This window comes from Hylobates moloch, unplaced genomic scaffold (assembly GCF_009828535.3).
Source record: "Hylobates moloch isolate HMO894 unplaced genomic scaffold, HMol_V3 SCAFFOLD_18, whole genome shotgun sequence".
Classification (NCBI taxonomy): Eukaryota; Metazoa; Chordata; class Mammalia; order Primates; family Hylobatidae; genus Hylobates; species Hylobates moloch.
Window position 1 is genome coordinate 21,183,475 of NW_026652293.1, and position 72,089 is coordinate 21,255,563.

A 72,089-nucleotide genomic window follows, 5' to 3' on the forward strand; every position below is an offset into this window, starting at 1 on the left:
AATGCAAGTGAATTTAAAAATTAAGCTTGAATATATATAGTTACCTTTCATACTTTTCTCTCACTTGCAAAAACTTATATAAGAAATACAGCTTTATCATTTAATTCCAGTGAAAACTTGGGCAAGCTGAATTTTTGTTCACTCAATTGTTAAATAGGAAAAATAATTTAGCTAATTTGTCAAGATTTGGTGACATATGTGAAGCTCCTAAAATTGCGTGCAAAGCCTCTGTATCTGCATATTGTTCAAAATTGCTAGTTCCTTGCCTTATCTAACCTTACTATTTTAAACAAATTATAGTCTGTTTATTAAAAGAGCACAATAAAGAGGCAAAGATAATAATGCAGGATCATGGGAGACATAAGAACAATAATACAGGATTCTTAATTTTGTCACAGAAAACTGTCCCATACTTCTGGATTTTTGACTCAGTATCTCATAGCTATCTGGAAATGCATGCCACTGTTCACATGGAATGATATTCAGGAATTTCTCAGAAGTAATTCTGAGATCCCACGAAAATGAGTCAGAGCATAATACTAATGGAATGTGAACCACATGTATTATAATTATTTCTAAAGAATGGTGACTTTGTATTTTGTTTTAAAGAGGTTGAATATGTATTAACGACAGCAACAACAAAAATATGACTTCGAGGTACAAAACTTTTGTCCTTGAACTCCACTGGAGAACTTCAGTACTTCAAATAAAATGTGTGATCATGTATATATTTCCACTAAAGGCTAGATTCTTAGAAACTTCCAGATAATGTCAATTCAGTTAATATCATTGCTTAACACTTATAGAAGTAGTATTTTTCTAATAGATCATTAAGAGATTATTAAATTAGATTAAGAGAAAATAAAAAAAAAGATTTGACTTTCCAATTACATTCTTTAGCTTACGTCCATTTTGCCTGATTGTAACAGTATTAATGATACAGGCGATTACCCAAAGAGACTGTGATTTACAGGCTTATAATCTTTAGCTGTAGCTTTAAAAAATAAAGTCTTGGTTCATTAAAATAAAGTCAGATTCTTGGTTCATAAAACCAAATCTTTATCTCTGACACTGATACAAATGAAATAATTTTGAAAGTTAGTATTCTTTTCTAAGTCAGCCATAGCATCCTCAAAAAGCTGACTAAATTTCTCCCAAATATCTTAATGTTCCTTTAATACAGTCTGCTACAATCATATTATCCATTGTTGTGTAGAGATTATAATAGAATCTATGTTTTTCTCAGTTTGGAAATAAAATTTACCATCAATTTTCTCTCCTTCATGTAAAGCACTTCTTTTATCTTTTCAATTTTTCTCCCTTTTTAGATTTTAAGGTGCATCTCTATTTCTTGCACTTCCATTATTTAGTTTAAGACGTTTTATTTTGAGGGTAAAATTCTATTTCTCCTTGCTTATGGTATTGTAATTTTTTTTAGCCAGAAGACCACACTGCACTAATATATTCAGAGAGTATGTCACAGTGAGTTCCACTTCTTTTTACCTAGTAAAAATCAATAGCCTTGGAGTCCATCATTATATTACTATTAATTGGATAGTTTTTCTCTCAAATTCCCAATGCATTTATTTTTACCATCTAAAGAGCTTTGCTCTGTATTCCTATAGCTCAGTTATTTTTTTTTTTGAGATGTCAATTTGTGTAGCGGTATCTGCAAATTATGGCAACCACTATCCCTTTCTTTCCTTTGCTAATGGAATCCCTGAGTTTTAGCTAAGCAGATTTCCCAGCTATTCTTGCAACTAGGTGCAACCATGTGACCAGGATTTTGCCAAGAATAACAAATTGAAGTGATGGTCATTAATTCTAGATTGTAATTTTATGAGAAAATTGCTTGCCCTCCAGTTTCTCTCTTCTTATTGGCTGTACTGTGGATGGGACGAGGATGAGGAGCAAGCAAAAGGCTAACTGGATTCCGGGATGATGTGGCAAAGCAAAATACTGGACTGGCATGTGAGAGTAAGTGAACTTGGAGTTGGCTGAGCCATTAAATTTTGGAATATCTTTGTAAGTGTAGCTTAGCCTAATAACTGATTAATACATCAAAATTCCACTGGAAACTCTTCTAAATAGTGTGTAAGTGCCACAGGTACCCATATTCTTGATAATTTTCTTTTTTTAAAATTATACTTCAAGTTCTAGGGTACATGTGCACAACGAGCAGGTTTGTTATGTATGTATACATGTGCCATGTTGGTGTGCTGCATCTTCAGATTTATCTTTAGTCTTTTCATCTCCCTCTAAAAGTAGTTAATAACCACTCATTGAAAGACAACAGAGGGCACACTACTGAAATATGTCTTATGGGATCACTTAATTCCATTTTGGAAGAAGCTATTTAAACAAATAAACCGAACAACTTTAATGTTTTAAGAAGATCTACATACCCCAAATTTTTAATTTTACTGCTGTTCCATAGGGGTTCTTGAATCTAGAGTATGAAAGAATAATGAAAACGAGATCAATTAACAAAATGCAAACAAGTAAAAAATGACATAATATTTTTACATATAAAATTTTGAAACATGTAGTAATGTTAATCTGAGCAGGGAAGGGGCTTGAAATAATTTTAACTTTTGTCTGGAAAGAAGAAACATTAATATTTTCAAATTTTCATCATGTTTTGTTGGAAGATGTGCAACAGTATCAAAAACAAAAGTGCGTGTGTGGAAACAGACATCCTTTGTCACAGTTTATTTTCACACATTTGAACACTAATTTCTTTCAATTCTGTGCCCTGGTATAACATCACATCCTGCAGTTCTCTTTTTTGTACCCTAAGGTGTGGTCCTATGAAAGTATTTTAGTTCCCAAAATACACTGTCTTTCTTTCTCCCTTCAGATTTTTCAGATGTTGTGCCTTCAAACTGCAACAATTTTTTCTGCCTTGGTTTTAATTACCAACTTTTCATTATCATTCAGTCTAAATAAGCCTTCCTGACCATTTTTCATGTCTTTTCCTGTTTTCTTGTTCTCCCAAAGTCTGGAATTATGTTAATCTCATATGTGCCAAAGATTTAGCTAAAAGTAAGTGTTTATTTACTACGTTAGAGTATTATGACAATTAGTTCTATTTAAAAAAGCTATTATGTATATTTATATTTAAATTATATCATAAATTAGATATTATGTTGTATTTGTGAGCACAGTCTGGGTAGATGGATTCTTTTATTCCTAACATAATATGATTTTATTTCTGTCACAATCAAAATATAAATGACAACTCATTGGGATTACTTTCCTTCTTTTTTCCTTCCATTTTTTCTTCTAGACTGTGTCCCCCATGAAGCCAACATCTTCATTGTTCAGTTACTCTTGTTCAAATACTTTAGAATTAACAAAAGACTGAATGCAAAAAACAACATATGTTATTTGCTGTAATGAAGATTTGCAAGGAAATCGCTTTGATTATATTAATTCAATTATGATGAAATGGATGATCATTTAAGAAAGTTTAACCAAGCTTTATTTGCTATCTATGTAGAACATGGTTCCATTTTGGGCACTGCGAGGATTTGAAATCGGATCCGCAAAATTACTATCCTCAGTTGTTTTCTAATTCTATGGAGGATAAGAAGTGTAAAAGAAATACATTAGGCTGGGCATAGTGGCTCTCATCTGTAATACCAGCAATTTTGGGAGGTTGAGCTGGGAGGATTGCTTGAGGCCAGGAGTTCAAGATCAGGATGGGCAATATAGTGAGACCTTGTCTCTACAAACAATTTAAAATAAAACCAGGCACAGTGGCCTGCCCCCGTAGTCCTAGTTACTTGGGAGGCTGCAACAGGAGGATCACTTCAGTCCAGGAGTTCCAGGTTGCAATGCGCTCTAATCATGCCACCGCACTTCAGCCTAAGAGTCAGAGTGAGACCCTGTCTCAAAACAAAACAAAAAACAACAATACACACACATACACACTCCACAAAACTTAACTGCAAAAAGAAGGCTGAAAGTGGTATATTTCATAATCAAGTCACTGTAGGAGTTCAGAGGAAGAATCTCATTGAGTTAGGGAAAGCATCATCAAACAGATGACATTTGAGTTGGGTCTCAAAACACAGTAGTAAATTGGCTAAGAGAGGAAGGTCAGAAGAATATGAATAGTGAATCCTATGAGCAAATATATGGAATTTTACAACTCTGGAGAAATTCTGAAAGTTAGGTTTTCCAATCGCTCCTTATATGCAAGCCTGCAATTGTACATTTTTCTTTCAGGAATGGAAAATTGATCAAGGTTTTGGAACAGAGATATGACTTGAGGATAGCTGTATTTCATAAAAATATGGCAGCTGTATATAAAATGGATCAGATATGACATAGACATGGCAGAAAGCAAGTGAAGATGCCTATCACAGTAGCCTATGGGGAAATCTGAATTAGGATAGTGGGTTTAGGAATAAGGTAATTAGTAGATACAGAAATATAATGCATAAAAGTTAGCATATTACTTGTGGGCAAGGAAAAGGGAGAGTCACAGATGAGTCTGACATTTTAAACATTTATTGCTTAGAAAAGTAATTTATATAAGAACATGATTCTCCAATATAAGAATGAATATAGTACAGACTATGAGGTATGAAAAGTTGAAACTTGAAAATGTGTCTTCTTGGGGATACAAAAGAAATATAAAGACAGTTGTAGATATAGAAAAACTTTAGAAAGAACAAAAATGAGAAGATATTTCTAGAAAATATCTTAGATGGTTTAATTTTCCAGATTATGAGAACAACATCAGTCCTTGACAAGGTTGTGAAATTAGCTGATAATGCCTTTATTTTGTCACTTGCCCTCTCTTGGACCAGATATTTAGTATGGGATTCATGTTGAAGAAGCTTAGAAGGGTTGCCCCTATTCTCTGGCCTCTGTTCTCTCACCTCTATGTGTTGATAGTCTCTGATATGTCTATATCAATTCTTCAAGATCCCTTTCTCAATATTTCAAGATAAAATGAGGTAACCAGTTGAGCCAACCTGCATTAATGTTAATAGTAGAAGACTGGGTATTTTCTTTCCTCCTTCCATAAAATATTTCTATTTAGCCATTTGGGTACTATAATTCTGCCTTTATTGTTAATTCATCAAAAGGACTACATCATAGTAGTTTTAGAACAGATAAAATAAATACAGATACAAGAAAGGGATATTGGGTGGTTGTGTTTTAGCACCTCAATCCTCTAATTTTGACTATGTGTCTTTGCTGTTTACCAAGGGGGTAGGCTCTTTGGGCTGGATTAAAAAGATTGAAATTACTGAATTTATTTAATCTGTAAATTTGTTACATGCATTTGACAAAAATATTGAGTAACATTATACACAGAAAACAATACAATGTGTCTCTCATATGGCATTTGGGAGGCTTCATGCCTGTTTCCTCATAATTAAAATAGCAATAATATAGTCACACTAGTTGGCTTCTGAAGTTGTTATATGATACTAATGAAAATAGTAAGTGTGATCTGTGAATTATAGAGTGCTATAAAATGTATAGTATTATTGTTTGCTGTTATATATACTTAGAGTATAGTTATACATGAAAATTCTGGCATATTTTTTTCTGGTATGACCTTTAATATGCTGAATTTCAGAATCTGACTCTTTGTTTACTGATGACTACTGAAGGTATTACTGAATGATATTAATTCCCAAATCCCACCCTACAAACTAGCTGTTTGATGAGGTATCTTTATTATCATAAAACAAAAAGTAATAGGAGTGCAAAAAAAGCAAACCAAAGACCAAAAATTCCCTGTGGTATAACATACAGCTGCCATTTAATTGAAAAATCCCAAAATACAGATGCTAATTGGACTCTATATGAATTATTAAAATAAAGGTAATGAATATTCAGATATGTTGCAATCAGTAGTTGAGTAAACTATTGTTGAGAGAACCTCTAAATCCTAAATGAGTAAAAATATAAAAGCTTAAAATTATGTCAAAACATTCCAAAATTCTTTTCTGTCTCAGTACTAACTCAACAAATAATTTAATAAGTTTGTATATTTCTTCATGTTTGTGTATGAGTGTGTGTGTGTGTGTGTTTGTGTATGAGTGTGTGTGTAAGGAATTTTGTTCTGAGGTAAATCTCTAGTCAAAAAATAAATGACATAAATTGCATGTAATTTATTACACTAGACTCAGATTTTGTGTACTCTTATTGTTTTATAGACTTTCATAGCCAAAGAAATATTTATCTCTTCACATGGTATCTCTAGGCATCGTGATTAATCGTCTAGAAATCAAACAGCGTAGGTATATAGCAGGGCCTATACTAGGGTAAAGGGAGTGAGGTGCTCTCAGATATAAATGTGCACATTAAGCCCCTCAGTAATCTAGATAGATAATGTTTAAATGTGATATTTAAAAAATTAAAATTAGTACAAAAATCAATGATGAATAAAATTTCACATCTTATGTAAAAACAGGATGAGAATGACAAAATTTTACTTTTGTTTCAGGCTGTATCATGGCTTAGCACAGCAACATTGTACAGATATTTTCTAATATCTAAGGCTATACATTATAATATTATCTTTTCAAAATTGGTTCCAAGGTCAATACTCAGAGAAAGTACACATTTATTCTCTAAACTGATCAAATATTTCAATATATTTTTCAATTATCTGTTTTATTTTTAAAATTTCTGTCCTTTGCAGGAAGATGGATGGAGCTGGAGGCCATTATTACTAGCAAACTAATGCAGGAACAGAAAACCAAAGACTTTGTGTTTTCACTTATAAGTGGGAGCTAAATGATGAGAACACATGGACACAGAGGGGAACAACAGACACTGGGGCCTACTTGAAGATGGAGGCTGGGAGGAGGGAGAGGATCAGAAAATAACTATTGGGTACTAGGATTAATACCTGGGTGACAAAATAATCTGTACAACAAATCTCCATGACATGAGTTTACCTGTATAACAAATCTGTTCATCTATCCCTGAACCTAAAATTTAAATAAATAAATAAAAATTATATACAGATGTATAATAGTATCTTCGGTATTTTGCTGAGTTTTGTACGTGAAATGGGGTCAATCAGAGAAGCTTTCCGGTCAGCTAAGCTGCATATTTTTCACCACTGGTGAAATGTATATATACACATATATATACACACATATATATATATATGTGTGTGTGTATATATACATATATGTGTGTATACATATACATATATATGTATACATATATATACATGTATACATGTATATATACATGTATACATGTATATATACATGTATATATGTATATATACATGTATATACATATACATATATGTATATATACACACACACATATATATATATATGTGTGTATATATATGTGTATATATACATTTCACCAGTGGTGAAAAATATGCAGCTTAGCTGACCGGAAAGCTTCTCTGATTGACCCCATTTCACGTACAAAACTCAGCAAAATACCGAAGATACTATTATACATCTGTATATAATTTTTATTTATTTATTTAATATATGTATATATATGTGTATATATGTATATATGTATACACATAATATGTATATACATATATATACACACACACACACGCACATATATATATATATATATATATGCATTGTTGATGGAGCCCAAATTATTTTTTGTGACTTAAAACATAATATATATTTTGAAATAAATATAATTTTAGAAATATGTTTTTATACAAACATAACAATCAAGAGATTTTTCTAATGTGTAGGTATAAAAATGATAGGAAAATATTTGTACCACACAAAGAATGTGGACCTAAGAGTCAACGATATGTATGTACTCATAATGATAATTAAAAAAATATAGTTGATTCTTGGTTGACTTTTATTTGGCTCAAGTTTGGAAATGAATATCAATAATTTATATTTTGTATCATTCCATGAAATGTCATCATCAAAATATCAGAATTCCCCCACCAATAATTATTTAGGAATTATATTTACATAGGTCATTTTTTTTTTTCTCAGGAATTCAGGTATGGGTTTGCTTTCTGCCTCATGAGAGAAATTTGAAGAAGAAATGCAGCTTAGCTACAAGCAGTGAAGGGGGTGATATGGAATCTGAATTTTGAGTCACAGAAATCTGGGTGTGAAGAAAACTTTCTAGTTGTGTGAATAGAAAAGTTTTTTACATTCTCTAAGGTTGATATCAGGTTTTACATCTTTATTTTCTCTAAATTAATTTATATTTACTAATATGTACCTCAATCCACTAGGCTATTAGACAGTTTAATGTCATTCATATTTAAGTTCTGTCAACATATTCCTACATTCACCACTAGTGGAGGTAATCAGGAGGCCTTAAATTAAATAACATCGTTGGGCGAAAGGTTAAATCCTCCAATAATTTGAATATTAATAAATTTAGGATCTTACACAAGAAAACAATAGGTTGGTAGTTTGACATTCTGTAGAATATTGACCTTAAAGAATATTTGTTGTGGTGATGAAAGGTGAGAGTTAGAGTAAAAGGAAAGGAGGGTATTATGAGATGGCAGTGGTGGTAGCAGGAAATGGGTAAGCTACAGACTATCTTTACAGTAAAAAAAGATAAATTAAAATTAAAATTTTAAGTAAAGAGAAACCACTGTTTGAAAGATACCACTAAAGGGTTTTCACAAAGACCAAAATTGGCAGCATGCTATATTATTTGATTTTTGTTTTCTGCTTGGCCATGAGCGGAAAAAGGAGAAAAAAAAAAAATTCTATGACAAGTTGTGCAGAAGTTGAAGGTTTCTTATTGTAGAAAGAAACCAAAGTCTAATTTAAAGTTGTTTTTTAATGTGCAGTTGTGTCATTTTGTCATTTTACTTTGCCCTATGTAAAATCCTATACTAAAGCATATTGCTGTTTTATTGTCTAATTAGCAGGTTAAAAGGAAGCTTACTGGAGAACCAAACTATTCAGTAATTGATATCAGAAGATACAATTAATTGAAAAGTCTTTTCTTTTTGTTCCCTACCCTGACCCTGGAAAAGTATTTCCTGTTTCAAAATTTTATTAAGAAGTATGCAACATTTCTATAGATGTTGAGATCAGGAAATATTCATTAGATATACTTAACTACTTTAATCATTTTAAAACCATTTTCTTATGGTCAAGTATGCAGAATTGGATTATAAAGGCAAGATTTCGGCCTTCCCCACGTCTTACAGTGATTTCCTTGAATTTCAGTTAGGGGGCATAAATATTTCAAGTCCTTTCAATAAAGAAGCAGCAAAAGAATCAGAATCAACTATGATAGACAAGATTCTGAAACAAAATCTGACCATACTACTTTTAACTTAGAATCTTTTAGTGGGTTTTCATTTTCCAGGAGACAATGCCTATATCTTTTTTCTGGTCCTCTGTGACCAATCTTCAATTTCTTCCTCTTGCAACTTACTCTCCTATCGTGCTCCTTCTCCCACCTAATACTCGAATTGTAATGACCTACTTATTCATGACAATCTGTTTCCTTGTACTTTTGGTATGGCTCTGTGTGAGAATCCTAAAAAGCCTGGCTTGAATTTGCACACACTGAGAGAAAATTTGCATTTGTGTCTGCCAGAGATTCTAGGGTCTAGTGAATCAACTTGACAGTGTACATTTGAATTGCTGACCCTCAGTAGGGTAGAACTGTGGCTAAAATCCTCAGGAACTTTTTCCACTCACACTATTTTATTTTATTTATTTTTTCTAGCCCACCCTTTCACTGAGTGAGGAGACTTCAATTGTCTCAAATTTATGTAGAGATCTAATTTCTATTTCCCACCAAAATCTTTGTCTCCTGTTATTGAACTGACCTTAAAATAATTAGCCTCCTGTGGCTGGGTGCAGTGGCTCACACCTGTAATCCCAGCATTTTGGGAGGCTGAGGCAGGCAGATCACCTGATGTCAGGAGTTCGAAACCAGCCTGTCCAACACGAAGAAACTCCATCTCTACTAAAAATACAAAATTATCCGGGCGTGGTGGTGCATGCCTGTAATCCCAGCTACTCGGGAGGCTGAGGCAGGAGAATCACTTGAACCTGGGAGGCGGAGGTTGTGGTGAGCGGAGATCACGCCATTGCACTTCAGCCTGGGCAACAAGAGCGAAAATCCATCCCCCGCCAACCAAAAAAAAAAAAAAATAGCCGCCCAGTTTCTAAGATTGGCAAAGCTTCATGTACCTTGGAGTTCTCACCTGCCCGTCTTTTTTTCCAAGCTCAGTTATTCATTGAAAAGAATACTTGTTATATTTGGCCAGAAGCTATATGTCTTCAAAAAAGCAGTTTTGTCACTTTTGTCTTCAGAATATATTGTCTGGCATATTTCCAAGATTGAAAACCACAAACTTATACAAGAGAATTAAAGGTGAATAACTCTTCTTCCAGCAATTGAATATATTCCAGATTGATGCCACTTTTATATGTAAAAAATATGTTTAGTGCATGTTACTTAAAAGTGTTTTGTAAAAAAACATGAATTTGTGATGCTCTAGTTCAGCCCTGTCCAGTAGAATTTTCTACAATGATAAAAATGCTCTATATATCTATACTGTTCAATACGGTAACCATTTGCCATATGTGGCTACTGAATATTTGAAATGCGGCTGGCATGCCTCAATTTTTAAAGCTCAATTAATTTCAATTTAGATAGTTACATGTGGCTGCTGCTACTGTATTGGACAGTGCAGAGGGTGAGAGAAATGGTTTTAATTTTACTGTATGTAGCAGAGTAAGAAAAAAAGCAAAAATATTGAAATGAAAACACTAGAACTATGGAGCTGCAGTGGGGTGAGAAGCTTTAAATAAACTGGCACAATTGGTAAAATGAAAAATTGACAACAGAGCTGCTTCCAGTGGTTTTCAAAGGTTAATGTGGTCAGAAACCTAAGTGTCCATCAACAGATGGATGGATAAAGAAAATGTGGCACTAATACACAATGGAGTACTCTTCAGCCATAAAAAAGAATGAGATTCTTTCATTTGCAACAACATGGATAGAATTGGGGGGCATTATGTTAAGTGAAATCAGCCAGGCTCGGAAAGACAAACATTACGTGTTCTTGCTTATTTGTGGGGTCTAAAAATCAAGACAAATGAATTCATGGAGATAGAGAATAGAAGAATAACTACCAGGAGCTGGGAAGGGTAGTGGCGGAGGCAGGGAAGGTGGGGATGGTTAATTGGTACAAAAAATGGTCAGACAGAAAGAATAAAACCTAGTATTTGATGGCAGAGCAAGGGGACTACAGTCAATAATAATTTATTTGTACATTTTAAGATAACTGAAAGGATAATTGGATTGTTTGTAACACAAAGGATATGTGATTGAGGGGATGGATGCCCAATTTTCTATGATAATATTGTGCATTGCATGGCTATACCCCAATATGTCACATACCCCGTGAATATATCCACCTACTATGTACCCACAAAAATTAAAAAGAATTTTGAAATGTTAACATGGTCAGAATCACCTGGAGGACTTACAAGTCCCCACACCCGGAGTTTCTGATTCAGTAGGTTTGGGTGGGGTCCAAGAGTTTATGTGTTTAAAAAGTTCCTAAGTGATGCTGATATTGCTGGTCTGAACAAAGCACTTTGGAAACTATCAGTCTGATTTTGTCATACAGTTGCTAGTTCAGACATGGAAGTCACTCATGGAGCTATGGCCTGAGCCCCACCATCCTATTTCTCTTGGAAAACTCTGGCTTCTAAGCAAGGTGATTGTGTGATTTCTCCAGGGAGTGATACAAAAATTAGTTGGAAATCCAGATCTTTTCATTATTTTAAACAAAGGTGACCATGTAAACATTTTTACCTACATATTTATATACTTATAATCTAATTAATGTATAAAATCAGTAAACTATTATCTAACAAATTTTGGCATTTTTTTCATGATAATGAAGATACGTTCAATGTAGTGAATACTGTTAGCTATCTACCCAACCCATGTTTCTTTCTAACAGAGCCTTGATTTTCTAAAAAAAAAAAAAAAAATTCGACTTCTTGTATGACAAAGTTAACCTCATCTGTAGTTTCAAGATTAGATCTTAAATTTTGAAAATTGCTGAAGACTTTAAATGAATTATGCTAATCTCATTCTCCTTACCAGTGGACATCTATCCCAAACAGTGAGGAAAAGTTTATTTCATTCTAAGACAGAAGCACAAGAATAAATGCTATTTTTCTGTTTCTGGATTTGCCGCGTTTGGTTGTGAAACAAATGTAACTACTGCATTCCATCATCTTCCTACAAGAAGTTCTTAAACTAGCCCTGAGCAGAGCACAGACACTAGGGAATATTAGAGAAAGAGAAACGAGAGCATTGAGGCCTGGGGCTCATCCCGCCCCTTGACTTATTTTTATATGAAATAAAACTCCAACATTTCTTATGGTTTAAGTCAGTTTGGGTTGATGTGTTCTGCCATTTAAGGCAGAAAACTGCCTAACAGCAACCTTCAGGGTGTGAGGATCAGGATTTTTCAAATCACAGAGATAATGTAGAAATTGCAGAATTATTTTTTTGTTTTAGGTGACTGCGCTGATATGCTACATCTAATTATTTCCCACTACGGCTTGTCTATAGAGCAAAATGGCAACAGACATGACCTACTTCCTTTTTCTCCCCCAATCAGATCAAATAACAAAGTAGAATAAATGGCAATAGAAACAATAACATTGCCATAACCTTTGGTTATATTTTTCAAACAGAAGAAAGACTTCCAATATGTCCTTTGGCATGATATAACACTAACCTTTAAAATGTCCTTTTCCTTTCCTTTGACATTCTATAGACCAGCAAAAAGCAAATGTGACTTGATGACATGTAATGGCCAGTGGGTGATTGGGGAATGGCAACATTGCCATTGATTAACTTGTCTCTAGTTTATAAGTAGCAGCATTTACTTTTAGATGGCAGATAAGTCATGTAATAAGCACGAGCTATTAAAAGTATAAGAGTGAAACAATCACAACTGAAAATAGTCTGTTTCTCAAATTTCTTAGATGAGTTATACATATCCATAATATTTATTATCACTTAAGATTAAATTTTATATAAATTGCACACTTCTCAAAATTAAGCCTTAACTTATGAGATTGGGTGGTAAACAAAGGATGGGAAGAAAATCGCATATAAAATATTTAATAGTATAATTTACTTAAAATTGCTAGGCAAATAAAAATATTCACCAGATACAATTGAATATTTGTGAAGAAAAACATTCTATTTTTTTGGAATTCCTTCATTTTTAGGATTTTTTTTTAAGATTATCCACTTCTGTCAATGCTATTAGTTGTTCTTTTCTTTCCTGTTTGGTGAAGATACACAGAACAGATCATTTCCCGTTTCCAGTTATGTTCCTCTCTCTAGCCTTTGAGTTTGGAATTTTTTAAATCTCAGTCCTGGGTCCTTTTTCACTATGTACTTTCTCAAATTTGGAAACCCTTGGCTACAGTTTCAATCTATACAATAAGGTCAACCGAATTTCCATATCTCTTGTGTTCTAAACATGTATATTAATCTGCCTAGTTGAATATTTCATAAACATTTTAAATTTAAAATGTTTAAAACTTAATTCATGCCATCCCTATTCAAACCAAGGACTCATTTTAGTGATTGGTACAAAATTTGACCCACTGTAACAAAGGAGATACTTAGTTATCATCATTGATCCTCATATTTCCTACTTCCCATTCCAATTCATTTTGAAATGCTTGAGATTTTAAAAATAGTTTCATTGATAAAATTCACATACCATTTAATTCATTTAAAGTGCATAATTTACTGTTTTTTTAGTATTCTCAAAAGGTATACAGCCATCTCCACAATGTAATTTTAGAACAGTTTTGTCTCCTGACAAAAGAGACCCTTTACCTGTTAGCATTCATCATCACTGTTCTCTCTCCCAGCACTACGCAACCACTATTCTACTTTCTTTCTCTATATTTCTTCCCATTCCAGACATTTAATGCAAATGTAATCATGCAATATGTGGTCTTTGTGACTTTTTAATATATATATACATTTTTTTTGAGACAGAGTCTCGTTCTGTCACCCAGGCTAGAGTGCAATGGTGCAATTTTGGCTCACTGCAACCTCCGCCTCCTGGTTCAAGCAATTCTCCTACCTCAGCCTCTCAAGTGGCTGGGACTACAGGCATGCGTCACCACACCCAGCTAATTTTTGTATTTTTACCAGAGACAGAGTTTCACCATGTTGGTCAGGCTGATCTCGAACTCCTGACCTCAGGTGATCCACCCTCATCGGCTTCCCAAAGTGCTAGGATTACAGGCGTGAGCCACCGCTCCCTGGCAACTTTTAAATTTTTAATTGATATATCATAGTTGTAAATATTTTGTGGTAAATGTGATATTTTGATACATGTATACAATGTGTAATGATTGAATCAGAGTAATTGTAATATATATCACTCATTTATCTTTTCTTTAAATTGGGAGCATTACAGTTCTTCTAGCTATTTCGAAATATATGTTATTGTTAACGATAGTTTCCCTATAGTGGAATATGTAAGTTATTGTTAAGGATAGTTTCCCTATTGTACTATCAAATACTAGAAACTATTCCTTCAATCAAACTGTATTTTGTACCTATTAACCAATTCCTATTCATTCCCACCCTCCCCCTTCCCTTCCCAGCCTCTGGTAACCAACATTCTCTTTTCTACCTCAATGAGATCAACCTTTTTAGCTCCCACCTACAAGTGAGGACATATGCTATTTGTCTTTCTGTTCCTGACTTATTTCACTTAACATAATGATCTCTGATTCCATCCATGTTGCCACAAGTGGGAGGATTTCATCATTTTATGGATGAATAATATTCCACTGTGCATTTTCTTTATCCATTAATTTATTGATGGACACTTAAGTTGATCCCATATTTTGTCTGTTGTGAGTAGTACTGCAATAAACTTACTGATTTCTTTGCTTTAGGATACATGGCCAGCAGTGGGATTACTGGATGGCATGGTAGCACTATTTTTAGTTTTTTGAGGACCCTCCATACTGATTTCCACAATGGCTTTACAGTTTTACATTCCTATCAACAACTCAACAACGTACAAGAATTCCTCTGTCTTCATATCCTTGCCAACATTTGTTTTTTGTCTTTGTGACAAGAGCTATTCTAACTGGATTGAGGTGATAGTTCATTGTGATTTTGACTTTCATTTTCCTGATTATTAATGAGGTTGAGCATTTTTTCATATACTTGTTGGCCATTTGTATGTCTTCTTTTGATAAATGACTATTTAATTCCTTTACCCATTTTTAAATCGGATTGTTATTTTTTTGCTATTGAGTTGTTTCAGTTCCTTCTATATTCTGGATATTAATTCCTGATCAGATGCATAGTTTGCAAATATTTTCTCATTTTCCATAGGTTTTCTCTTCACGTTGTTAATTTTTATTTCCTTTGCAGTGCAGAAGCTTTTAAGTTTAATGTAACCCCATTTGCCTATTTTTGCTTTGGTTGCCTGTGCTTTCAAGGCCTTACTAAAAAATTATTTTCCCAGATGAGTGTCCTGTAGCATTTCTCCAATATTTTCTTCTAGAAATTTAATAGTTTCAGATATTACATTTAAGTGTCTAATCCATTTTTAGCTGATTTTTGTATAGACTGAATGATAAAGATCTAGTTTCATTCTTCTGCATGTGGCTTTCTAGTTTTTCCAGCACCATTTATCAAAGAGTCTGTTCTTTCTCCAGTGTATGTACTAGGCATCTTTGTTGGAATGAATTAGTTGTAAGTGCCTGGATTTATTTCTAAGTTCTCTCTGTTCCATTTATCTATATATCTGTTTTTATGCCAGCACCATACTGTTTTGATAGCTATAGTTTTGTAGTGTAATTTGAAATAAGGTAATTTGATTCCTCCAGCTTTGTTCTTTTTACTCGGTATTGTGCTTTTATTTAGCACATTTTCAAAGTTCAGCCATGTTGTAGCATATATCATTACTTCACCTCTATTTATTGCCAAAAATATTCAGTTGAAGGGATATGCCACATTTTATTTATCTTTCAGTTGGGAGCCATTTGAGCTGTTTCTTCTTTTGGAATAATATTAATAAGACTTGCATGAGTATTCGTATATAAGTTTTTATTTGGAATATATGTTTATTTCTCTTGGATATATAGTGCTAGAATTTTTAGATCAAAAGGTAACTATATATTTGACATTTTGAGGAACTACCAAGCTATTCTCCAAAGTAGCTGTACCGTTTTACATTTCCACTAGAAATGTATGAGAGAGTTGCTATTTCTACACATTCCTGGCAACATTTTGCTATTATAGGTCTTGTTTATTTTACTTATCCTAATGGGTATGATGTTAGGATCTCATGGTATGGACTTGCAGTTCTCTGATGGCTAATGATGCTGTGTATCTTTTCATAAGCTTCTTGGTAATTTGTATATCTTCTTCGGAAACTTATGTTCAGATCCTTTGTCCTTTTAAACATTAGGCTATTTATCATTTTATTAATTAGTTATAAGAAGATTTTGCATATTGTGGATAAAATTGCATTGTAAAATGGATAATCTGCAAAGATTACTTCTCATTCTGTACATTTTCTTGATTGAATCATTACAACACAGAAGTTTTACATTTTGCTGAAGTCGAATTTTGTAATTTTTTATTTTGTCACTTGGTGTTTTGGTGTCATGCATAAGAAACCCCTGTCTTGTGCAAGTCACAAATATTTGCTCTTATATAATATTTTCTTCTAAAGTTTTTATAATTTTAGTTTATTTAGCTCTATGATCCATTATGAGGTATTTTTATGTGTGTGGTGTAAGCTAGGAGTTCAGTTTTATTATTTTGCCTATGGCTAGTCTGTTGTCTCAGCACCATTTATTAAACGACTATTTTTTATCCATTAAATTATCTTGGCACTTTTGTTGAAAATCAACTGAATACAATGATTTTATTTCTAGGCTATAAATCCTATTCCTTTTATTGCTGTATCTATCCTTATGCAAGTACCACAGTGTCTTGATTATTGTAGTTTTGTAGTAAGTTTTGAAATCAGGACATATGAGTATTCTAACTTGGTTCTTTTTCAATAATGTTCTGGCTTTTTGAGTCACCTGAATTTCCACATAAAATTTACAATCAGCTTATCAATTTCTTTAAAAAGCCAGCTGGGATTTCTATAGGGATACATTGAATCTGTGGATTAAGTTGAAAAATATTGCTATCTTAACAATTTTATCTCTTCTGATCTATAAACGTGGGCATATGGTCTTAAAATTTGTATAAAATCACAAAAAATCTGTAATAGCCAAAGCAATCTTGAGCAAAAAGAGCAAAAATGAATCAATTTCGCTCAAAGATGAAGGCATCAGAATACCAGACTTCAAAATATATGACAAAGCATAGTAACTAAAACAGCATGGTACTGGCATAAAAACATAACTTGCCAAACTTGCCAATTTTTAGGTCGAAGTGTTTGTTCTTTTCCTTTTTAGTTGAAAAAAATATATATAAACGTATATATACACATATATGTGTATATGTATATATGTGTATATGTATATGTATATATGTGTATATATATGTGTATGTGTGTGTGTGTGTGTATATATATATATATATTTGAGATCTTAACCTTGACTCAAATGCATAGTCTGCAAATATGTTCACCTGTTCTATATGTCATCTCTTCATTCTGTTGATTGTTTCCTTTGCTGTGCAGAAGCTTTTCAGTTTGACGTATTTCCATTTGTGTATTTTTGCTTTTGTTGCCTGTGCTTTCTAGGCCTTACAAAATGGCCTTTGCCTAGACCAATGCCATGAAGCATTCCCCACCCCATTTTTTGTTTCTAGTAATTTTATGGTTTCAGTCTTACATTTAAGTCCTTAATCCATTCCATGTTGATTATTGTATACAGTGAGAGATAGGGGTTTAGTTTTATTCTTTTTTTTAAAATTATTATACTTTAGGTTTTAGGGTACATGTGCACAATGTGCAGGTTTGTTACATATGTATCCATGGGCCATGTTGGTTTGCTGCACCCATTAACTCGTCATTTAGCATGAGGTATATCTCCTAATGCTGTCCTTCCCCCCTCCTCCCACCCTACAACAGTCCCCGGAGTGTGATGTTCCCCTTCCTGTGTCCATGAGTTCTCATTGTTCAATTCCTACCTATGAGTGAGAACATGCAGTGTTTGGTTTTTGTCCTTGTGATAGTTTACTGAGAATGATGATTTCCAGTTTCAGTTCCTACAAAGGACATGAACTCATCATTTTTTATGGCTGCATAGTATTCCATGGTGTATATGTGCCACATTTCCTTAATCCAGTCTATCATTGTTGGACATTTGGGTTGGTCCCAAGTCTTTGCTATTGTGAATAGTGCTGCAATAAACATATGTGTGCATGTGTCTTTATAGCAGCATGATTTATAGTCCTTTGGGTATATACCCAGTAACGGGATGGCTGGGTCAAATGGTATTTCTAGTTCTAGATCCCTGAGGAATCGCCACACTGACTTCCACAATGGTTGAACTAGTTTACAGTCCCACCAACAGTGTAAAAGTGTTCCTACTTCTCCACATCCTCTCCAGCACCTGTTGTTTCCTGACATTTTAAGGATTGCCATTCTAACTGGTGTGAGATGGTATCTCATTGTGGTTTTGATATGCATTTCTCTGATGGCCAGTGATGATGAGCATTTTTTCATGTGTTTTTTGGCTGCATAAATGTCTTCTTTTGAGAAGTGTCTGTTCATGTCCTTTGCCCACTTTTTGATGAGTTTTTTTTTTCTCATGAATTTGTTTGAGTTCATTGTAGATTCTGGATATTAGCCCTTTGTCAGATGAGTAGGTTGTGAAATTTTTCTCCCATTTTGTAGGTTGCCTGTTCACTCTGATGGTAGTTTCTTTTGCTGTGCAGAAGCTCTTTAGTTTAATTAGATCCCATTTGTCAATTTTGGCTTTTGTTGCCATTGCTTTTGGTGTTTTAGACATGAAGTCCTTGCCCATGCCTATGTCCTGAATGGTAATGCCTAGGTTTTCTTCTAGGGTTTTTATGGTTTTAGGTCTAACATGTAAGTTTTTAATCCATCTTGAATTAATTTTTGTATAAGATGTAAGGAAGGGATCCAGTTTCAGCTTTCTACATATGGCTAGCCAGTTTTCCCAGCACCATTTATTAAATAGGGAATCCTTTTCCCATTGCTTGTTTTTGTCAGGTTTGTCAAAGATCAGATAGTTGTAGATATGTGGCATTATTTCTGAGGGCTCTGTTCTGATCCATTGATCTATGTCTCTGTTGTGGTACCAGTACCATGCTGTTTTGGTTACTGTAGCCTTGTAGTATAGTTTGAAGTCAGGTAGCGTGATGCTTCCAGCTTTGTTCTTTTGGCTTAGGATTGACTTGATGATGCAGGCTCTTTTTTGGTTCCATATGAACTTTAAAGTAGTTTTTTCCAATTCTGTGAAGAAAGTCATTGGTAGCTTGATGGGGATGGCATTGAATCTATAAATCACCTTGGGCAGTATGGCCATTTTCATGATATTGATTCTTCCGACCCATGAGCATGGAATGTTCTTCCATTTGTTTGTATCCTCTTTTATTTCGTTGAGCAGTGGTTTGTAGTTCTCCTTGAAGAGGTCCTTCACATCCCTTGTAAGTTGGATTCCTACATATTTTATTCTCTTTGAAGCAATTGTGAATGGGAGTTCACTCATGATTTGGCTCTCTGTTTGTCTGTTATTGGTGTACAAGAATGATTGTGATTTTTGTACATTGATTTTGTATCCTGAGACTTTGCTGAAGTTGCTAAGCAGCATAAGGAGATTTTGGGCTGAGAGGATGGGGTTTTCTAGATATACAATCATATCATCTGCAAACAGGGACAATTTGACTTCCTCTTTTCCTAGTTGAACACCCTTTATTTCCTTCTCCTGCCTGATTTCCCTGGCCAGAACTTCCAACACTATGTTGAATAGGAGTGGTGAGAGAGGGCATCCCTGTCTTGTGCCAGTTTTCAAAGGGAATGCTTCCAGTTTTTGCCCATTCAGTATGATATTGGCTGTGGGTTTGTCATAGATAGCTCTTATGATTTTGAGATACGTCCCATCAATATCTAATTTATTGAGAGTTTTTAGCATGAAGAGTTGTTGAATTTTGTCAAAGGCCTTTTCTGCATCTATTGAGATAATCATATGGTTTTTGTCTTTGGTTCTGTTTATATGCTGGATTAGATTTATTGATTTTCGTATGTTGAACCAGCCTTGCATCCCAGGGATGAAGCCCCCTTGATCATGGTGGGTAAGCTTTTAGATGTGCTGCTGGATTCAGTTTGACAGTATTTTATTGAGGATTTTTGCATCAATGTTCATCAAGGATATTGGTCTGAAATTCTCTTTTTTGGTTGTGTCTCTGCCAGGCTTTGGTATCAGGATGACGCTGGCCTCATAAAATGAGTTAGGGAGGATTCCCTCTTTTTCTATTGGTTGGAATAGTTTCAGAAGGAATAGTACCAGTTCCTCCTTGTACCTCTGGTAGAATTCGGCTGTGAATCCATCAGGTCCTGGACTCTTTTTGGTTGGTAAGCTATTGATTATTGCCACAATTTCAGAGCCTGTTATTGGTCTATTCAGAGATTCAACTTCTTCCTGGTTTAGTCTTGGGAAGGTGTATTTGTCAAGGAATTTATCCATTTCTTCTAGATTTTCTAGTTTATTTGCATAGAGGTGTTTGTAGTATTCTCTGATGGTAGATTGTATTTCTGTGGGATCGGTGGTGACATCCCCTTTTTTATTTTTTGTTGCATCTATTTGATTCTTCTCTCTTTTCTTCTTTATTAGTCTTGCTAGCAGTCTATCAATGTTGTTGATCTTTTCAAAAAACCAGCTCCTGGATTCATTAATTTTTTGGAGGGTTTTTTGTGTCTCTATTTCCTTCAGTGCTGCTCTGATTTTAGTTATTTCTTGCCTTCTGCTAGCTTTTGAATGTGTTTGCTCTTGCTTCTCTAGTTCTTTTAATTGTGATGTTAGGGTGTCAATTTTGGATCTTTCCTGCTTTCTCTTGTGGGCATTTTGTGCTGTAAGTTTCCCTCTACACACTGCTTTGAATGTATCCCAGAGATTCTGGTATGTTGTATCTTTGTTCTCGTTGGTTTCAAAGAACATCTTTATTTCTGCCTTCATTTCGTTATGTACCCAGCAGTCATTCAGGAGCAGGTTGTTCAGTTTCCATGTAGTTGAGTGGTTTTGAGTGAGTTTCTTAATCCTGAGTTCTAGTTTGATTGCACTGTGGTCTGAGAGACAGTTTGTTATAATTTCTGTTCTTTTACATTTGCTGAGGAGAGCTTTACTTCCAACTATGTGGTCAATTTTGGAATAGCTGTGGTGTGGTGCTGAAGAAAATGTAAATTCTGTTGATTTGGGGTGGAGAGTTCTGTAGATGTCTATTAGGTCTGCTTGGTGCAGAGCTGAGTTCAATTCCTGGGTATCCTTTTTAACTTTCTGTCTTGTTGATCTGTCTAATGTTGACAGTGGGGTGTTAAAATCTGCCATTATTATTGTGTGGGAGTTTAAGTCTCTTTGTAGGTCACTCAGGACTTGCTTTATGAATCTGGGTGCTCCTGTGTTGGGTGCATATATATTTAGGATAGTTAGCTCTTCTTGTTGAATTGATCCCTTTACCATTATGTAATGGCCTTCTTTGTCTCTTTTGATCTTTGTTGGTTTAAAGTCTATTTTATCAGAGACTAGGATTGCAACCCCTGCCTTTTTTTTTGTTTTCCATTTGCTTGGTAGATCTTCCTCCATCCCTTTATTTTGAGCCTATGTGTGTCTCTGCATGTGAGATGGGTTTCCTGAATACAGCACACTGATGGGTCTTGACTCCTTATCCAATTTGCCAGTCTGTGTCTTTTAATTGGAGCATTTAGCCCATTTACATTTAAAGTTAATATTGTTATGTGTGAATTTGATCCTATCATTATGATGTTAGTTGTTTATTTTGCTCATTAGTTGATGCAGTTTCTTCCTAGCCTCAATGGTCTTTACAATTTGGCATGTTTTTGTAGTGGCTGGTACCGGTTGTTCCTTTCCATGTTTAGTGCTTCCTTCAGGAGCTCTTTTAGGGCAGGCCTGGTGGTGACAAAATCACTCAGCATTTGCTTGTCTGTAAAGTATTTTATTTCTCCTTCAGTTATGAAGCTTAGTTTGCCTGGATATGAGATTCTAGGTTGAAAATTCTTTAAGAATGTTGAATATTGGCCCCCACTCTCTTCTGGCTTGTAGAGTTTCTGCCGAGAGATCAGCTGTTAGTCTGATGGGCTTCCCTTTGTGGGTAACCCGACCTTTCTCTCTGGCTGCCCTTAACATTTTTTCCTTCTCAACTTTGGTGAATCTGACAATTATGTGTCTTGGAGTTGCTCTTCTCAAGGAGTATCTTTGTGGCATTCTCTGTATTTCCTGAATCTGGATTATTTTTATTCATAAGTGAAGACATATATAAAGCTTATTGTATAAATAATAAAGATTGATGCTGGTGGCCTCAGTTTGTGTTTAGTAAATTTAAAAATTTTGTGATTTAATTCTCCAACAAAGCCAACCTTCACAAAATGAGCAAGTTGCCTAAAAGGATTTCTGCAAAATACTCTCTGGTTGAAGATAACTGTCAAAGTTAATACCTCAGTGCTTTGTCAGGCATGTATTGGGTAGATTAGTAAAAACAAGAGCATCCTAACCTAATCACACTGTTGCATACCACCTAAAGTTTATTTTTAAAAATAATTACATTTAATTAGACCCTGAATGGAATGGTAAATATGGCTGTTTTTCCCCGCCTTGAGAAGGAAACTCATCCCATGGAGGTAGCATTTAATAGATAGGAATTTGGAATTATTTTGTTGCAAATATGTTACCCATAAAGATTCTCATTGCTATTCACATTTTTAAAAATCTAGAAATCATTTTTGAGCAGTTCCTAAGAACAACCAGCTGAAGGACTACAGAAATTTAATACAAAGCCTGATTTCAACAAGATGTTTGCCAAACTATATATATACTGAAAACTCTTTGTCTTGATTATTATTGAAGTCAATGATGTACTTTTTTCTATTTTATTTAGATATTTTCTAGGTACTTTATTTAGCTGAAATGGTAATGTCGCCTCTTAAAACCAAGTACTAAAATGCATTCTATTTGGAAAGAAACTTTGGATGCCGTAACAAAAAATATTGAAGGATTTACAGTGAGAAAGTTTTTGTACACTTTGCCAATAACTTTTTTATAAAAATATTGTCCCATTTTTGAAGAATTATATTTTGTGTGTATCTTAATCTGTATACAATATGTCAGCACATTAGTATGTGAATATAATTTTAAATAAATAATTGAACATGTACTGAAAGTACATGTTCAATTTCCTTTTTCTTTTATTTTTTCTTTTATTTTTCTTTTATTTTTAATATAAAAGATATTTTAATATAAAAAATATTTCCTTTTTCTTTTATTTTTAATATAATAATTGTTAAAATTACTTGCTGGATACCTAACTTCATTGAAACTTTTTCCCCACACTCTGATTAGCTCTTCATGTAACAATTTAAATTTCTTTTAACTTGATATAAATTAGTCTTCAGAAAAGTTTGGAGACCCCTAGAAACAACATCTACAAAAAAACTCTTAATTATACAGCTTTGGGAATACACACTTATCCTCTTCTTCCTTTTCTGCAATATATTCTTGAATTCATCAGCCTTATGCTTTTGTTTTGTTCTATTCTATTCTTTCAGAACCATATTTTCTTTCTTTTTCACTTCCTCACTAGGTTATTCCTTCCATCTTTTTGGAAATGCCTCATTAACACTAAGTTTGAGAAGTGTTTTTACACCATTTCATCTTCTTCTCTAGCTGGAGACTGGCTCATAGTCACAGAGCATATAATTGGCAAATCCTTCAGGCAGTGAGACAAACATAGCCCATACCTTCAGGTCACTGGAACAGGGCCCCTTGGTATCCATTCCCCTGAGAATCTAGTTGAACTCCCTTTTCTTCTTCACTTTCTGTGAAGGCTGCTCTTAAAATACTCTAGCTTATTTTCTACCCTTCATCATGTAATCTCTGCATTAGTAAACCACACAAATTCACACAAATGTATCAAACTCAATCCCCTTAGGTAACTGCAGCACACGCACTGAGATGCCAGGGATCTGTCAGAATCTCTCACTGCTGCTCTTTCTTATTTTGGGAAGTTTGTTTGCAGCTGGACTGCTATGAAATTTGTGGGTTTTTTCTGTTGTTGTTGTTGTTTGTTTGTTTTTCTTTTGAGACAGAGCCTCTCTCTGTCACCCAGGCTAGAGGGTAGTGGCACAATCTTGGCTCACTACAACCTCCACCCCCAGGTTCAAGCGATTCTCCTACCTCAGCCTCTGGAAAGGCTGGGATTACAGGCATGTGCTGCCACACCTGGCTGATTTTTTGTATTTCTTTTTTTTTTTTTTTTTTTGTTAGCAGAGACAAGGTTTCACCACGTTGACCAGGCTAGTCTCGAACTCCTGACCTCAGGTGATCCACCCACCTCAGCCTCCAAAAGTGCTGGGATTACAGGCATGAGCCACTGTGCCTAGCCAGAAATTTGTGTTTTTTAAAAACCTGTTGCAATAACACTTTACTGAGAAAAATTTGATCTTTATATTTTGCCATTTTATCTACGATTTAAAAAGTTTGTATCACATACACATACACACACACAGACTGCTTTAACTAAAATAAATTAAGTAAAAAGGAAGCAATAGGGAAAAATGCCTCCTTTGTCTTTTTCTCCATCAAAATGTCATATTATTTATTCAGCAGAAGTGAGAAACAGAGGTGCAAGAAATTAGAGGGTACGTTCTACCTGTGAATCTAAGACATGCAGAAGGGGTTACCAGCCCTGCTTGTGGAAGATTATTAAAAGGGCTGGGGCTCCAACTACAGTCTGTAAAGGGACTCCAATATCAGAAATGAAAAAACACGTCAAAGCCTTGGGAGAAAACAAGGGGTCCGGATGCAGTTGCTCATGCCTGTAATCCCAGCACTTTGGGAGTCCTGGATGGGAGGATTGCTTGAGGCCAAAAGTTCCAGACCAAAAAAAAAAAAGCGGACAGGTTGAAAAACTGATCTTATTAATTTTACAGAATTAGTTTCTCAACTGGGCTATCTTTACAGTTTTTTCCAAATGTGCTATGATTTTGAAAGAGGTAAAAATGTTTCTGATATATCTTGCTACTAGAAAACAGGAGAGAAATGAAAATCCAATTATTAGACTTATTTATTGTTATAGTGCCAAAACCCATTTTTTTAAAAATCCGTGTTCTAATGAAATGTTTTTTTATATTTATAGAATTGGTCGCTGTCATGTTTACATAGCTTTCTATTATTACATTTCCATAAACATTTATAGAAAAGTCTATTTCCATGTAGAATACCTCAAAGTTATCAAAATGCAAAAAAGGTACATTTCCATTCACCTTGTAAGTCATCAGATAATGGCCACTGCTAGAGGTAGGATTTTGACAGAGAAAAACCAGAGGTTTGATCTCATGAAACAATCTTCCTCTTCCTATCTTTTCCATTCAGCTACTAACTTTAAAAATATGTTTAGGTTGTTGGCAGTTTATTATATCCAGAAGGAAACTTGACTTACTTTTTAGAGGTGAAAAATTCTGAAAGTGCAAAACACTCAAAATAGCACTTACCTTTAAGATAAGTGAAATAGATTCAAATTTAAAGCATAGTTACCCTTTTGATTAGTAACTTACAGTCTATAAAACATGTGGTGCTGCTTGGAGAAAAGGTGCCACATAAAAAACAACTATAGCTATGAGGAAGTGTGGTGTGAAAATTATAACTTAGTTTTAAATGTCTTTTAATGCCGATTTAACCATTTGAGGAAAAAAACATGATTCTTTTCTTTTAAAAGCTTTCAAATAAACTAGAAAGTATTTTTTTTTAACTTGCATTACAGAGTTGAAATAAGATAACTTTAAATCAGCGAACTGCTCTACATAAAGGCAGAAGAATAAGTTAAAACTTTATTTTTTATTTTCTCACTGTGATCTAAAATGTCATTAAATTAAATAAATAAAAATATAAAATTATTCCCTCATCAGTTATGTTCTAGGTTTATAAGACAATAGATCATGATTAGCAGCTTTTCTATTATTAGTGGACAACAAAAGGGGGTAGAAAACACCGCATGTTCTCACTTGCAAGTGGGAGCTGAACGATGAGAACACATGGACACAGCGGGGAACATCACACACTGGGACCTGTCAGGGGGGGGTGGGGAGAGGGAGAGCAGGGCTTCATACCCAGGTGATGGGTTGGTCTGTGCAGCAAACCACCATGGCACACCTCTACCTATGTAACAAACCTGCACATTCTGTATAAAATAAAAGTTGAAGAAAAAAGCAGGTTGAAGAGGAATTGAGAATTGGGACTACCTTTAGATATGTGTCTCTTCTTTCTTTTTTTTCAGTCTAGTCTAAAAAATGTCCCCCAAAATCATTTTGCTGTGAAGCACTGTCTCAGATTAAATGAAGAGAGAAGGGATCTAGCTTAGGTAAAGGAGATTTTGGGGTGTATAACTAGATTCTAAACAAAGCGATAACTCTTGCAGTGAGCCGAGATTGCGCCACTGCACTCCAGCCTGGGTGACAGAGCGAGACTCCGTCTCAAAAACAAAACAAAACAAAACAAAACAAAGCGATAACTCAATTGATACTGCGATAAATTTGGGAACAATTAGAAGCAAACTCCAGGATGGTCTAGAGAGAGAAAGCATAGAACTGTGTTTGGAAATTGTGGGGGCCGTGTTAGGTGCACAGGTCCAGAATCCCCACCCATTAAATTTATCAATTGGCTAACAGTTACTGAATGGAGATGAGCACATGTATTTGTAATGTGGTTCAGGTGTCTTAATGGTTAAGGAACGCTTGATGGGGCTGAGGGGTATTTAAGGGCTACTGAGTCCTGAGGGTTTTTGAGTTATCTGTGTCAGCACAACCCCTTTCACTGGTTACATTTAGCCAAGTGATAGGTAAAGTTTCCTTAGTACTTCCAATATAGGCTATAGCAGTTTAAAGAGTAGAATTCTCCTGCGTAATAAAATACAATTTATCCCATTTTGGATAGTAAAATATACTGCTTTTATTTCTTTCTTTTTAAGAAAATCTATATAATTTCAATTTGAACTTATTAACCCGATTTAAATCATCAGAGTAAAAAAATAGCTAACTTTATAATTGGAGTAAATAGTATTTAAGTATAAGTTAGCTTAAGTTCTGCATAGAATGTCTGATGACTGGCAATTTATTATTGAAAGTGGGGGAGTGCTTAAGAAAAATGTTAAAAGAATTAGTGGTAATATATTAATGCATGAAGTAGATAACATAAGGAAGAGATTTACATGTGAAGAGATGCAATAGAGCCTTCTGGAAGCTCCACTGTTTTTCCCAGTGGAGGCTTTTGGTAATACTGGACATCTCTTTCTAATGGAAATGTCAGATAGACAATGTCAGAAATGTGTGCCTCTCAGCAAAATAATATAGGATTTATTTCCATCTTTCAGCTATGGGACCTGTCACTTTCTACAAGGAAGTAGCCTCCAATTAGAGAATATTGCTAGGTCTCAAATTACTCAACTTCTGCTGTCTTCCTTTGGTTTATCCATTTACACCTAATTTATTTTCATATATGATTATTCTGCTTCATAGTTTAGGCTCTGGGTGTTATTTGGGATTCTTAAAAAACTTATATTTCCCTTTCATTTGAATTTTCCTATCGACAAATAAAGTCAAGTGATACATATTTTGTAAATAGCCTTAACATTTTGTTTTACGTGCACAGATTTTTCATAAAGTCACAGCATCAGATTAGATGGCATACTTGCTAAAATTCAACAAAAGCAACCAGGTGTGATTCAATGTAGTTGGGGAAAACAGGTGAAGATATTAGTAATGAAGATCAATGGGTACACTTGGATCAAATGAGAGATCCTTGCTTTGTGAAACAGAAAGTATTGCTAATATGTTAGGTACTACCTTTTTTAGGTTTAAATATGGCTTAAGAGATTTTTCAATGTACAACAACTTCACCAGCACTGCCGAAGCTGGTTTATTTATAGATGAGACTGGAAACAGGAAAGTTAGATTAAACACAGTTACAGTGGTTCAGGAGAAATATGTTGAGAGCTGGAAATAATGTAGTGAGAATACAGAAGGGAGGCCAGATTCTAGGGATATTTAAGATATAGTATATAAGAATGTTTCATGGTATTTGGATTGAGGAATGAGAAGGTGGGATAAATTGTGTTATATCATTTTAACAGACCATGCAATATTTATAATTACAAATACTAAAATAAAATGTGAGACATTTTTACAGCAAGTCAAGATCAAAAATAAAATTAAAAGGTTGTGTACAAACTATTACTAAAAATGTGTGTGCATGAGGGCAAAGGAACAACTAAAGAATGCCAAAACATTACATACTTTGTAAAGCTAATTTCTACCTCTCAATCACTCTGGCCCCTTCAGACACAGTATGAGCGGGATGCAGCCCCTCTGGCCATTGGCCATATGTCCATATAGATTACCCTTGAAATCTCCATTGACTGGTGGCCATTTGCTCTTGAAGCCAGGGGCTTTCTGCTTATTCCAGGGCTTGGAGTTTCCGTAAGGATACCTCTGGTGTCATCTTCCTGTGGCATACATTCAGCCAATTCATGCTGGGTTATTTCTGTTGTTCTGGTATGCTGTTAGGTGGCAAGGTCTTTTTACTATTAAGACATCTGGCCTCTTCTATCTTTCTCTCTGTAGTCTAGTGATAGTGGAGATGATGGAAGTAGAGGAGAAGGTGCATATGTGTTTGTGTGGTTTATGTGACTGGAATGGAAGAAGTGTTCTTTGCCCTGCTTCTGGCAGAGATTATCTCTTTTTGTAGCACTAACATATTTCTCTCTTACAGCAGTGAGCACATAAGAGAGAAAAAGAAAAAAAAAACCTGCCTAATATCTCAATATTCTGCAATTTCACTGCCAAATCCACATAAATCTTTAAGAGCAAGATATTTTTCTAAAAAAATCATGTTTTCAATTTCAGCCCCTAGCACAATACAAAAACAGTGTTGTTAAATAAATATCTTATTTGTGCTAAATAAATATCTTATTTCCCTCTTACAGCAATGAGCATAAGAGAGAGAAAAATAAAAAAGAAACAACACTCCCTAATATCTCAGTATTCTGAGATTTTGCTGCCAAATTCACATAAATCTTTGAGAGCAAGATATTTTTCTAAAAAATTACATTTTCAATTTCAGCCCCAAGCACAGTACAGAAACATAGTGTTGCTAAATAAATATCTTATTTGTCTAAAGAGAAAATGAGGTCCTCCATTAAAAAATCTTAAGAAAGGCTCTTCCATAAGCCCTTAAAAATATCTCAGACTACTTTTTTGAAATAAGATGTTCTATTCAGAAGAAAAATATTAGCATAAAACTATTTCAGTTAATGCCAGCTTTTGATGCAGAGAGATCATTTAATAGAAAAATTAGAAAATGAGGCAAACACATTTAATAGAGATTTTATATCTTGGCGTATGGTCGCAGGATTGCAAATGTGAAATATCATTGTAATCTGTTTAAAGAGAATTGAAAAAAATCATTTTTGTTAGATTTTGGAGTTCGTAAGTATAAAAAGTAGGATCAACTCCTTCTGTGTTATAAAAGCTGGAACTTATGTTAAAATCTCCAGTGAGCATTATACATGTTATATTAGTCAGCTACTGCTTGCAGTAATGCTGCATGAAAATATAGACCCCAATGGTGAACAGCACTAAGGGTTTATTTATCTCATTGACGTGTCTGTGGGTTGGATAGGGTGCCTTTGCTTCAGACTTTGGGTTGAGCGGAGACCTGTTCTGTCAGTCTCCTCATTCTCCTTGGATCAGCAGCTACCTGAGGAGAAACTCAGGACAAGCAGACTTTTGGAGAAAGCCCATCCCTGCCAGCAGATTTAAAACCTCTTCTTGCTTCAGGTCCGCTAGCATTCTATTTATTAATGCAAATTAACAACTGAGCCCACAGCTAATGGAGTGGTCGATTATTATTCTCTCATGGAGAAAGGGGGAACCATGATAACATAAGAGGGGAGAGGAGGAAAGGAATAATCATTAGCTGATAACATCAACTCTAAATGTTTTTGTCCAAAACATTTCACTTGGAAGTTAAGATAACGCTAATGTCAAAGAAACGTGAGCTTTTAACAAAATTACATTATGACTTGTAAGAATTATTTTATTCCAAAATCAACATAATATTTAATACACTATATAGATTTTAAATGTATATATACAATGTTTTAAAAGTTCAAAAATTAATATATAATACATTTGATAATTTTCTCAACATATCTAGTTAAACTATTGTGATGGTAAACCTCTAAAATGTGGTGGATCATATGAAACAAAATTTATTAAATTATCACATAACAGTCCAGAGTAATTGTCCCAAGTCAGCAGTATAATAGTATTCCACACAGTTATTAAGAAACCTGAGGTAATGGAGGCTCTGCCATCCTCCAGGCCATTGTGGTTTTCCCCATCCAACTTAGAAGGCCTAGGAATGGTCCACATCACTTAAACATTCAATCCATAGAAACATCTAATAGCAATGCAGTCTAAGTGTGCACCTAGGGGAAAAAAGAGCAGGCTTAGTGAACAGCTTAGTAGTCTCTGCAAAAATTGCCAAAAGTCAATAAACTCAAATTATTTAAAAATGGTTGTTCTAGTTGGGAATATGGTAGAAAAACTTTTTAGCATGAATTGCTTTATATCGGGGTACATATAGTATTTGTTAAATATTGAATAAAATATAATTATGTTAAAGAAAAAAAGGCTATCAGTTAATTTCTTTGACAAGAATCATCTAAAATGTGAGAGAGGGACAAGGGAAAGTAACAAGTGACAAGGTTCCTATAGTTTTTGCTTTTTCAGGCACATTGCCTTGAATATGATACATGATGACAAATGTTTGTTGAATGGATTGGATTTCTTTAACAGAAACACAGTGACTTCATAACACATCACATATTTTTTAAATAAGAAGAGAAAGTTTCACTTGATGGAGTTCTAAGCTTAGATTGCTATGGCAAAGTATTTTAGCATGTAAAGAAACCTAAATTATTAGACAACCTTTCTTCCTTTTATTTCCTTTCATTTTCTTTTTTTAACCTTTAAAAAGTTATGAAAACAAATGGCAGTTTATCTCAGGGCATTGAAAAATATACTCTTTAATTACTTACATTTCAATGATGACTGATTACATGGGCCTTTTCTTTACAAAATCTGGGACATTTATACTGTTTGTTTTGTGTAGGTTTGAATTTTGGTGCAATATAATATTTGGTAATGACAAGATTTTGAATGACACCCTAGTTCTAAACAAATAGAATTAAAGTTTTTATATCTCATACACTTCAAAAGTTGTGTCCAGATTTAATTGACATAAATAAAATGGTATGTTTTCTAAAGCTGTGTAACTTATATCAAATTTCTATTCATAGCAAAGAAGCAGTGCTTCAGTTTCAAATATAAGAGGGCAAACATTTTTTTTTCTAACTTAGTTGCTTTAATTTTACTGTGAAATAACAAGGTTTAAAACAATTTTTCCCAAATGTAGCCATTCTAAAATATTCAGTGTTAGCTATGCTTTTTCTCCTCTATTTTAAAATGTTGTCGCATGTAAATTCTTTCAGAAATGAAAACGACATCCAACAATGCAAAAAAAGAGCAAAATGAGTCATGTTTTACAGAGAAAGATTATAAATTTATTTTAAGCTTTAAAATAGATATGAAGTTGATATATCAATTTAATTATATAAGTATTTTCCTCTATGGAATTACCTTTGAATTAACTTTGAATATATTAAGTAGTAACTGAGCAAGAAGATTTTTAACGTAGCAAATATACTAGCATATTCAAACACACTCAAATGGGACAATTTGCAAAATGTTTATTTTCAGATACTCCTTTTTAGATATTTCATATTTCACGCATGTTTTACCTGGAGGAAGGGAAAAGGGCATTATCTAAAACTATAAAGTGACTATTCAAAAGTGTAGCCTACTCCTAGGAAGATATTGACATTCCTCAAGATTTGTGCAGCCATAATGGAATCAAGAACAGAATAATTGCCTGGTCACCACCCTCCTTCCCGCTTTGCCCTGAATGAGTCATATTCATTGCACCCTGTATTTATTCTCCATCATCAGGCAACTCTTATTGACTGAGTCATCACAACATGCATCACTGTATAATAATATTTTATACATTATTGTATTTCAGTATATAATTATCTTTTAGTAACCTTAATTGGTCATGCAGTTCAATTAAGATTATATTATTATAATAGGACGAACTTACTCTCCAAGAATATACAATAATTCAATCAAATTGTTAGCCATTTTCTAGCCCCTTTCATACATACTTAACAAATTGTTGAAAGTATTTATTCGTGTCCTTAACACACTAAGCCTAAGCCTGCCTTAAATATAACACACACACACACGCACAAATTTGTCTTGTTCTTTTTCACATCTTTGTTATTAAAACTCTCTCTAAGCCTCATTTTACTCATCTTTAAAACAAAAACTCCCAGCTTGATTTTTCTCATATAGTTCATACATTCATTCATAATATATTGCTAGAATATCTGTTTAGTTAGGATTAACATATAGGAGGGAAGAAAAACAAACGCATACACTGAAAAAAGTCACAGAGAAAGGAAAAATTGCTTGATTGTGGTGTAGAATGGGCATATTTTTCTAATTCAATTCTTCAACAATTTGAGTGCCCATTCTGTGAAAATCTCCATGTTTCCTTTTTTTTTTTTTACAATACTTTTCTTCCTTCCTAATTATATCACAATATATTCAGTGTTAGCCAGAAAATCTAGAATTATCCTAGACTTCACTTTCTCTCTTACCTTTTCTGTCTAGTTAGACTCTATTTAAAACACAAGTCTCTTCTTGGTGTCTCATCTCCCTGTCTACTCACCTTATCCTCATTACTCACAGTGTTTCAGTTGGATTGTCAATGAATTTCCTAATGGGGTTCCTTATCACCAGACTCTTTCAAGAATTATAAACGCTGCCTACCACTCCTTGTAAATCTTTGTTGGTGTTTTATCGACTCTATGAAAAAAAATGTGTCCTCTTTAACGTGAGCACCTTAAAACATGGTTCCTATCTAGTTCCACTGTACCTTTCTAGTATCATTCTTTGCCATTCTCTACACTCACATCTGTCTCTCATCCTCCACATTGTTGGGCGACATAAGATTCCAAACTTTTAAATTTCAGATCCCATTCGCTGCTTGGAATAGTATCCACATAGCTTTGAGTACTAATTATCTATATTCAGCTTTCACCTCACATCCACATAGAGTTAATTTGAGATCAACCAGTTTATGTACATTACCAGAAATTCACAATACCTGAGAAAGCCAGAGCGTGTTTCAGATTATATCACGTTTCTCTGGCAAACTGTTAACCTCCATGAAATATGTCTTGTTTGAAGAAGGTTTTTAAAAGAAAATTTTAAAAGTTTATTTCCTAACACTGCATCATTGGCAGCTGTTCAAGAACACAGTTTTGTTGCCCTTTTTGTTGTTTGGGTTGCATACCTGATACATAAATATTGTAATAAAGAAATTGTCATTGCTAAAATAAAATGCAACTGAGAAAGGCTGAGATGTGCTTGGATTGGAATATATTGCACAAGGATGCTACTTGATGCAATTCTTCTGGGTTTGCATGGAGAATGCTATTTTGACAGAGAAATTAAGTCATCATTTACTACACAATGATCCAAAGAAAAATGAACATTACATCTCTAAAAATGCAGGTTGCTGTAGGAAATGTTGATGGAATCAATGAATCACCTCCCTAATATGTATCTGCAACCTCAGCATAGATCATTAACCTAATGGATTATGTTTTGTAGTTGAGGTATCTTTTTTTGTCTATGTACTAAAATGACATATGGAACTTTCCCATTTTAATGGTCACTTAACCTTCACAGTGTGAAAGGCTTAAGTGAATTTCAACATTTGTATTAAAATCCATACCATCTATCTCAGACACTAAGTAGCTAGAAGCTGCAGTTTGCTCCCTGACACAAATAACAACCACTGTTGGCTGGTATGGTAATGTTGAAGACTGCTTTGCCTTAAATTTAAGGGCACCTTTATTTTTGGAGAAATTAAAGATTGGGAGAGGACCCGACATGGAGGTTCATACCTAAAATGTCAAGTGCTTGAGGGGCCAGGGTGGGAAGATCGCTTGAGTCCGGGAGTTTGAGACCAGCCTGGGCAACACGGTGAAATCCCTTCTCTAAAAAATAAAAAATTAGCTGAGTGTAGTGGCGCATGCCTGTGGTCCTAGCTACTTGGGAGGCTGAGGTGGGAGGATCACTTGAGCCTGAGAGTTATGACACTGTACCCCAGCCTGGGCAAGAGAGAGGGACCCCGTCTCTAAAAGAAAAGGCTTGTTCTCAGCATCCTTTTAGAATTTTGCATTTATTCTTCTTAAGTCCTACTTACTCCAATCTTAGAGAAACATTACAGTAATGGTACTCATAGCAATATATTAAAAACGTATGTGCTACTTACCAAAAACGCATTTATATTTTTAAAAAAGATTGTAGTGAAAAGCTGGGCGTGGTGGCTCATGCCCGTAATCTCAGCACTTCAGGAGGCTGAGGTGGCTGGATCACCTGAGATCGGGAGTTTGAGACTAGCCTGCCCAACATGGTGAAACCTCATCTCTACTAAAAATATTTAAAAATTAGCCATGTGTGGTGGTGACCACCTGTAATCCTAGCTACTCAGGAGGCTGAGGCAGGAGAATCACTTGAACCTGGGAGATGGAGGTTGCAGTGAGCCAAGATTGCACCACTGCACTCCAGCCTGGGTGACAAGAATGAAACTCTGCCTCAAAAAAAAAAAAAAAATTGTAGTGAAAGGATAATGGTTATATACAGATAAATGAATAATTAATATAACATTTTTATTTAGTATGCAAGTTATTTTAGGGAAAGCAGATAATTAGTTAATTCAAAAAATATTTATAGATCACTTATTTAACGCTAGATATTTTCTGGGTTTTGAGGTTAAAAAAAATTAAAAGAAGTCCCCTCACATCCAAGAGCTCAGAGACTAACGACATCTATAGGTAAATAATTATACAATTGAGAACTTATATGATGGAAGAAAGTATGGAGAGTAGAGATAACTCCTATACCAAAACACAGGTTTTGTACAGAATTAATCTAGAAGAAAGCCTGTACTAAATTGTAAATGATAAGAAGGAGAGTCAGAAATGGTGAATAATACAATAGAGTGACTTGGAGGTAGAGAACTGCAGTGCTAGGTGTGAGCTGAGAACAGAGGCACTGGAATCATGTGTCATATACAAGAAGTGATATTTGGGGTCTTCTTCTAAACCCCATTTCAAGTATGTAGCTGATGGTAGAGAATCCGACCTGGGATTGTGAATGGAAGAAAAGAACAGGAGGAAGAACCTAAGAAGACATTGAAGAGAACTGCCCATGCCTCTGCCAGAACATCAGGTTTTATGGAAGGTGTTGATCCCAAATTCAACTCAGTATCTAGGTTGTTTTTAGAAGGCCTGCTCCACTCTAGAGTGGAAAATAGGTAGGATAGTTGTGGGGGTAGAGCATGCAGAAGAACCCATAAAATCAAATCAAGTGGACAACTGCTTATATAAGACTGACTCATCCCAGAGGGACCTTGCTGATCTAGATGGCAGGACCTTCAATGGGGAAGTTCCACAAGCCTTTCTTTGAATTCACAAGCTTTTCTGCATTGGGTTTTGTATCTTCACTCTGACAAATACGTGCTCACTGATACAGCTCTGAAAGATCACGGAAGGAGGTCACAGCCCGGAGTACTCGGAAACAGCAGTATTGAAATCATTATCTGGGCTGATGAAGTCCAGTTCTGTCGAGACAGCTTCACTCAGACTTCCTAATGGATGCTGAAGTTCAGTTTAAGTCAACGCTTCCACCAGAAACTTTTGGGGTTTTTAAAAAACTCTTCAGTAAAAAAAAAAAAAAAAAAAAGCCAAAAATTTTTTTGTCTGCTTGATTCAAAGAGGTTAATATTTTTACTAATGGAGAAATTTTAAACAGAGAAAAATAGAAAAATTGAGCAAAGGAAAGGGAGGCACAGGGATTTTCGATTATTTTCTCATTTGTTTTAGTGCCATCATTACAAAGAAAATAAAACCATTAATCAAAAAGTGATGTTTATTTTTAAATATCCTTTCCAATCACCAAGACTATATGATATTTTCAAAGTGTGACAAGCACTTTCGTAACTCCTTACCTTTTTATTCCATTCTCTAAGCCTATTTTCATGCATATATATGTATGTATATATATATGTATGTGTATATATGTATGTATATATATATGTATGTGTGTGTGTGTATATATATATATGTATATGTAAATGTATTCTTCAACACTCAACTGAAAAGACCTCTCATTTATTTGGCTTTCTCTGAGACGACTTATTCAGGCAGGTTTAAATGCACCGTAACTTTGCCTGTAAATTTATTGTGCCACTTATTTTTAGTTTTATTATTATTATAATTAGATTTTTGCATTTCTCTTTTCTGTTGTAGATTAAACTACTTTAATAGCTTACATTTATTGAACTCTCACCAGGTGTATTGTTTCATTTAATTCTTATGGGACTCCTACGTGGGAGATACTATTAATAGCCCCATTTTACAGATGATGAAAATGAGACACAGAAGGATTATATTCAAGGTCAGTCTAGTAGGTTGCTGAGCATGTTTCTAAACTCAAAAAGTCTAACCACAGAAACTGTTGTATCCACTAAGCTCTAAATGACAGATTTTTTATAAAAATAAAAGTTTATCTCTATGTAAGGACAGAAAAGCAAAAGGCCAATGTTTTAGGTATAACATAGCAAAAGAGAGGACAATCTGCTAATGCTGAAATAGAATCATGCATTTCCTCCAGTGTTATCAAAATGCAGCAGCACTGTTAACTAGCCATCTGTATCAATGACACTTAGACACAGAACATGCTTTATGGTAATTTTTCTTCTGTACTTGCATTTTGTCACTTTCCTTGAAAGAAGGTCACAAATATACTTTAAAAACAGTCTCAACGCAAGGAATATAACTTTTGGAAAATGAATTTCTTAATCAAAATATTTTCTGGGAATTTACATTAAATTCAAGGTATATTCATTTAAGGAAGCATCCTAATATGTGTCTTCTGAGACCTAAAATATGAGGTTTTTTTCCCTCATTATCTCTATGTGGATAAAAAGAAGCTAATCCTTAGTTATTTTTAATTGCACTGTTTTCTGGATTTTTTAACATTGCATTGTGCAGTATATCTTTTTATTGTATTGTGTGTCGTTTCTGAAGAATGGATTTATTCTATTTCATTCATTTTTAATTTGTGCTCTGGAAGAAGTAACACAGAGAAAAATGCTAGGCATTTTATAAGACATGTAAAGTGAATATGAAGGTTAGTACTAAAAAATAAGGAATATTAAAGACTAAAAAGTCTGTTTAATTCTATATAGAAACATCTGCTTTCACTTGAAAGAGAAAAATGTTCCCCCAGAAGTAGCAGCTATTTGTAGAATAATGTCACCCTTATTGCCTGATGTTCTTAGTGTCAGAACTAAGGTATAGTTTTTTTCCATGGTGTTAGATGGTCATGGTTAACATGTATATTTAGTAATTACCTTTAAGAAATACACATGGATTAGGAAATGGATTAAAAATGGATTATATTAGTGCAAAAGTCACTTCTCTTTAAAAAGTTTGTAACTGAAGTTAAGGTTGTGGTCATCAAATAGCAACATAAGAAAGGCCTCCATGCTTCCTCTTTTGATTGGGGTAACTGAAGAAAAAATAATTATATATTAAAAGAAGATCTCATATATAATTATAAATATATATATATATAGAGAGAGAGACTATATAAAGCATTACATAATTTCTTTAATTTTTAATAGTTCTGTTATTAATCTTCTTGTGAGTAAAGAAGGAAAACTGCTAGAGGTGAGAATATGCTCAGAATATTCCGAACCAAATACCAAGGTATTCAAACAAATCTACTAGAATACACTTTTATGCTCAAGTCTCTAATTTGGTTATGTTATTGCTTGCCATTTTTGGTGCTGCGGATCAATTACTTTTCAGAAGAAATTAATACAGAAAATAACGTTTAATGATAACATACAAATATCTAGGGGCTATTAGGATGAGAAAAGTATTGATTGAAATAAAGATAGAATAGAATTTGATATCAAACGGATATATATTAGGTATGAATAGTTTTGGTTTCAGAATTCTGACACTAAATTAAAGGCTGTATGTTTACATTTAATGTTGAACAAGACACAAATGAGAATGGATTTTATGGAAAGAGAAATGAGTCGTGATGTTTTGTCAGCAATATATTGCTTGTAGGAAAAAATGAGAGACAAGTGATTAAAAAAGGGGATTTGTAGTGTGCTCCTGAATATTGCTATTGTAATAAGCAATTGAAGACATGAAATGGTAATTATAGAGTTTACATTTCAAGTTAAATTCCTACATTATCTGAGTTATTTTAAATATAGAATCTATTATGTCTTCAGAACACTTAAAAATGTTCTGTGACACCAGTAAGTACTCTTCTATTTCCTAAGCTTAGAACTTGCCTTATGTAACATTAATGACTCTATTTGTCCTCTTACTCCTCACAGTGAATTATTGTATTTTTATTTTGACATAAAATGCATCCTGTTACATGTTAAACTTTGGTTCCTCTTGAGTGTGTTCTTCCCTTTTTCTTTATCACATAAAATTGACTAGCAATGTCCTGTGAAATACAATCACTCTATGAACATTTATCCAAAGGGCAACTCTGAATTGTTGCAACTTACATTCATTTTTCCAGACCTCCTGTACTAGTAAAGGCCACACTTTCTCTCCAGAACTGCCAGTTCTTCCTGGAGTCCACTGGTCTCACAGGTGCTGGTCACATGAAACGTGAATCACTCCCTCCCACATAGATTCTCTTTGTTTTCTTGATGTCTGTCCAATTCACATTTTTTAAAATGCAGTTGGTAAAACATGTCAGACTTAATCTAGCCCTCTATTCCTGGAGTAATGTTTCATTAATAGATACATACACATTTAGACACACAAATCACTTATATCCAGGCAGCCTGCAGAACTGTATCTAGAGGTTCATCTCAGTCATTTCTTCCTGTCTTTGTGTATATAATTTTTAGTAAATGATGTAGGTGTTTGCATATATCTCAGCACTTTACAACAACATAGTAAGAATGCAAAATCATAGCTCAAGTTATTTTTCATATTCTTGTTGCTTGTATCTATTATCCTTAACACCAATCATAGGGGTCTATATTCTATTAGAATGAGTGACCTAATGTTTGAGAGATAAGCAGAACAGGCAGATAGCAGTGAAAGAAGGAGGAAGTAAATAAAATTTGAGAGTGGGCATGGCAAAGTTTTGATTTTAAATTTTTAAAAATCTTTTTACAATGCACACATAAGTTTAAGATGTCTTGTGAAAGTCCACATTGAATTCTGGAAGCACTTTGGAATTCCTACATACAAATTATTCTGATAACACCTGGATGAAACTGGTTTGCCCATCACAATTATAACACAGGCCTATATTACTGTAACATATTTTTATTTCCCCATCTTATATGTTTTATATAGATCGTTAAAACTAGTCTCAAATTGTTAATTCAACAAATGACATTTCTCATTGGTTTTGGTAGCACACATAGTTCTTAATTTGCAAATAGTCAACATTTGAAAACCAACAGTATTTTTCCTTTTTTTATTTGCCTGTTTATTATTTTCTATCTCTATACCTGACTCCCATTCTTCCCGAACATAGGCAACCATTTTTGTTGTGCTTATTGCATATTTAGTATTTAATTATGTTCTTTCTCAGCTGATTATTTTGTCTGCAGACATTTAGTATACGTAACTGGAATTCTATGAAATAATATAGTTTCCATTTTAAAATAATCATTTTATTTCTGAGATCATTCACATTCCTAGGTTTTCGTCTAATATGTTGCTTCCAACTGCCTTACAGTACTCACGGCCTCTACCAGAATTTGCCCATCTATTCTCCCCATTTCTATCAACAATTCTTCAGTGAACAGCTGTTTGCATGTCCTGTAGACTACCTTTGTGTTGTGTTATTAGGAGGAGAATTGTGTATATTTTATTTAACTAAATAAACCAAGACTGTTCCCCAGTGTGATCTAATCAATTTTATCCTTCCATAGCAAGGAATGAGGGGTTCTATGTCCTCTACACTTAGAATTATACAACTTTCTAAAAGAAGTAATACAGCATTATTGCTTTAATTTGCATTTCTTTGACCACTATACTTTTGAGCACCTCATCTTCTATTTGTCAACGTTTTTGGTTCTCTGCTGGAAAGTGACTGATGTATCCTTTATTTTTGTTTTGAGATTGCAGGCTTTTTCTGATTGATTTCCAGGTTTATTTTTATACTTTTTGCTTCTTGGCTTGTGTTTTGAAATTTTTACTTAATAAGTGATTTTTTTTGGTCATAATAATTTTTCAACATTTCTTCTACTGAACATTTCTTCTAAATTTGGCTTTTAATCCACCACCTAGGCTTCCCATTTTTTTGTGTCGTCTTAGGTAGGCATCAAGTTTTATATTCATCCATGTAGTGAACCAGTTTTCCCACACCAAACAATTCTTTTCTTCTCGATTTGTAGTGTACCGTGTTCATAGAGTGGTTTGTATATATATGTCTGTGAGCTATCCATTTTATTCTATTGGTCCATTAGTCTTTTTTCGCACCAATGGCTTTTCAATGAGTCAGAGCAGGCTGTGTTATGCTGTGGTAATAAACAACTTGAAAACATCAGTGGCTTAGAACGAGAGGTTTAATTTCACTCATGCTGCAGATCCACTGAAGGTCTGCAAGATACTCCAATTGTCTTAGTAACTCAGGAACAGTGGTTTTTACTGAAACCTGAAACTGTGTGTTGCCATTCACGAGCCAGAGGGAAGAACAGACTAGAAGTTTTCATGCTGATAATTAAATGAATGCTCCAGTCCAGAAGTGACATACCTAAGTTTGGCTTATAATTTATCATCCAAAACAAAAATCCAGGAAGTTACATCCTAATATGTGATCACAGCATGAAAATAAATGTTCAGTAAACAGCATTAATGACTGCTATAACTTAGTATAATAATAGTATCTCTTTCTTTCTTGTAGGTTAACTTAGATATTGAGTACATTTTTATGCCATATACATTTTAAACTGAATCACTCAAAAACACAATTAAAGTTTTGAATTGGATTTCTTGGAATTTATAAATTGATTTAGGTTAGTTTACTTAACCAACAAAGTGTCTTTGAGATTGATCAATGTTGCTAGATTTAGCTGTAGTTCTTTAAGGCTGCATATTATTCCATTGTGTGAGAAATTTACAATACAGTCATCATTCGACTTTGGATAAATATTCGATGGGTTATTTCTTGCTTGGAGCTATTACAGCTAATACTGGAATTGACACTAGTACATGCCTTTTGGTGCCCACGTGCATGAATTTTGGTTAGGAACATGTCTAGGAGTAGAATTGTTTCAAGCCCAGTTTAGTCAATCAAAGGCAGTTGTCTTTCTTTTTACAATTTCAGGGAAAGGATTATGACTAATCCATCTTTGGTCACGATTGTAGATTTTGTCCAATTATTTATAGTTAGGATGTCGATTATCCTGCCCACTTAACGGACTATGGAAAGTTACATTTCAATGAATAGGCACAGGCATGGAAAGAAATTGAATTATATTTTCACTATACTGACCACAAATTAACCTAATAACCTTTTCTTCTTTAGAATTCCTTATTCTAGTTGACCATACACCATCAAAACAGTCCTATAATCATAAACTTTATCCAATAGAATGCTTTATCCAACAGGATGGTTTATCCAATAGGATGCTTTTCCCTTACAATGTGTAACTAATCAGTTATATTTTCTGAACCACTGCCCCCTATCTCATCTCTATTTCTTTTCCCTCCAGCCATTTGTTTAATTCAGATATTTGACTCAAAATTTTGGTAGCCTCCTATGTCATGCCTACCCTTCAATTTTCTTGAAGTTATGTTTTCTATAATTTCACCTGATGTATTTTGGATGTCTTCTTAAAATCTCATGTTGAGAAGTAATCCCCAGTGTTGGTGCTAGGGCCTGTTGGGCAGTGATTGGATCACTGGGGTGAATTTTTCATGAGTGGTTTAGCACCATCCCCTTAGTGCTGTCCTAGCAATAGTGAGTGAGTTCTCATGAGACATGGTTGTTTAAAAAAGTGTGGCACCTTGCCCTTTTCTCTCATCACCTTCTGCCATGAGTAAGTTTCCTGAGGCCCTCACCAGAAGCAGATGCCAGCACCATGCTTCCTGTATAGCCTACAAAACTGTAAGCCAATTAAACCTCTTATCTTATAAATTACGCAGCCTTAGGTGTTTCTTTATAACAGTACAAAAAATGGCCTAACAAACACACCACTCAAATAATCTTTTAATTAATCTTTCTAATATTCATATCCTAGCATGCTTAAAACTCTCTCATGGATATATAATTACAGGTTAGAGTCCAATTTTTTTAACATTAGAATGTAAGAATTTCTGTAATATTACTCCTAACTCTTCATCTCATTTGGGTCTGCTTACCTCCCACAGTTTAAAGCTGCCTGCATTTAGTTCCTCCTCTTTCCCCTTTCCTCTATGTGTTTATACTGTGCAATGTGGTTATTCCACTAAAATGCTTGTTGTACGGTGTTTTATTTAGTTGTTTTCATATTTGTTTTATGTTTACATGTTCAATTCCTTAATGGCTGGGTTTGGACTTGTTTATTCATCTTTATATCTCCAACACCTAGTACAGTGCTTGCTAATAAAAGGACTTAGGTGAATTAATGAAATCTGGGACTAAAACTAAAAGGTTATTTCTGCTATTCACCAACTAATATTATTTCTTATCAAGTTTTCTAAATTACATATTTTTAATATACCTCTTCTTCATTCTCTCCCCTCCAAACATGGGACTACTAAGTCCAGTTGTTCTTGCTTTTGTAAACTCTTAATTAGGTCAGTTAATTGTCTCTGAATATTTCTAAATTGCTCTCCAAACTGGTTTCTCTGATTACTGTCTTACCTTTAATCCCCTCTGTCTCCAATTCCAATTCATCACTTATACTATTGCTAACGTAATCAATACTGATATTTTCAATAACCAGCTCAAAGTTTATTACTCGCTCTCATTGCCATTAGGCATGCTACAGCATATGAGACCTTTCTCCTACTTGCTGTTCTCTCTCTTAAATTTCTCTCCAGCTGCAGTATAATCCTGTGTTTACCCAAATGCATAAGATCAATTTATGTTTATGTGTCTACGTTCAGTAGCTTTTTTTCTATTTGTGTCCTCTCATTTGCCACCTGTGAATTGTTTAGGATTCTCTTTATACCCTATTACCTTAATCAGATTTTTATTAAAGCAATCATGATACTTATTACCCTTATTAGTTTATAAATATACACAAACCTATATTAAGTGTCTTGAAGATATTAAATGATATTTGTCTTTTTTCACCTAGCATGTAGTTAGCTTTCAGCAAATCTTTTTTGCATTTATGAGTGCATGAAAGAATAAATCAGATCTTATGTGACTGGCAATCTTCACTTATAGATTTCTATAATGTTCAGTTCTGGAGACTTAGAACTATTGAGACTTAAGAATTATTCTAATTTTCGAGGCCTTCTTGAAATTTTAGAACACATTGAGAGGTTTATCTGCCTAGATGAAACTTCTGTGATTGATAAGTTGGTCTAACTGTGTAGTAGAAAGGCTTTAGCATAGAATTGGAGAAAGATTCTATGGCCATCATGGCAAGGGTTAAGGAGAACCCTTGTGTTTGGTACAGTATCAGGTGTTCTTCCTGTAAATCACTTGAGATTTCACATATAGACCATTCAGACATTTCACATCTAGTACTAATGCACACGTAAAAATAGTGTGGTCATATATATACATAAAAACATAAATACACTATTTTTCACATAATGTAGTTGGAAAAGTAAACATTTCTAAGATATGTTTCAAATTAGTTTCACTGGATGACCCTAAAGCCAGGTGTTCTAGCAGCATTGTAGATATTTTACATTTAGGAAAATACAATATAAACGAACTGTTAACTACAGCTTTTTCCAAAGGATACAAGACCCTTAGGAGCCATTGATTTGCAAATTACTTAGCAACAAAATCATAACATTTCTAAAATTTAGAAATCAATTATGCAAAGGATATAACCCTATGTTTATTTCCCTGTCTTGTGTGAGGTATGGAGATAATTTTTCTATTATATGCAATATACAACTTAAAAATACAGTCCGAGCAACCCATTAGTACATAGTTTTGTTAAAGACTCTTTTTAAGAATAATTTTGAGGGTTTCTCTGTATCTCTTATTAGAATTGCAGTGACCTTATGATGAGAAAAATGGCTAAAAATCTGAGAGGGAAAAAAAAGAATTTAAAGTGACTATGACATATTTGAGAAATAATAGGAATATTTTGTGTTACTTTCATTCTGCAATACAGTGCTTGATCTGACTGCTAAAAACAGAACAAAGGAAATTAATTTAAATTTGAGCAAGAGTAATTTGTATCAAGCATATGAAAAGTCTTTCTGGTTCAAAGAGACGTTAGACATAAAAGTGGATTTTGATGAAAGCTGTATTTTCCCGTTCAATGAAAATAATTAAACATGCACAAACTATGATTTGGACCAAAAAGTTGAGATACAGATAATGGAGTAAAACTGATGACCAAACTGTAAATGACTGTTTCTTCATTCTCCTGCTTTAAATATCAATGTTTTATCTTCATTATATACGTAAAAGAATTGACTGTAGGCAAATAATGAATATATATTATGTCTATATGCAATGATTATTTTAAGAAAATCATTGTAGTTGCAGTTTATTATGAACTAGAACTGTTTGGTGAAGTCATTTATGTAAAATCTCCACACTACCCACATGATAGGGACAAACCAATCCGTCTTCTCTCTTGGGAAGTGTATTAGTCCATTTTGCATTGCTACAAATAATACTTAGACTGGATATATACACATGTGTGTATATATCTATACACACATGTGTGTGTGTATATATCTATACACACTGTGTGTGTATATATCTATACACACTGTGTGTGTATATATCTATACACACATGTGTGTGTGTATATATGTGATACATATGTGTATATATGTGATATATATGTATATATGTATATATATGTATATATGTGATATATATGCATATATGTATATATGTGATATATATGCATATATGTGTATATGTGATGTATATGCATATATGTATATATGTGTGTATGTGATGTATATACATATATGTATATATGTGTATATGTGATGTATATACATATATATCCAGAAAAGAATATATATGTGTGTGTATATATATGTGTATATATCTGTATGTGTATATATACAGATATATATGTATGTACATATACATATATATGTATATGTATGGAGATATATATATCTGTGTATATATACATATATATATATATATATATATATGGAGAGAGAGAGAGAGAGAGAGAGAGTTTATTATTTGGCTCACAGTTCTACAGGCTGTACAAGCCTGGCAGCAGTAGCTGCCCAGTTTCTGATAAGGCTTCAGGAAGCTTTTACTCATGATGGGAGGCAAAGTGGAAGCAGGTGTGTAATGTGGCAAGCGAGGCAACAATGTGAGGCATTCCATAGACCTACTCTCCAGTAAAACCAGCAAAGCTGGTGAAAACTGTTCTAGAAATAACTATATTCTCTTAAAATAGTTCTAAGAGCATAGAGCAAATTAAGAAATGTTTATTCCGGACAATCCACTAAATGTGATAAGAGCAGCAACGATCTGTGGCATTGCAATAAGCATCTACTTCCTCCTTTCACCCTTCCTGCTCAGCTTGATGGAAGCTCCACTTGATAGGGTGTGGCTGAAAAGTTGGGCTTCTCTCTCTTTATCTCCCAATTATGGGTTAGCGTACCTCATCGGAAGGAACAGGCCAACAGCATTTATTATGCCCTCTAACTCTGAGTTGAAAAAGTTAAATTCCTGGTGAGTATTCTCTGGAAGTTAGGGGCTCCCTTCCTATACCAATGACCTACCTGTAGAACGGAGGTTCTATCCTAGGCATAATAGGATGAAAATCCTGTGTCCCTGAGTATATTCATCTCAACTTTCTTATAGGGCAGAAGTTCCATCCTGAAGAGGCAATCCACGAAAGAGAAAAAATGTTGCTACACCAACTTTCAAGAGCAGTGGCTTAGAATTTTGATCAGGGGGTAAAACAGTCACTAGCTCTGGAGCTTTCCCTAGAGCTGACTTTATTTGAAACAGAGTGTGAGGAAGTTCAAGCCTAAGGGTGTTCTCAAATGTTCTTTAAGAACAACAAGTTAAATTATAAGCCAGATAGTTTAACAGATAAAAAGAAAATTAGTCAGTTGAGAAGAGATCTCCTGGGATCAGGACAAACCTTAAATTGGTGTCAAAAATTACCCCTGCATAAATGTAGTTGAATCAGACTGCTGAGAAATTTGTGTATCAGACATTATTGAAAATAATAAAACAATCAGCCAGTAATCAGCGGAGACTAACTTTCAGCTGTGATGCCAAATGAGGTAGAGAGATTAACAGAGAAATTAGGAAAAGAAAGATCAAAAGACATCCCCGCTACTACTACTATAATCACAGATGGCTGTATACAAGCCCAATAATATGCCCTATGAGGAGTGACACCAAAGGCTTCATAGCATGGGAGAAATAGACTTCACTGAAAGATGGTAACTAAATCACAAAACAAATACTAATAACCACAAACCCAGAGAGGTGAGAGGCAAATCAGTATTCAGAACTGTTGCAATATATGACTTAAACTGTACAGTTTTCAACAAAAAATTATGAGACAAGCAAAGAGACATGAAATTGTGAAACATATAGGAAAAAGCTGTCTATAGAAACTATGAGAAGGATGATATGACAAATTCAACACAAAAAGATTTCAAAATAACCACTCTTAACATGTTCAGAGGATTAATGGAACTATGCTTAGAGAAAGAAGGGTATGAAGACAATGTCTTGTTAAAAAAATATATAAATTAGGAACTAGAAATTATAAAAAAGCAAGAACTAAGTTGAAATTATGAATTTAAAAGTATAATACATGAAATAAGAAAATTCATTAAGGGGTTAAACAGAAGATGTGAATTGACAAGAGAAAGAATTAGTGAACTTGAAAATAGATCGAGAGATTATGCAATCTAAAGAACAGAGGGCAAATAAAATAAACAGACCTTAAGAGAAATGTGAGACCCATTAAACGAATTAATACATGCATAATGGAAATACTGGAAGAAAAATAGGAAAAAAGAGCAAAAAAAAATTAAAAAAACTCCTAACATTTCCCAGATTTGTTGAAAAACATTGTACATATCCAAGAATTTCAACAAACTCCAAGTAGGATATATGCAAAGAGATCCACAGTTAGACATATGAGTAAAAAGGCTGAAAGTCAAAACAAAGAGAAAATGTTAAAGGCATCAAGAGAAAAACAACTTACACAGTGGACCACAATAAAATTTACGGTTGAGTCATTATAAGAAACAATGGCCAGAATGCAGTGAGATGGCAGTCAAACTTTTTAAAAATATTCTCAACCAAGGATCTTATATCTAGAAAAACTGTCTTTCCAAACTCAGGCCAAATCAAAGACATTCCTAGATAAATAAAGCCGGGATAATTAATGTCTAGCAAATCCACTTTAAAAATTACTAAAGTATTTTTTGAAAACTGAAAGCAAATAAACCCAAATGCAAATTGAAATCTACTCAAAAGCCAGACCATCAGTGTAGACAATTATGTAATTGCAAAAGATAATATAAGTAGATATTTCCTTTTTCATCTCTCAGCTGATGTAAAAATAATTGTATATAACAGTATGTACATACTTTGTTTTGGGCTTATAACATGTAGAAATATATTTAATAAAAGCAACACCAAGTGGGTTGGGGAGAGCAAAGTTGTATTGGAGTAGAAAAGTGATGCCATATGGTAACTTGAATCCATAGGAAAAAATAAGAAGAACAGAAATGATATAGAAAACATACAGCATGGAATACTATGCAGCCATAAAAAAGGATGAATTCATGTCCTTTGCAGGGACATGGATGAAGCTGGAAACCATCATTCTCAACAAACTAACACAGGAACAGAAAACCAAACACCACATGTTATGTTCTCACTCATAAGTGGAAGGTGAACAATGAGAACACAGAGACACAGGGAGGGGAACATCACACACTGGGGCCTGTCAGTGTGTGGGAGGCTAGGGGAGGGATAGCATTAGGAGAAATACCTAATGTAGATGATGGGTTGATGGGTGCAACAAACTACCATGGCACATGTATATCTATGTAACAAACCTGCACGTTCTGTACAGATATCCCAGAACTTAAAGTATAATTAAAAAAAAATCTATAGACTGAATGTGGTGGCTCATGCCTGTAATCCCAGCTGTTGGGGAGGCTAAGGTAGGTGAATCACTGTGCCCAGGAGTTCAAGACCAGCCTGGGCAACATGTTAAAACCGAATCTCTACAAAAAATACAAAAATTAGCCGGGCATGGTGGCACATGCCTGTGGTCCCAGCTACTCAGGAGGCTGAAGTGGGGGGATTGCTTGAGCCCATGAGGCAGAGGTTGCCATTAGTTGAGGTTGTGCCACTGCACTGTGTGCACTCACTCTGTTGTACAGCCTGGGCAACAGAGTGGGACTTTGTCTCAAGGCAAAAAAAAAAAAAAACAAGTAAAGAGGATTGGGAAAACAAAAATACATGAGACATATGGAAAGCAAAAAGTAAAAGAACTAAATATGTAGTTGCTGTTTTTCAGCTTTTAACATATACAGTAATTATGTAAAGTAATAATTATAACAATGTATTATTGGATTTGTAACATACATAAATGCAATATGTATAACAATAATGGCACAAAAAGAGGGATAAGGGAATAGAGCTACATAAAAATATTGTTTCTATATCTCACTGGAATTAAGTTAGTATAAATCTGAAGTAAAATCAGATAACATACATATTGTAAATTCTAAAGCAACCACTAAAAAGCCAACTCAAAACTATCAAGTGAATAAATAATTAGAAAACTTAAAATGTTTGACTAGAAAATATTCACTTAATGCAAAAGAAACAAGTAAAGAGGGATGGAGAACAAAAATATATGAGACATATGGAAAACGAAAAGTAAAATGGCAGGCATAAGTCCAACTATATCATTAATGACATTAGATGTGAATAGAATAAACAATCATAAGGCAGAAGATATTAGACTGGATTTAGAAAACATTATTCATATATGCTATCTACAAGAGATGCCCTATAGATTCAAAGATACAAATAGATTCAAAGCAAAAGGACAGAAAGCAATACATTTTGCAAACAGCAGCCCTAAGAAAGATGGAGTGGCTACAGCAATATCAGAAAAAACAAAACAAAACACAGAACTAGACTTTAAAACAAAAAAAATTACTAAAGATAAAGAGGAGCAGAAGTGCCAATTTTTGAGTAAGCTATAACAGTTATAAGCATATATGCACCTAGAAACAAAGCTGCAAAATATGGGCAGCAACAAGTAAAAAAAAAATAGACAATTTAACAATAATAGCAGAAATTTAATGCTATACTTTGAATAATGGACAGAACAACTAGGCAGAAAATCCACCAGGAAATAGAAGACTTGAGCAACACTACACATGTACTAGATCTAACGGACATTTCTAGAACTCTCTGCCCATGATGGTGAAATACACATTCTTCTCAAGTGTACATGGAAAATTCCCCACCATATGTTAGGCCATAAACAAGTTTCAATATTTAAACGGATTAAAATCATACAAAGTATGTTCTCTCATTATAATGTAGTAAAATTGGAGAATACTGACAGAAAGAAATTTAAGAAATCTCCAATACATGGAAACTATATAACACACTATTAAATAACCAATGGGTCAAAGAAGATATCAAAAGAGGAATTAGAAAATACTTTGAGCTGAGTGAAAATGAAAACACTATGAATTAAAATTAATAAAATGCAGGCAAGGCAGTGCTTAGAGAAAAATGTACAGTTGTAGATGCCTACATCAAAAAGGAAAACAGGGCACAGGGCCAAGATGGCCAACTAGAAACAGTGGCATTCGGAGACTCCCATCAAAAAGAACCATAATTAGCATGTGAATCCTTCACTGGCAACGAAGGTATCTGGGTTCTCTCATCAGAACTGACTAGGAGGCTGGAGCAACGGCTGGAGTGATCCACAGAGAGGAAGGAAGAACAGAGTGGTATTGCAGCCCACCTGAGAGCCACACGGGGGAGGGGAACCCCCACCCCTCCAGCCAAGGGAGGTGGTGAGTGAGTGTGCTACCCAGCTGAGGAAATCATGCTTTTTCCACGGAACTGTGCAACCCATGGATTGGAAGATCCCACTCATGAACCCACGCCACTGGGGCCTAGGATCTCAACTCCAGAGATGCACAGATTCTCAACAGCCTCTTAGATGAAATCTGCTTAAGCCTGCCTAGCTCTCGGGTGAGGGGCAACCAGCACCACAGCTGCTGCTGCCTGCTGTCGAAGCCATTTGAGCCCCTTTTGTGAGGGCAGCAGCCAGCACTGGGACTCACAACTGCCTAACAGGCTAAGCTCCCTGGGTGGGGGAAGAGCGGCATCCATCTCTATAGCTCCAATCTGTGCTTTTCCCCTGCTGCAGCCAGGGAGGCTGGACAGCTTGGTCCCAATGAGAGGTGACAGTGTGCTGGCAGTCCTCACAGCCCTTGCTTGCTCTTGGCACCTCCTCTGCCTGGGCTCCCACTTTGGCGGCACTTGAGGAGCCCTTCAGCCCACCGCTGCCCTGTGGGAGCCCATTTCTGGGCTAGCCAAGGTGGGAGCCGGCTCCCTCAGCTTCCAGGGAGTGTGGAGGGAGAGGCGCGAGCAGGAACCAGGGCTGTGCGTGGTGCTTGCAGGCCGGCTGGAGTTCTGGGTGGGCGTGGGCTTGGCAGGCCCCTCACTCAGAGCAGCCGGCTGGCCCTGCCGGCCCCGGGCAATGAGGGGCTTGGCACCCAGGCCAGCAGCTGCGGAGGGTGTACTGGGTCCCCCAGCAGTGCCAGCCCACCGGCGCTGCGCTTGAGGGCCTTAGCTGCCTTCCCATGGGGCAAGGCTGGGGACCTGCAGCCCGCCATGCCTGAGCCTCCCACTCCCTCCATGGGCTCCTGTGCGCCCGTCCCCGACAAGCGCCACCCCCTGCTCCACGGAGCCCAGTCCCATCAACCACCCAAGGGCTGAGGAGTGTGAGCGCACGGCGCTGGACTGGCAGGCAGCTCCACCTGCAGCCCCGGTGCGGGATCCACTGGGTGAAGCCAGCTGGGCTCCTGAGTGTGGTGGAGATGTGGAGAACCTTTATGTCTAGCTCAGGGATTGTAAATACACCAATCAGCACCCTGTGTCTAGCTCGAGGTTTGTGGATGCACCAATCGACACTCTGTGTCTGGCTGCTCTGGTGGGACCTTGGAGAACCTTTGTGTCCATACTGTGTATCTAACTGATCTGATGGGGACGTGGAGGACTTTTATGTTTAGCTCAGGGATGGTAAACGCACCAATCAGCGCCCTGTCAAAACAGACCACTCAGCTCTACCAATCAGCAGGATGTGGGTGGGGCCAGATAAGAGAATAAAAGCAGGCTGCCCGAGCCAGCAGTGGCAACCCACTTGGGTCCCCTTCCACACTGTGGAAGCTTTGTTCTTTTGCTCTTTGCAATAAATCTTGCTACTGCTCACTCTTTGGGTCCACACTGCTTTTTGAGCTGTAATACTCACCGCGAAGGTCTGCAGCTTCACTCCTGAAGCCAGCGAGACCACGAGCCCACCGGGAGGAACGAACTACTCCAGAGGCGCCACCTTAAGAACTGTAACACTCACCATGAAGGTCTGCAGCTTCACTCCTGAGCCAGCAAGACCAAAACCCACCAGAAGGAAGAAACTCCGAACACATCCAAACATCAGAAGGAACAAACTCCAGATGCACCACCTTAAGAGCTGTAACACTCACCGCGAGGGTCTGTGGCTTCATTCTTGAAGTCAGTGAGACCAAGAGCCCACCAATTCCGGACACACCAAGAGGTGTCCCCCCACAGCCCAACACACCAGCTGTGACAGACTGCAGCCAGAGTGCCTCTCCAGAACTGACCCTGACACATTATTTCTCACTGGGTAGGGTTTCCCAGCAGGAACTCCAACAACTTCAGCTAGGGTCTCAGGGACAGAACCTGGATTTCCCTGGACCTGAGCCTCCAGGGGGAAGGGTGGCCACAGTATCTGTGGACAGGCAGACTTAGCCTTTCCTCCTGGTAGTTCTGAGAAATCTGGGCAGCCCAGGCAAGTAGGTTTTCCCCCAGCAAACCACACCCCCTCCACCAAGGGACAATCAAAGTGCTTCATTAAACTGGTCCCATCCCCTGTGCCACCCAACTGGGTGAGATCCTCCAACTGGGGTTGTCAGACACCCTGTACAAGAGCAATCCTACTGGCATCAGGTTGGTGCCCCTGGAGGTCAGAGATCCCAGAAGAAGGAGGAGGCACCCGTCTTTGCTGTTCTCCAGTCTCTTTGAGTGAAATCTCCAGGCGAGGGAGCAAACCAGATGAATAGGGCCAGAAGTGAACCCCTGGCAAATTGCAGCAGCCCTATGGAAGAGGGACTCGACCAATGAAAGAAAAACAAACAGAAAGCAACAACAACAACAAAATAGTCCCCACAAAAACCACATCCAAGGTTCAGCAGCCTCAAAGATCAAAACTAAACAAACTCGTGAAGATGAGAAAGAATCAACAACAACAACAACAACAAAAATGCTGAAAACCCAAAAGGCCAGAGTGCCCCTTCTCCTCCTAATGATCACAACACCTCTCCAGCAAGGGTGCAGAACTGGACAGAGGATGAGATGGACAAATCGACAGAAGTAGGCTTCAGAAAATGGGCAGTAAAAAACACCACTGAGCTAAAGGACCATGTTCTAACCTAATGCAAAGAAGCTAAGAACCTTGATAAAAGGTTAAAGGAGCTGCTAACTAGAATAATCAGTTTAGAGAGGAACATAAATGACCTAATGGAGCTGAAAAACACAGCACAAGAACTTCATGAAGCATACACAATTATCAATAGCCAAATTGACCAAGCAAAAAGTAAAAGAAAGGATATCAGAGTTTGAAGACCACCATGCTGAAAAAAGGCATGCAGACAAGATTAGAGAAAAAAGAATGAAAAGGAATGAACAAAGCCTCCAAGAAATATGGGACTTTGTAAAAAAAAAAATCTATAATTCAATGGAGTACCTGAAGGAGACAGGGAGAACAGAAACAAGCTGGAAAACATGCTTCAGGATATTAACCAGGAGAACTTCCCCAACCTAGCAAGGCAGGCCAACATGCAAATTTAGGAAATACAGAGAACACCAATAAGATACTCCATGAGAAGCTCAACCCAAAGACACATAATCTTCAGATTCTCCAAGGTTGAAATGAAGGAAGAAGTGTTAGGGGCAGCCAGAGAGAAAGGTCAGGTCACCTACAAAGGGAGGCTGATCAGACTCATAGTGGACCTCTCAACAGAAACTCTGAAAGCCAGAAGATATTGGGGGCCAATATTCAGCATTCTTTTTTTTTCCAGCAAAAAGAGGAGCTTTATTTTCAGGCTCATATAATTGGGGAGAAGGTCTTCTCCAGCAACTGCCCTACCCGTAGACCCCTCAGTCTTCCATTTTTGGGGTTTTGGCTAAGACTTGATGAATGGTGCTATACAGGTCACTTAGAGTATAGGTATGGAACAATACATATTTGCATTGTTTTGTTTTTCAAAGGCATTCAGATTACTTGCAGACAATAGCCACCTAGCATGTGAGGACAATTATTCTGAAATCACACTGCACCAATTAACAACATAGGCCCCAGAAAAGGGCTTAAAACAGTTGGTCCGTTCTGGAACTATTGAATCCCTTAAATACCTCTCTAGAATTCTTATCTGCATGGTATTAATTTGTTTAGCAGATTTTTCTTCACAGGCAGATAAAAAGATTTTACACATAATGTCTGAATGACTCTGGGTTCTTAGTGGGATCTGATTCAGTAAGATATTCATTGGTGTACATGTTCTTTCAGGTATTTTTCATGTAGGTTCTTTACAAACTTGCAGAATTCATTCCATGGAAGACAGGTTCTGCATTAGGCTTAATTCTAAGAAATTTGAACTTCCTGTGTTTATAAGTAAACGCTGGGAATTTGAGATGACAGGGCTCTTTGCCAGTCTCCTGATGAATGACTTTGAAAAGGTGAAAGGATCCAAATATAAGATAAGGCCAGGAGAACTGGATTGTGTTTTCAAGTTGCCTACAGTTTGTCCATTTGTGACATTTAACTGTAAAGTTTATTCACAGTTAAGTAAGTAATCAACAGCTCACAGTAACTTGTTGGTCCTGGATTTGAAAAGTTCAATTAAGAAAATGAAGTCTTGTCAGATTTTAATGTCTCCTCTTTCATTGTTAATGCAGTTTCAAAAGAACAGAATCTTTTTTTTGAGCTATAAACTTTATTTGTTTGTATTTTTTTCCAGAAACTTTAAGAGCAAATCCTTTATTTGCCATTTTATTTCATTTTTTTATTATACTTTAAGTTCTAGGGTACATGTGCACAATGTGCAGCTTTGTTACATATGTATACATGTGCCATGTTGGTGTGCTGCACCCATTAACTCGTCATTTACATTAGGTATATCTCCTAATGCTATCTGTCCCCACTCCACCCACCCCACGACAGGCCCTGGTGTGTGATGTTCCCCACCCTGTGTCCAAGTGTTCTCATTGTTCAATTCCCACCTGTGAGTGAGAACATGTAGTGTTTGGTTTTCTGTCCTTGCAATAGTTTGCTTAGAATGATGGTTTCCAGCTTCATCCATGTCCCTACAAAGGACATGAACTCATCCTTTTCTGTGGCTGCATAGTATTCCATGGTGTATGTGTGCCACATTTTCTTAATCCAGTCCACCACTGATGGATGTTTGGGTTGGTTCTAAGTCTTTGTTATTGTGAATAGTGCCACAATAAACATACGTGTGCATGTGTCTTTACAGCAGCATGATTTATACTCCTTTCAACATTCTTAAAGAAAAGGATTTTGAACCCAGAATTTCATATCCAGCCAAACTAAGCTTCGTAAGCACGGGAGAAATAAAATCCTTTCCAGACAAGCAAATGCTGAGGGATTTTGTTACCACCAGGCCTGCCCTGCAAGAGCCTCTGAAAGAAGTACTAAATATGGAAAGGAAAACCTGGTACAGCCACTGCAAAAGCACACCAAAATATAAATACCAATGACACCATGAAGAAACTGCATCCACTAGTGTGCAAAATAACCAGATAGTATCATGATGACAGGAAAAAATTCACAAATAACAATACTAATCTTAAATGTAAATGGGCTAAATGCTTCAATTAAAAGACACAGACTGGCAAATTGGATAAAGAGTCAAGACTCTTTGGTGTGCTATATTCAGGAGACCCATCTCATGAGCAAAGACACACATAGGCTCAAAATAAAGGGATGGAGGAAAATTTACCAAGAAAAATGGAAAGCCAAAAAAAAAAAAAAAAAGGCAGGCATTTAAATCCTAGTCTCTGACAAAACAGACTTTAAACCAACAAAGATCAAACAAGGCAAAGAAGGGCATTAAATAATGGTAAAGAAAACAATTCAACAAGAAGAGCTAACTATCCTAAATATATATGCACCCAATACAGGAACACCCAGATTCATAAAACAAGTTCTTAGAGACCTACAAAGAGACTTAGACTCCCACACAATAATAGTGGGAGATTTTAACACCCCACTGTCAACATTTGACAGATCAATGAGACAGAAAATCAACAAGGATTTTCAGGACTAGAACTCAGCTCTGGAGTGGACCTAATAGACATACACAGAACTCTCCACCACAAATCAACAGAATATACATTCTTCTCAGTGCCATATGATACTTATTCTAAAATCAATCATACAATTGGAAGTAAAACACTCCTCAGAAAATGCAAAAGAACTGAAATTATAATAAACAGTCTATCAGGCCCCAGTACAATCAAATTGGAACTCAGGATTAAGAAACTCACTCAAAACCACACAATTACATGGAAATTGAACAACCTGCTCCTGAATGACTCCTGGGTAAATAACAAAATTAAGGCAGAAATCAAGAAGTTCTTTGAAAACAATGAGAACAAAGAGAAAATATACTGGAATCTCTGGGACACAGCTAAAGCAGTGTTAAGAAGGACATTTATAGCACTAAATTCCCACATCAGAAAGGTAGAAAGAATTCAAATCAGCACCCTAACATCACAATTAAGAGAGCTAGAGAGGCAAGAGCAAACTAATCCAAAAGCTATCAGAAGACAAGGAACAACTAAGATCAGAGTAGAATGGAAGGAGATAGAGACATGAAAAACCCTCCAAAAAATCATTGAATCCAGGAGTTGTTTTTTAGAAAAAATTAACAAAATAGATAGACTGCTAGCTAGACTAATAAAGAAGAAAAGAGAGAAAAATCAAATAGACACAATAACAAATGATAAAGGGGATGTCACCTCTGACCCCACAGAAATGCAAACAAAACAGAAAATACTACAAATGTCTTTATACAAATTAACTAGAAAATCTAGAAGAAATTGATAAATTCCTGCACACATACACCCTCTCAAGACTAAATAAAAGAAGTTGAATCCCTGAATAGACCAATAACAAGTTCTGAAATTGAGGCAGTAATTAATAGCCTACCAATCAAAAAACACCAAGGAGAAGATGGATTAACAGCTGAATTCTACCAGAGGTACAAAGAGGAGCTGGTACCATTCCTTCTGAAACTATTCCAAACAATTGAAAAGAGGGACTCCTCCCTAACTCATTTTATGAAGCCAGCATCATTCTGATACCAAAGCCTGGTAGAGAAACAACAAAAAAAGAAAACTTCAGGCCAATATCCCTGATGAACATTGACACAAAAATCCTCAATAAAATAATGGCAAACCAAGTCCAGCAGCACATCAAAAAATTTATCCACCATGATCAAATCGGCTTCATCCCTGGGATGCAAGGCTGGTTCTACATGTGCAAATCAGTAAACGTAATCCATCACATTAAACAGAACCAAAGACAAAAACCACATGATTATCTCAACAGATGCAGAAAAGGCCTTTGATAAAATTCAACATAACTTCATGTTAAAAACTCTCAATAAACTAGGTAGTGATGGAACATGTCTCAAAATAATAAGATTTATGACAAACCCACAGTCAATATTATATTGAATGGGCAAAAGCTGGAAGCATTCCTTTTGAAAACCAGTACAAGACAAAGATGCCATCTCTCACCACTCCTTTTTAAATGGTATTGGAAGTTCTGGCCAGGACAATTATTGTTTTACCTAAAATATTGCTACCTTGAAAAAAACCCCACTTTAATTATTGAGAGTGGTTGTGTTGATCAGGGTCAATTGAGTTATGGGATAAGAAAACTATTGGCAATCTACTGCTATATAACTAATCACCCCAGAATTTAGTGACGTAAAACAACAATCTGTTATTTTCCTCATGAGATGCATTTTAGGTAAGTGTCAGAGAGGATATTTTGTCTCTAATTCATGGGGTATCATTTACAGTGGATTGAGAGTGAAGAAGTCTTTCAGGATGATTTACTTGCCTGGCAGACGAATTGTTGCTGGCTTTTATTTGGGAGACTGGGTCTTAAGTTTATTTTCTTCTAAAATTTATACATTATGCTTTGTCTTCTGCTCACCATAGTTACTTAATTCAAAGTATAAATTATCACAAGATGAGAAAGCAGAAGTCCATAGCATTTTAATAATTTAACTTCGAGTTACACATCATAACTTTTGTCATACTGCATTATTAAAGCAGTCACAAAATCCTATGTGTCCCTACATTCAAGGGGGGGAGGATGTAAATACTACCCCTGAATAGAAGTATTAATGCCATATTGTAAACAGAGTGTGTGGGATGGGAGATATTATTGAGGACTTTTTATTTTTTGGAGAATTTAAGAAGAATTTTAGTTTTTAATCTTTTATAATTGACCTTTAGGCACAAAAATCCACATTGTTCTTACCTGAGAAATTCATGTATCTTTTCTTCTAATAACCAAATTATATCTCATTAGGTCATCAGTTCAAAGCCTAGAATCTCTTTACAAAACTCAAGTCCATGTTTAGATGAGCATTATCAGGTATAGTTCTGTAGATACAGCTTGTTGAATATTATTATTCTCCATATGAAGCACTGTGAACAAATGATACCAAGTTGTCCTCCTACATTCCTAACATATAACGTAGACAGGCACAGGATAACCACAATAGACACTCCCATTTATGAAAGGGAAAGATGAGAAGCACATAGCAGTGACCAGTTCATAAGAGTTCTGAAATCTAGGTTGGCTTTATGTTGTTACTGTGAGAATTACTTCCTATGGCTATTATCTCTAATTCTTGAGATCTTGATTTGACTACTGAGTTATTCTTTCTTTTCAATAAAAAGGGCTTCTTTTGTAACTGAGTGTTCTTTTTAAATTGATATTTACTTGTAAATGTCTGGGGCTTAAAAACATTTTTTAATTTTTTTTCTCTATTTCTTTTTTTTTCAAGCTGGCGACAATTTTACCATTACAATTCTCTTAATAGTTTTGTATGTTTTGCATGAATCTTACTAGATTTAACCCATTAAATGAAAGCCACATCCAATATTTATTTTATATTAAATATTTAATATATACTAAGTATTAAATATTTAATATAACTTTTACATTATCTTTAACTTAGGCTCCCTGTGAGATTCTCTGAAGCCTTATTGTTTAACAGAGATAAATTTTAAGGAATATTTTTAAGGTCTTTAGGAGTCCTTTAACTATCAGGTGGGTAACATGAAGCACCAAAGATCTTTAAAACAGATATTAAAACATCTCTCCCTCTAAATTTGGTCTTTTCCCAGAATCCATTTCCTAATTTGAGAATTGTTTGCTATCTGCAAAGGCTAAAAATAAGGAAGAATTTCAGTTTTTAGCCCATCAAGCCTCAGTTCCACTATATTTCACAACTTATTGTTTAGCTCATCTCTTTTCTTTTACATTTTATCCTAGGCAGTGGGAATACAGTTGGCCCTTTCAATGTTCTTCCTGGAAATTTATTTTCCTGATACCAAAATCTGTACCTATTACCTATTACTGTTTAACAAACCACCTAAACTGAAGGGCTTAAACAATAACAAACTTTTTTTTTCCCTCCTCATGATTCTTCAATTTGGGAGGGCTTAATGTAGATGGCTGTTTACATATAATTTTCATGTGAAGTCAGCTAGGGTGACTCAGTAGATATTGTAAGACTTACTTTAAAAAAGCTGGCCCACTGACCTGGCTACAAGTTAGTACTGGCTGTCAACTGGGAGCTTACATAGGGCTTTAGGCAAAGACCTTAGTTCCTCTCCATGTAGCCTTCTGCATAATATGCTTGGGCTTCATCACAGTGCAGGGCAGTTCTGGGTGACTGTGAACTGACCTAGTTCTGCCCCTTTTTTGCGTGTAGTTCTCAAGAATAGCTGTAAAATGTGATGGGCATGCAACATTCTGAGATAAGGAGGTACTGGCTATAACAACCTGAGCATTATTCCAGTGCCCCCTAGAAACAGGACGTCCTTCAGTGCTTTAGCCTATTGTGTCATGTGACACCTGAGGTAGAAAATCCGGGGCAGGCTGCTTTCCAGGGTCCCTCAGCTGCAGTGCAAGGGGGACATGTGCAGATATGGCCTCCCCAGGCAGCTTTCCTGAGCCTTGAAGGAATGGCTCACAATCAATCCTAGGCTTGTGTTGTCCCTTGCTGCCTGTGTAAAAATAATAAACCTGCTTCAGGTAACATGTGTGTGTGGGTGTTCTGTCTCACTGAACTTAGACAAGTTGCTAACCAGTCCACAGTGAATCTACGTCACAGACTGCATGGTGTGTGCTTGAAGAGTGAGCATTCCAAAAAAGCAAGGTGGAAATATATGGCAACCTAATGATATGCCTCAGAAATCATACAACATCAACACAATCACAGTCTATTGCTTGGGGTTGTCATAAATGCTTTCCCAGATTCAATAGCTTAGGAAGAGTAATCGATCCCAGAACTTTGGGAGGAGTGTCATTGTCAAAGTCACATTGGAAGAAGATCATTTAGTATAAGAAATATTTTTATGGTTATCTTTAGAAAATACAATCTGCCACAGGAAATAGAGAATTAAAACTTCAATAGAAGAGGAAAGAACTCAGAAGTGAAGCTGTGAAAGTGGGAATTGAATGGTCACAGTTGTCATTGACCAGTCAATCTGAGAAGCCAAGTATGTGTCTTCACGGATTTAGGACGATCTATGGGAAGCTAATGTTGTTACACTACTGAACATTTGATGATGATGGGCTTTTCTATGTTCTTGGTCAATAGGCTAGCAGTCCGGGATAAGAGCTGTCTGAAGAACAGAGGAGAGTGAGGACAAGCTGGAACATGCAGGCAGCCGTGAGTCTGTTTGTCACTCTATCTAACCGTGATGACCTTTAGACAGACAGTAATATCATCTGCTTTTCTTCCATCTCAAAAGACTTCCACAATTTACTCTTATAAATTCTGAGAAATATAGTAGTTTCATCTTAACAAATGTGCCACTGTACGGTGAACCACACTGACAATTCATTGAGCAGAATATAATACAAGTGAAGCTGTCAATTCTAAATAAGGCTCTGAGAAAATTTTCTTCTCATACTGCCCTAGCTAAGCAGGGCTGGGTAGGTCTGAGGATATTGAGACAGAAGAATTATTAATTGTTGATATGAATAATGTTCTGTGAGTTTTCTTCAGAGATGACAGCTATAAAAAATAACCCAATACATATTTAAAAGGTAACAGATAAATACTCTTTTTAAGCCCGTATTATTTGACGTAAAACATGTAGAGCACCTCTCTTTTCTTAATGTTGTTAAATGTGCTTACGTAACATTTCACATTTTTTAGATTTGAGCTTAGCTTTGGAATCCCTAAGAACATTGATGAACTCCATTAGAAAGAGATCACAAGTTAATGTTTGTGTGTAAAGATTCTCAGGTTATTATTTAGTTTAAAGATGTGTTAAATTTTTTATAAATGGATTTTTAATGCTTAGTAATGAAATGTAATATTTAAAGTCATTTTTTTGGCAATACAAACTAAGTTATCTAATTTATTGGGGATTACTTCTTTTGATTTTTGTTTCAATATTGAGATGTAAAATCTCAGAGTCTAAAAAAATTTAACCTAATGCATTTTGCTTGATTATTCCACAAATAAAAATTTTTGATTGTTCAATATATCATCAAGTATTTTTGGTCCCTTATTTTGTGACCAGTATGCATCAAAGTATGCAGAGATAAAAGGCATGGACTTTGTCTTGAAATAACTAACATTATTTTCAAGGACAAAAATTAGACACAAGTGAGAAAGAGAATCAGACAGTGACTAACAGGTTATTATTAAATGCTAATATATATGGTACAGACATTAATGCAATAACAATCTTAAGGATATATTTGTGTATTAATTTAGAAGGCTTTCTGCAAGGGAGATAGGTCTGGGGTTTGAAGATCAGATAAGATTTAGAGAGGTGAAAAGGATGGAGAAATACATTCCTTGAATGATAAAAGTAATCAATGGTTTGGACAACTAAATGGTGAATATAGTCTTTTTCTTTTAAGATTCTGAAATCTATGTAGCAGTGTGCCAGTAAGGTTATGAAAGCCACCTCCATGCTTTTGAGAGGGTAACCAAAATTGTTCATGACTTCTTATAAGTCCTGAGAAACTAATATGGGAGGAGATAGCAATGCATAACACTGATAATTTTTAAACAAATTTATGGGACTTATTTCCTGTTAAAATTCTTTTTATAAGCCTATATACACAAACCCCAATTATAATCTGTGAGTAGATAATTGAAGCTTTTGGCTTCTTTTATTGAAGATAAGTTTGCTAGTTTTCAATAGCACCACAATAGTCTCAGCACTGCATAATTATACTAAGCCTTAGCATTTAAAGCACTTTATGTAATATAATTTTACTACAGAACAAATTAATGTTTAAAAGTATTTTCCAACAAGTATATAAAATATATTAGGATACAGTACTATGTAGAAAGAGCAAGGGTAATGTAACCATCAAGATTCATTTTTTGTTTAATATTCTGGTTCTCTTCAAATTACATCCACTCACAATTTGAATTACCTTGGTTGTTTTCCTGAGCTACTTGAACTAGTAAGCCATTAAACAAATTTTCTTTTACTCAGGGAGAAGCACTTATTTCTAATATCTGTGCTGAGGTTTCCAGTTTTTAATATATTCTTCTTTGGGGTTGTCATAAACAATACATTAAGCTAATAATCATATTAATGATTTGTTCTCCCTTCTGCTTTTCAGACATGTGGCAGGCAAGTTAATCTTCAGCGGAATATGCAAATAGGATTTCTGAATTTGGCATGCAAATGAATTTGAGAGGTAAATGTAAAAGTTAACTTTACTAAGAAAATCAATGCCTGCAGAAGCTTTCATATTTTGGGATTTGTGTGTTGAACCCATATCAGTTGCATTTAAGAAACACTATTCAATTCAGACTTTCATTTATTTATTTATTTTTAGTGCTTAAATATCTGTCTTGAATCTGGGTCTCTAAAAAGACACAGTATTTTCAAAGAGCCTTCAAAATATTTCCAATAGTGATGAAATAAATTTATGAGTTTTACATTTTTACTGCCGGATTGTGAGAGAAGTGAGGAGAATTTTATGAAAAAAAAAAAAAAATCCTAGATCAGCATTCTTTCTTTATTAGCTAACTTTCAAGGAAAATTGCCCTTTTAGGACTTTAGTCATAACCATTCAAATTGTTAATGAAACCTCTTGTCAAATCAAAATAGACATTTAAGAAATATTTATTAATGGATTTGCTCCCATAGGAACTACAAAGAAAGAAAGAATTCTCTCTAACACTAATTATAATATTTTTTAAAGTTGAAAACTGTCAGACAATTTTAAAGGTTAGTTTTACAGATAATAAGTTCTTAAATAGTAATTATTCATTCTACCAATGTAATGCAATTACCCACAAAACAAATAAATTTTTCTTTGACTTCTCAGAGATAAAAATAGGGATGGCATAAACCTTTGATGACATTATGCTAAACGTAGCCTGTAAAATCAATTTTATTGACTGCATACCTGGTGTTACAGGGTTTGATTTTCTGAAAAGCAAATTCTGAAATGGAGATTAATATTTAGGGATTTTATTAAGAAGAATTTTTGGGATGGAGGCTTGTGAAAGGGAGAATAAGTGGAAACAGGCAGAAGTTCATTCCGTGACTTTTTCCCAATAAAGACCTTCATGACCCTTCACAAGGACCACAGAACTGAGATTCAGAATTGTATTAAGTTGGATTGAGGGGTACAGGCCTTTTCTACTCTCATACTGATCAATCATTAAGTGTAGAATGCCTGTGGATATAGGTGTGACCTTAGAGAGGCAATTTTTTCATTCGGGGCAATCCTCAAGGAGTTCTTACAGTGAGAACTGTCTTTTGGCAGGACTTCCAGCAGATGGGGGAATATTCACTTCATTCTGAAGGACCTGCAAGGTATATTAAATTCTCCACCACAATTTTCCTTCTTACAGCTTCTGAGAGCATCTCTTCCAAGATTCTGGTAAGCCTTTCTTCCTGAGGGAAACTTAGCAGAGGAAGGTAGGTAGGACAAACCATGACCCCCACTATTGTGGCTGGATTTGATGCTTATTCTTTCCGCCCTCTACTACCCATTTTGATCCCCCCCACTCAACATAATTCCTGCTAGTCACAATGATTTACTGATGTCGCAACACAGACTTTCATCTTTGAGGGATCTGAGTCCTTGGTCTCAATGTTCCCCTCACTTGGGATTGCTCTTCTTGTCCATTTACCATCACACTTGGGAAAGGGAGTGATGCAAAGAGGTAGAGAAGAACATTTCATAGGTGCCAAAGTATTCCTTCCTGCTATTCTTGTGTATCATAGCTCTACCACCTCCTGGTCAGGGTCAAATATACGTGTTAAGATGATGACTCCCTTTCTTCCTGCTGAACCCTTGGAATAAGGAACCCCAAATGCCCAGGTGTAGCCACGAGATCTAGTTCAGTGGGATTCTGATTGTGTCTCCTGGGAAAAAGAGTTTACCCCTTTTTGAACTATGGCCTTTAAACTGATGGAGTCTATATTTGTGGGTACAGAGAACACAAATTTCCTAAATAGGTCACTGGAATTGATGACTGCTCAAACTGATTTTTCTCTTTCCCAGTTACTATAGGGATTATGGAATTTCTCTCTCAACAAACAACATTTCTGTGTTCTCTGTTACACAATCTGGATACACTCCTTTTAAACCTCCCTCCTTTCTTTTTCCTCTTTCTAACTTGTTCTCCTCACCAGGGAAACATTTTAAATTACAATTTGCCTTCTACTTGCTACAGGCCAGTAATTCCAGCCATTTTGTGTTTCTACAAAACATCACATACGTCACTATTTTTGGTGCTTTTACTTATTAGAGTATTCTACTGTTCAGGTCACCACATGATTCTTTATTCCTTCTCTAATCTAATCTTATGCCCAGAAACGTTACCTCATAGAGACTTCTTTGGACATCACATACTAAAAGAACATTCAACATCTGGTCATTATTTGTTATATATTCTTTATTTTCCTCTTTAAAGTGGTTAATGTATTTGCTTGTTTATTATAATGTCCTTTTTTATTGTTGTTTTTATATTGAGGCAGCGATCCTCCTACCTCAATTTTTGACTTTTTGTAGAGGTCTCACCATGTTACCTAGGCTTGTCTCAAACTCCTGGACTCAAGCGATCCTCCTGCCTTGGCCTCCCAAAGTGCTACCATTATAGGCATGAGCCACTACACCCAGCTAATTTTCCTTTTTCTAGACTGCAAAGTCCATGAGGGAAATAAACTTTTCTGACTTGCTCATGATGGTGTCTACATGATCTGGATAACTGCCTGCCACTTAGTAGGTGCCCATCCAATTTTTGTTAAAGAAGTAAAAACATGACAGTATGAGATGAAAAATTTTCTCTTTCCCAGTTATTTTAACCTGGCATTGGAATAAAAGTGAAGGAAAAAAGAATAAAATGAATTTATAATATTGGGAATATTGGTAAAATTAACTGAATAAAATCAACTATCTCAATGACTAGTTAAATATATGAGGAAGATGACTACATTTTAATAGACAACCCAGAAATGAACTTAAAGTCTAACACTAAGTATGTGCCTTGGTCAATAACTAGAAACAAGAAGGTCAATTTTCCTTTGGCAGCTTAGCCTTGTATAGATGGCGGTGACAAATTATTACAGTGATGGAAAGAGAAAGAACAGAATGGCCCTCTAAGCCAATTTCCTCTGGTATTTTTGTCCTTGAGCAGTGATTTTAATTGATTATGGTTGTCCTGTACTACCTGTTCAGCAATTTTCCAGGTCATTTCTCCCCTAAAGTTTGTGGTACAGACACACTAATATAGTGTCTCCAACACCCAAGCCATTTGATCAAGGCATCCTGTTTGCATGCAGGAGAGAAATAAGGACTCTTTAATGGTAGCTGCTGCAATAATTATAGTTACTATTATTTTTGGCTACAATCTGGTCTCTCAATGATGCATTTCTTAATTTGAGAGTTTTCTCTCCTTATTTATGAGACTGAAGTGTAGAAATCATGATTATGCTCAACGAACTTATGTTACTGGATGCATTTGCTATTTGCAGGTATAGAGAAGACCCAAGAAAGACCAAAGAGAATTTGTGTTACTAAAATTTGAAGCTTTGATTCTGAAATTTTACTCAGCCTGAGTTGGTCATTTCACTTTTATTGCTATCAACTTGGGAGTTAAGGTGGTTATGGTATGGGGGTGGGTTTTAGGGCAATATGTATGATGAAGACTGAAAATCAAGTTTGCAGAAAGAAAACAAAACAAAATAAAAATTAAATAAATTATCAGGGAAAGAGAGATGAGGGACTAAGATGTGAATAAGAGAGAAAAGACCAATGTGATTTCTAATGGTTTTGTAGTTTTTGGTTCCAGTCCTCTGGGAAGCCTAGCTGTAGTCTCTGATGATAGTTTTCATAAAATATTCATCTGTGTTATTTAAAAAGACTATTTTCTTTGGCCTCACAAATATAACTACATGATTAACGTAATAGCGATGATATTAATCTTATAATAATATGCTCTTTATCTTTATAAACACGATTCCCAAATAAACTTTCTACCATTTCAGTCTTAAAGAAGAGGAACAGTGCTGTTTATTAAAAGGATCAGACAAGGAGTAAATGTGGAATGATCACTCTTTCCAGACCTAATTGACTGCAGGAGGAACAGTCTGAAATTGGGGAAAACATCACACTACACCTACACCTTAACTTCTCTCTCCAGACCTAAGCCCCAGAAATAGGATATACATTACTCTATATTGAAATAAAAGCAAAAATGAAGGTATCTTTGCCCTACTCACATTTGAGACTCTGAGAGACTACCTTGAAGAATGATCCTGCTATAACCATGGGTGACCACACAAGAAAAAAACAAAAACAAAAACAGAGGTGTCAAGTGTTTAGATAGAGACATAGCCTAGAATCTCTTATATATTCCAAATGGTGTGAAATGTATTGAAGTCATTGGTTTGGGAGTTTGAGAGATAAGCGAGCCTACTTTTATCAATGCAAAATAATTCTTAAATTGAGGATTGCAGGGAGACAACCTGGGCAATAACTAAATTGGATTCATGCCCAGACTTTAGGAGAATCCACAGAGAGGCCTTAAGGGAAAGGGCTGAGCTCACTAGAGTTTGCTGCTCCCAAGAGATTGCTCATCTTGTGGTCCCCTGACAGCAGGAGACACTGAACAGGCAGATATGAAATATCATCTCTGCAGGAGCTAGCAAGGATCCAGAGAGCAGATTTACTGCTGGAGTAGATTTGGGGCCTGCAATCCCTCATGACCACGATGCCAGAGGAAATTCTGCAGTCTATGAATGCACCCAAAAGAAACTAAACAAACAAACAAACAAAAAATTAGTTAAACTTAAATGAACTAGATATCATTAGGTGGCAGGGTTTTTAATTTTTTTTAATGTTTTATTTTTACTTCCTAACACAGTGGGAGCTTTGAGGAAGATCAAATACATTACAGAAACTGAAGGTGTCCTCTTGGTATAACTGCCGAGTAATAGTGAGTGAAGTCATTTATTAATAGCTTTTTTTGGTTGTGATAACAAAGGATTCTAAGATATCCATCACTTAATAGCAAAATGGCTTATTTTTTACTTATTCAACCATGTCTACCAGGGGTCAGCAGAGGTCTTTCCTTTACATAGTCACCCAGGTACACTGAGGCACCCAGCATCACAAACACTGCTGCTTTCCTGCCAGAGGGAAGAGGTTCTCATACTGACAATCAAGTGCTCCTGCTCAAAAGTGACATGTATAGCTCACTACTGATTTTTCAGTACTAGTTACACCATTCCATCTAATCACAAAAGGGCCAGGAGGTACAACCCACTCATGTGCCCAGAAGGAAGGGAAATCAGACATATATCAGGAACAGCACTAATGACTACCTTTCAATGAGTACTAGCGATATCAGTGAGAAGGTAAATTATCATGTTGCTACTTTCCATTTAAGACACGGAAAGAAATAAGTCATAGGTGGCTGTGCTTTATCAGGGCACATTTATACAAAGGTAAGCCCTAGAGCTGAGTGGAAGGTACTGAGCTCAATTATTCTGCTTAATGAAGTAAGGGAAATACGAAGGTGAGAACGTCTTGAGGGAGAGAAGCTGGGCTTCATGCTTGTGTGACTAAGTGACTTTTATGTGTAGAGGCATCTAATATTTATAAGTGTTAGTGTTGCTGTGAAGTTAATCCCTAATGTAGCCCCAAACTTCTATAAAGTCTACCACATCATAAAATGCCTTTTATGAATGCCTGGCTTGTTTGTTTGTCTGTTTTGAGAAAATTAAAGGGGTGAAGTTAAACATCAGTGTGAGCCCTGAGGAGGGTGTGAGTGTGGGGGAGAGAGAGGAAGAGAGAAACTGTTGAGTTACATTGAGAATTAAATAGATGCAAGGACATGGAGTCTGTTTAAACTTTAAAAATTCTCATATATTGGTGAGGATGTTGGATTGCCCACAGATTATGGGATGCAGTACTCAGAAAAATTTTATTTAAAATTCAAAGGTTTGGCCGGGCGCGGTGGCTCACGCTTGTAATCCCAGCACTTTGGGAGGCCGAGGCGGGTGGATCACGAGGTCAGGAGATCGAGACCACGGTGAAACCCCGTCTCTACTAAAAATACAAAAAATTAGCCGGGCGTGGTGGCGGGCGCCTGTAGTCCCAGCTACTCGGAGAGGCTGAGGCAGGAGAATGGCGTGAATCTGGGAGGCGGAGCTTGCAGTGAGCCGAGATTGCGCCACTGCACTCCAGCCTGGGCGACAGAGCGAGACTCTGTCTCAAAAAAAAAAAAAAAAAAAAAAAATTCAAAGGTTTGAGTAACTTTAGCTGGGATCTTAGTAACAGTCCAATATATTATCTCCTTGTTTATGCCAGCCCAAAATACAGGCCTGTTACTTGAAATCGAAGTAAATGTGAATAAGACAGTTTACAGCATATTTAGTAACCAAGGAAAACTGCATAGATTTTCTATATTCATAACGCAAAAAGTATGACAATTGTGTGAAAAAAATTAAAGTATATTTTGCACACTTATGTTTTTTCAGACTAATTTTGCTGCATAACCAAGGTAATGATATTTGTTATCTATGGTTTATGTGTACTTTGGATGAGAGGAAATGGATCATTTTAGCTTCAAATGCTTTTTTTTTTTTTGCACAGTCCTTTAAATTCACAATACTCTGTATTGTTACAAAAAAGCTACTATCAGCCTAGAGAATTATGTTCTTTAAGAAGAGAATGATATTCTTCAGTTAAATTACTTCACACATGGAGGATCTTAATCCTTCTATTTTTCAACAGTATTGCATGAAGCTTAAAGGCGGTCTGATGTTTTAAAGAACATCAAGATATATTATTTAATTTTCCAGATTACTCACAATAACAAACAAACTGAAAATTACTTTAAAAGAGAATAATAAATAAATGTGGCCGTTAGAGAAATGTTTCATGAGAAATGTAATTCCTTTAGCCAGGCTTTCAGCATGTGGAAAGGCCAGATGCTTGCACAAATGAAACAGTGAGACAGCCAGCCCTTAAGGTACTCCCTCTGCCAACATCTTCACCTCAACCCTCCTGACAAGCATATAAATCTAGGCATGGCCTCTATGTATCACAGGCTCCTGCCTGCATGCTGTTCACCTATTTTCTTAAGTTGTGTAGTCTATCCCTTTCCTGAAAGTGCAGCATGGAGGGAGATAGCTCCTGCACCTTATGCAGCTCAGGGCACTCAGGCTACGCACTGGAGAAAGTGAACCTTGTAATGTCTAAATAAGTATTCTAAGTGGGCAATTTCAGTAAATTGAATGGCAGTCAATGGACCTTTCTGCTACTTTCTTCCTTTCATCTATTACCATTACTTCTATGTGGGAGGTTTTAGCTCGGAGCAGATGTTACAGTAGAGCTCGTGAATAACAGAAATTTTGAACTGTCTTCCTCCTACAGCCCCGAACATTCCAGGGACCACATTCTCTGCAAGAATTTGACAAGGAAACTACATTTTACTGTGTGCAACTTTAGTAATGAGATTCAAACTTTTAAAACATTTCTAAAGTAGCACACATATGTGGCTTTATAAAAAAATGATTTAGTGTTAGATCAAATGCTACCGACAATCTTTTTATAAGCAGAGATGTTTAAGTCCAATGATATTTTCATGTGAATGTGTAGGTCATATAATCATGCTAAAATTTGTAAATATGAATAAAATATGTAAAATTACAAACATTATAAAGCTAATTACCTGTTTTTATTCTGAGCTCAATATATCTCTCTCATATATTTAAGACATGAGTATTCTTAATTTTTCTAATTATTTATCAAATACCTTATATCACCAAGTTATTTCACTGTGATGATTTTATGAGCTATGTATTATCAGTTCTGAGAGAGATTCGCAGGTAATCACACAAATTCCTAAAAATCAAAAGAGACCAATTTATTATATTGTTAGTAACTTTTTTCTTAAATGGGCTATAATAAGTTTCATAAACCTTTAAGAAAGATCCCTTATCCCTTTGGCCAGGCACGATGGCTCGCACCTGTAATCTCAACACTGGGACTCTGAGGCAGGCAAATCACTTGAGCCCAGGAGTTTGAGACCAGCCTGGGCAACATGGCGAAACCCTGTCTTTACAAAAAATTTTCAAAAAATAGCTGGCGTGGTGGCACCTGCCTCAGCCTATAGCCCCAGCTACTTGGGAGACTGAGGCAGAAGGATCACCTGAGTTCAGGAGTTTGAGCTGCAGTGAGCCAAGACTGCACCCCTGCACTCCAGCTGGGGTGACAAAATGGGATTCTGTATTAAAAAAAAAAAAAGATAACTTTATATCTTAGTTTGCAGTTGTTTTGTGTATCTATAATTTACCCTTCCCTGCAACATTTAAGACAAATGCTGTAGTTTGCTGTAGTTTAGCAATCTCAAATTCAATTAGACATTAAAATATAAAATATCAGACTGGCTGCGGTGGCTTATGCCTGTAATCCCAGCACATTGGGAGGCCGAGGCAGGCAGATCACGAGGTCAAGAGAATGAGACCATCCTGGCCAACATGGTGAAACTCCATCTCTACTAAAAATACAAAAATTAGCTGGGCATGGTGGCGCGCACGTGTAGTCCCAGCTACTCAGGAGGCTGAGGCAGGAGAATCGCTTGAACCCAGGAGGCGGAGGTTGCAGAGAGCTGAGATCACGCCACTGTACTTTAGCCTGGTGACAGAGTAAGACTCAGTCTCAAAAAAACAAACAAACAAAAAAACATCAGTACACCTAAATAATAGAACCAGCCTTTTATGAGCTTCAGTGTGTACCTCAGAAAAATTTGAAAGTTTTAGTATTAATATTATATGTATAACTCTGTTTATAAATATGGACATAATTGAATTAAATCCAATGTGATTTGGCTTTAGCCACAATGATGAAATAGAGAAAATATTATATCTCTTTTACTAAAGTTTCCTCCCAACTTAATATTTTATACATACATATATACACATATGCACACATGTAAGCATTTTTTTTTGATTCACTGCTACTTATAATTCAATAGTTGTTTAGTTCTGCTCTGACATCTGTTATGTCCTTTTTCCTGAGGATATAAAAAAGAAAATAAAAATAATGACTTTTTCTAATTTGTTTTTGGTTGTGATTAAAAAATAAATAAATAAACTGCCTTTCTTCCCTTTGTCAGGTGGCACTTAAAGGTTCTTTTCAGTTTTTGCTTACCTACTATTTCTAGTTAAGGAGATATCTGAATTTTAAGAAAAGTGTTGGCATTATCTCTTTTATCAACTGCAATAGAGACAGCTTGAAGAAAGCAACATTTGATGGACTTGAAGAAAGGGCTTGAGAATAAAGCAGAGAAGGTCCCAAGTACCCTAGAAAAGAGGCTGTTTACATAATCCTAACTTGGAAACAATGTTTACTGGA